This window comes from Arachis stenosperma, chromosome 10 (assembly GCF_014773155.1).
Source record: "Arachis stenosperma cultivar V10309 chromosome 10, arast.V10309.gnm1.PFL2, whole genome shotgun sequence".
NCBI lineage: Eukaryota > Viridiplantae > Streptophyta > Magnoliopsida > Fabales > Fabaceae > Arachis > Arachis stenosperma.
This window is the reverse complement of record NC_080386.1, coordinates 7,205,829-7,277,917: the sequence shown is the minus strand read 5'-3', so window position 1 is coordinate 7,277,917 and position 72,089 is coordinate 7,205,829. Positions and strand designations below refer to the sequence as shown.

The 72,089-nt window shown below is 33.8% G+C and overlaps 4 protein-coding genes across 5 annotated transcripts; 1 reads left to right on the top strand and 3 right to left on the bottom strand.

Moving 5' to 3' along the window:
- Positions 1–14,189: 14,189 nt before the first annotated feature.
- Positions 14,190–17,137, top strand: LOC130955217 (serine hydroxymethyltransferase 6-like). Its single transcript, XM_057882033.1, has 4 exons — positions 14,190–15,436; positions 15,593–15,998; positions 16,246–16,347; positions 16,445–17,137. The coding sequence occupies exons 1-4, from the start codon at positions 14,384–14,386 to the stop codon at positions 16,666–16,668; spliced, it is 1,785 nt and encodes a 594-aa protein (XP_057738016.1). The 5' UTR covers positions 14,190–14,383; the 3' UTR covers positions 16,669–17,137.
- Positions 17,138–41,081: 23,944 nt separating this feature from the next.
- Positions 41,082–42,106, bottom strand: LOC130956675 (uncharacterized). Its single transcript, XM_057883692.1, has 2 exons — positions 41,762–42,106; positions 41,082–41,690 (listed from the first exon to the last, which is right to left on the bottom strand). The coding sequence occupies exons 1-2, from the start codon at positions 42,104–42,106 to the stop codon at positions 41,133–41,135; spliced, it is 903 nt and encodes a 300-aa protein (XP_057739675.1). The 3' UTR covers positions 41,082–41,132.
- Positions 42,107–44,457: 2,351 nt separating this feature from the next.
- On the bottom strand, positions 44,458–50,558 carry LOC130954822 (potassium channel AKT2/3). Of its 2 annotated transcripts, XM_057881595.1 has the most exons (10): positions 49,998–50,558; positions 49,034–49,255; positions 47,332–47,490; positions 46,876–47,251; positions 46,554–46,793; positions 46,158–46,475; positions 45,874–46,059; positions 45,627–45,702; positions 44,923–45,492; positions 44,458–44,807 (listed from the first exon to the last, which is right to left on the bottom strand). In XM_057881595.1, exons 1-10 carry the CDS (start codon positions 50,222–50,224, stop codon positions 44,695–44,697), a joined length of 2,487 nt encoding a protein of 828 aa, XP_057737578.1. In that variant the 5' UTR covers positions 50,225–50,558; the 3' UTR covers positions 44,458–44,694. The 2 variants fall into 2 exon arrangements, with proteins under 2 accessions (XP_057737578.1, XP_057737579.1); XM_057881596.1 differs by lacking the exon at positions 49,998–50,558 and having other exon boundaries at positions 47,332–47,504; positions 49,034–49,253.
- Positions 50,559–55,521: 4,963 nt separating this feature from the next.
- LOC130954745 (UDP-glucose:glycoprotein glucosyltransferase) lies at positions 55,522–71,006 on the bottom strand. Its single transcript, XM_057881508.1, has 37 exons — positions 70,638–71,006; positions 70,134–70,559; positions 69,893–70,046; positions 69,348–69,519; positions 68,324–68,397; positions 67,953–68,049; positions 67,760–67,872; positions 67,117–67,232; positions 66,157–66,214; positions 65,700–65,852; positions 65,508–65,606; positions 65,269–65,412; positions 65,114–65,182; positions 64,707–64,795; positions 64,313–64,475; positions 63,315–63,449; positions 63,141–63,240; positions 62,960–63,054; positions 62,654–62,766; positions 62,321–62,531; positions 62,020–62,088; positions 61,727–61,872; positions 61,005–61,106; positions 60,719–60,866; positions 60,430–60,486; positions 60,222–60,352; positions 59,745–59,833; positions 58,769–59,112; positions 58,578–58,667; positions 58,146–58,210; positions 57,705–57,807; positions 57,438–57,596; positions 57,158–57,298; positions 56,990–57,033; positions 56,787–56,901; positions 56,307–56,459; positions 55,522–56,202 (listed from the first exon to the last, which is right to left on the bottom strand). Exons 1-37 carry the CDS (start codon positions 70,799–70,801, stop codon positions 56,032–56,034), a joined length of 4,872 nt encoding a protein of 1,623 aa, XP_057737491.1. The 5' UTR covers positions 70,802–71,006; the 3' UTR covers positions 55,522–56,031.
- Between the last annotated feature and the right edge of the window lie 1,083 nt (positions 71,007–72,089).

The following is a 72,089-nucleotide window of genomic DNA, read 5'->3' as shown; positions in this document are numbered from 1 at the left end:
GTTCTCTTGGGAATTGATTTGTTTGAACTAAGCATTTCCATTTGCTTAGATAATTGCATTTAGATAGGATTCATATAGTTTAGTTGCATTCAATAAATGTCATAACCCTTAGTTCCTTCTTATTTTAGCATGAGGACATGCTAAGGTTTAAGTGTGGGGAGGTTGATAAACCCCATTTTGAGGGTTTATCTTGTATTGAATTTAGAGTGTTTTGATAACCTTTTGTCACATTTAGCCTATGAATTAGCATGGTTTTGTAATCTCTCCCGTATTTGGAGTGTAAAAACATGCTTTTTAAGCCTTATTTTGATGAATTCTAATTCATCCTTGATTCCATAAGATGCCTTGATGTGTTTGCTAGTAATCTCAGGTTGAAATAGGCTAAGCATGGATCAAAGGAGCAAGGAAGGAAGCATGCAAGTGGAGAGAAGCACAAAAAGCCAAAGAATTGATCTAGGCCATGCACGCGCCCGCGCACAAGGCGCCCGCGCGCACATTGCGAAACAAGCCAGGGACGCGCACGCGTACCGTGCGCGCACGCGTCGATGACGGCACATGACCTCACTAATGCAACACGTGCCTGGCGATTTGAGAGGGTTTCTGAACCCATTTCTGGCGCCAATGGCTAAGGAAAAGGAATATAAGGATGAAGGATTAAGGGGAAGGCATACAATTAGGAATTAGTCAATGAATTAGAAAAGGAGAATAGACATAGGGATTAGTTTAGAGTTTTAGAGAGAGAAGCTCTCACTTCTCTCTAGGATTAGGATTAGGTTTAGTTCTTAGATCTAGGTTTTAATCTTTGCTTTCTTCTACTTCTATCCTCTTAATTCCTTGTTGTTACATTCATCTTCCTCTATTCTTTTGTTGTAATTTCCTTTATGTTGTTCTTATACTTTGTTGTAGATCCACTTTTGTTCCTTCCTTTCTCTTTCAATTCAATTCAAGGTAAATCATAATAATTGTGTTCCTTTTTATTTGTGTTGTTAATTCCTTTCACTAATTGTTGTTAGATTTTGTCCTTGTTGTTGATTTACTATGTTTTCCTTTTATGCCTTCCAAGTGTTTGATGAAATGCTTGGTTGGATTTTAGTGTAGGTTTTGTTCCTCTTGGCCTAGGTAGAGCAATTAGTGACTCTTGAGTTATCTAATTCCTTTGTTGATTGATAATTAGAAGTTGCTAATTAATTTGAATATCTCTAAAGCTAGTCATTCCTTTAGGAGATGATTAGGGCTTGAGGAATCAAATTGATTCATCCACTTGACTTCCCTCCATAGTTAGAGGTTAACTAAGTGGTAGCGATGAACAATTCTCATCACAATTGAGAAAGGTAACTAGGATAGGATTTCTAGTTCTCACATCTTGCCAAGAGCTTTGTTAGTTGTTAGTTTATTTCCATTACCATTTACTTTCATGCTTCTTACCCAAAACTCCAAAATAACTCATAACCAATAACAAGACACTTCATTACAATTCCTAGGGAGAACGACCCGAGGTTTGAATACTTCGGTTTATAAATTTTAGGGGTTTGTACTAGTGACAAACAACTTTTTGTATGAAAGGATTATTGTTTGGTTTAGAAACTATACTTTACAACGAGATTTCATTGGTGAAATTTTAAACCGTCAAAAATCCAATCATCAGTACCTGGCCGACTTCATCGCAGAGTACACCGACACCCCAGGAACCCCCATCGATTGGGACCTCTATGTCGATGGCTCATCAAACAAAGCCGGGAGTGGGACCGGCGTGATCCTAGAAAGTGATTAAGGGACCCAACTCGAACTCTCCTTAAGGTTCGAGTTCCCTGCCTCAAAAAATCAAGCCGAGTATGAACCCCTACTGGCTAGTTTGAAACTGGCTAGAGAAGTCGGAGCTCAAAAGCTTACCATCTTCAGCGATTCACAGGTAATCACCTCACAAATAGAAGAAAGCTTCCAAGCAAAGGATTCCACCATGAAAAAATACCTAGACAAAACCAAAGAACAGCTCGGGAAATTCATGGGATATGAGATCTGACATATATCTCGAGAACAAAATGCCCGAGCTGACGCACTTTTAAAACTAGCCAGCACCAAACTGGGGGGCAATAATAGAAGCATCATCCAAGAAACCCTACAAAACCCATCAACCTCGGAGGAAGAGAAGGTCCTGAGCATATCCGACCAGTATCAAGGGTGGATGACCCCCATAATCAGCTACCTCAAATCTGAAACGCTCCCCGCAGAAAAAAGGAAGCAAAAAGGCTCACAAAGGAAGCACAATATTACATCCTGGTAGACAACAGCCTATACAGAAGAGAGATTTCAACACCCCTCCTCAAGTGCGTCCCGACCTCTTCCACAAAGGAGGTCCTGGAGGAAGTTCATAGTGGCATGTGCGGAAACCACCTCGGGGCGCGGGCTCTATCCAAAAAGGTCCTCCGAGCCGGTTTCTACTGACCAATCTTACAAAAAAAAGTAACAGAGTTCATTAAAACGAGCCCGCCATGCCAGAAGCACACCAATTTCCATATCGCCCCTCCCAAAGAGCTCATCTGCGTTACTTCACCCTGGCCATTCGCAAAGTGGGGGCTCGACCTTCTCGGACCATTCCCCAATGGATCAGGGCAAGTCAAATTCCTCCTTGTAGGAATAGATTACTTTACAAAGTGGATTGAGACAGAGCCATCGGCCACCACCACTGTCCAAAGAAGTCAGAAGTTTCTATATAGAAATATTGTCACAAGGTTCAGGGTTCCCTACTCCATCACCATGGAGAATGGTACTCAGTTCACTGATATGGGCTTCAGGAATCTACTAGCTGATCTAAAAATCAAGCACCAGTTCACCTCTGTGGAACACCCACAGGCCAACGGACAGGCAGAAGCTGCCAACAAAGTCATATTGGCCGGGTTAAAACGTTGACTACAGGACGCAAAGGGAGACTGGGCTTAAGAGCTCCCACAAGTCCTATGGGCGTAACAGACAACGCCACACTCCACCACCGGGGAATCACCCTTCCGATTTGCTTACAGAATGGAAGCAATGATCCCCGTAGAAATAGAGGAAAGATCCCCTAGGGTGATCTCCTACAGTGAGCGTGCCAACTCCCAAGCACAAAAGGAAGAGCTTGACCTGCTTCCAGAAGTTCGAGAAAGAACTCGGATTAGAGAGAAAGCACTGAAGCGTCGAATGGCCTCAAGGTACAACCGAAAGATAATCCAACAAAGCTTCACGACCAACGACCTCATCCTAATTCGAAATAACATCGGGGCAGGTCGGTCAGGAGAAGGAAAGCTAGCGGCCAACTGGAGAGGACCATACCGAATTACAGAAGTACTAGGAAAGGGCTACTATAGGGTGGCCGACCTCTAAGGGCGGGAGCTCCCAAGGTCATGGCATGCCTGTAACCAAAGAAGGTACTACAGCTAGAAAAAGGTCTAAGGCCAAGGCGCACTCATTTTCCCCTAAAGGGTTTTTTAATGAGGCGTCATGCCAAGACCTAAAAGCCGCCCAACTAGCAGGGTAAGTCCTCACATGTACGTACTCTTATTTATATTTTGTCTTCACATATTACTACTTGAATAAAAATTTAAGATTCCATAAAAAGTTTCCTACCAAGACGCATTAATTTACGCTCAAAATAACGCAAAATTCATCGCCTGACCAGGAAGGGTTGACAAGGTAAAGCGACAAAGCCCCAGTTAGTGCGAGAAGTTATAAAAAGTAACCCATACAAGGCGGCCTGATGAGGTCAGACTAAAAATGGCTTACTAAAAATAACTTGAGAAGGCCCGACAGAGAAGTTGGACCAATAAAGGGATCACTAAAAAGGGAACAACACCATGCAAAGGCCAAAAAAGGGTTAAAAAACCTGGTGCCAAAAGTGCAAAGCTAGAAAGGTAAATGTCCAAAAAAGGACATTACTTAAAAAGTAAAGGCACTCTTAAGTCGTCCAAACAGGGCTAAAAAATCGTATAGATAAACTAAAAAGAAAAAGTTCTACACAAACAACACTGCCTAGAAAGTTATTGGAACTCGACTAAAAGCCCGGACAACAAGTCACAAGGATATTATCGCCAAAGCAGAAATTTGACAACACAACTAAAGAAAAGGCATGGTCCAAAAAGCGAAGGTAGAAGTTCACAAAACAAACACTACCTCAAAGGATGTCCGCCCAGGAAAGCTCCAAAACATCCAAATCCTAGGGCATAAAAACCCGGAAAGAGGTGTCGTCACCAAACCAAAGGCCGTACAAAGGTCAAGGAAACAACCCAAAGATGAAAGTACCTTGCCAAAATCGGATACTCGCCAAAGCCAAAAACATAAAAATTAAAACATTAAAGGCTCAAGAGTTGCCCAAACAGCAACCCAAAAGAAAAAGTGTTTTCATTAAAAACCTAAAGTTGCTGGGAAGCAACTAATAAAGTGTCTAGAGAACTACACAAGTAGTCACAAACAAAGAGTTCAAAAGGTCCATAAGTCGGACCATATCAATACATAATAAAGAGAGAAATAAAGGAAAAAATCACAAGGGGTCCAACTTTGCTCCAGTTGCTGCATCTTGAGAGCCAAGAGGGATGATAGAGATCGGAACGACACCAACCACACCATCAGGACGATTCAGGATCTCCAGATCAGAATCCCCCTTGGGCTGGGACGTCTCGGTAGGAGGGGCTGTAGAAGCCTTAGCCGTTGACACAGAAGGAGGAGCCTCATCATCATTATCAGGAGCAGGCACAATCCTACCATCCTCCACAATATTATCCATGCTAAACAAACTAAGGTTGGCATCAGAAGCAATAACCTGGACTTGGGCCTTCAAATTCTCATACAAAGCAGTCATACCATTCACCATGTGGCCCTGGAGCTTAGCATAGTCGTCATAAGCATACTGAAGCTTTTTCTTAGTCTCCAAAAGTTTGCCAGAAGTTCGAGTGTAGCTCTCCTTAGCCTTCTTGGCCATATCGTCAGCCAGATTAGCAGCCGCCTTCACAGCAGTGGCCCGAGCTTTCTCCCTCTCTGTAGCAAGCTCCAACCCAACATTCTTGGCCTCCAACTCAAGCTTCAAACTTTCCATCCTATCATAATTAGCCTTAGCCTCCTCAAGAAAAGCACTAGTAGCGCGGACAGGAGACTCCTTGATGACTCGAGATAAGGCAGCACTGAGATTAGCCATCCGAATACTATTGCTGGATATAAAGTCGAGATGGTGGAGGATCGACATATCATCGGTCGAAACCTTGCCATAAGGAGCAATAAGCTCTGTAGCAAAAGCCACACCGTCAAAATTCGCATCATTAAGATTATAAGTCCCAGCAGACCTTGGCCGTTTGGGAGGAGGACCAGCTGAAGTAGGAGAGGAGGCATCACCAGAAGTCGCCAAGGGAGGATCAGTAGAAGCCACCCAAACTTGAGGGGTCAGGATGACCTTCCTCGGACCGTGCGGATCGGACTTTGGCTTCTTCGGGCGAACCTGGCTAGGATCCTCTCCCGACATTTTGTTCTGAATGTTTTGAGCAACCACCGTTTTCTTAGTCTTCCTGAGGAACCTCATTGAATCTGAACTGGTAACCATCTCTGAAAAGGAAGAAATGGACCCCAGAAACAGTTAGGCAATGGACGAATAAGAAACAAAACAACAAAAAAGACAGCCTTATGAAGAAGTTGGGTGCTACCTAGTTCGGAACGAAGGAGAGCGGGATCTCCTAAAAACTTCTTTGTGTCCAAATGAGGAGGCTCTCCCCAGTGCTCCTCCAAGACACCCACAAAGGCCCTCTCTACCTTATCTAGACTCTTCCATGAATACATAAGGACTTCGGGATCTTTTTGCCACCAAAGAGGAAAGGTCGGTTCGTTATTCTCGTCTAGAAAGAAAGGATGAACACCCTCAACAGCCCAGATTTTGAAATAAAAATTCTTAAAGTCGTGGAAGGAGTCATCAAAAATAGCAAAAACTTTCTTTTCTTGAGTATCCCGAAAAGAGATCCAAGAAGCCTTCTTCTTGGCTACCCCTAGTTTGGTCATCACAAACAAATAGAGAAAAATAGAAATGGTAGGTCGAACACCCAACTCCCAACACAACAACTGAAAATTTTTCTTAAAAGTCTAAGAGTTTGGGTGAAGCTGAGAAAGGGCCACATTACAGTTCCAAAGGATGTCAGTCTCAAATATAGTAAAGGGAAGGGTAATACCTAATTTGGTAAAAAAGCAGTCGTAAGCATAAAAGAAGGGACGCTATGCCCGACCTAAAAGAGGGAAACTAACCTTCTCCTCGGGATCGGGCGACAACAGCTCGTAACTCTTCTCATCCTCCCTGTTCTCGCATATCCTATGGAACCTCCTAAACTTCTCACAATATTCTGGGTTTACTACAGTCACACATATTAACACTATGGAATCTAACCAGTCAGCCATACCGGGAGGGACCTTTGTAGACAACACAATAATATTCTTACGAGAAGACATAGGAAACTACACCGACAGTAATAAAATGAAAGAAGGGTCACTACCAAGTAACTCGAACAGAAGCAAAAAAGCAAGCAGTAAGTAAAAGGACGCCCCAAGGTTCACAAGAACATAGAAAAATCATCAAAACACAGGGGCACCCTTTGGAGGCAACAATACAGATACAGGAAGAAAAGAAAAGCCAAAAACCCTAGCCCTACTAACAAACAAGAAAGGCGTAAAGCTTCAACCTTTTTTAGGATTTTCAAACCAAAAAGCAAAGCAAAATCAAAACTTCGAAAGAAAAACAGAAGCATGTAGCAAAAAAATGAAGCACCCAAAAATAGAGAACTCGTAACCAGGAAAGGGACCGAGAAAATGTACAACCCAAAATACCAACCTGCAATAAAGAAAGGAGCGACAACGACGAATGCACAGGGAAGAAGCACCAATGATCCACGAGCACCTCAGAAGCTCCAGAAGCAAGCTTGAGGCAAAATCGAGGGAACAGGTTGAAGCAAAATCCAAGGAACCAGGTGAAAAAAGTTTTTTTGCAAAGAGGCGGAAAGCGAAAATGAAGCAAGAAGAAATAGAGGAAACTGAAGAGAATTCAAAACCCTTCTTTGATTTCAAACAAAATGCAAAGAGGGAAAAGAAACGGCAAAAAGAAATAAAATCCCAATCAATAAGCTTTAAAGATGCTCGCACTCTCCCAAGAAACTAAAGTCCTCGAAAGCAATGCTGCAATTAAGGAACAAAGGAAAAAACTCTTCGCATTAATCAAAATGACGTAAGACGTGAGACTCACATGAGAAGGAGCTAACCAAAGCACAACACCCAATTGATGCTCGAGCACGACATCCCGAAGAGGTTGAAGCTTGAAAGCACAACCTCAGAAAAGATCATAGCTCAAGCAGGGGCATTGTTCATACCCTGGACCGAGCTATAAGGTCCAGACCGCACAAAGACAAGGGACCGACCTCTTTAAAGGAAGGTCGCCACCGACCTCTTCATAAAGGAGCTCAGACAAATCACCACAAGGGCCCTCAAAGGCCCAAAGTAAAAGGACCACTGACTGCTCGAAGACGGTTGGCCCAAAAAAGATGATCTCACTCGCAAAAGATAAGATAAGATAAAAAACTTATCTCAAAAGAAGATCGCCAAACGCTACTATAAATACACTGGAGCACCTAGGTTTAAGATATACTCAAATTCTACAAAAAACCTGCCCAAAGCCCATACTGACTTAAGCATCGGAGTCTCTTGCAGGTACCACCCCCTCCGGTGAACGAGGATTAGCAACACCTCCTCCTCCAACAAGTCAAACACGGTGGCCTTGACCAGACTAAAAGATCTCATCTGCGATCGACCTCCCTATTTCAGGTAACCCACGGAACAGCCACCATCTGAACAATCACCTCCGATGAAAGAGAAATTCCCGCACCTTCCATCAAGAGACTATCCTTATAAGAAACTTCGCATATCCCGTTTTTGCCGTTTGACTTAAGCTTTGATGAGGTCATTCCTTTTTCAAATTTGGATGGTACCCTCATTTCCTTCTCCTGGCTATTATCAATACTTGGAGATCCGTTCATAGGTTGCATATCTACGTCCACCGATCTCCCATTCTCCTCTGCCTCTGCGTCTAGTAGCACTTCATCCCCATTAGGTTTGACTTTTTTAGTGCTGCGGTTCATCAAGTTAAGTTGTTTCATCTGGCACCGTCGCTCTCTCACTCGTAACCATTAGTTTTTTTCTCTAGTCCCTCTTTTTTTCTCTAGTCACCACTTCCCAATATGTAAGTTTTTAATATGATTTGATTTTGACTCAATGATAAAGATTTTTTGCACTAAGTGAGAGGCTATTAATTTAACACACACTATATATATATATATATATATATATATATATATATATATATATATATATATATATATATATATATATATATATATATAGTGCAGGTTAGTCGCACACCTGTATTTGACTGAATTAGATAGAATTAGGTATCCACAGATAAAGTGAATGTATAAGAATAAATATGTATAAATATATAAGAAATTTTTATTATTAATATAAATTTTTGCAAAACAATACATTAGCTGATGTATCAAGCTAAATAAAGGGTTAAGTACTTTTTTCGTCCCTAAGGTCTAGCGCGAAAATCAAATTCGTTCCCTACTTTTTTTGTAATTAAAATAATTCCGAACGCTCAGAAACGCTTTGAAATCATCTTCCCTTCCATAAAACAAAATTTTTGGACACCTTTGCCCTTGAAGCCTTTAACGCTTCATTTTCATTCCCGCGAAAGGGCTTTAGTGTCTGATTCACGTTACACACTTGGACACTGATCTTTTATCGTCAATGATGTGCCCTAATAGATGAGCGTCGTCACCTGAGGAGTAGTGTTACTGCATTTGGATTGCGTTGGCAAGAGTGTGGGAGGAGGTCATTCCGCTGTAGTCATCTCAAATCAGGTATGTATGCACCATTGGTTTCGGTTTTGTGGAGCATGAACTTAATAATGTGTCATGGATTTCGGTAGTTTCCAAAAACTGGTAAGGTTTGATTTATAGTTTTTTGTTTTTTCATTTTAGGGGATGGGAACCTTTAACCTAAATGTCTACCATGGGGTCGATTTGGATATGACAATGGAACATTACAGTATATATGGGGACAAAAGACATTGATCGAAGATGTTGAGAGCGATTGTTGGTTTGTATTTGAGGCATATGCTGAGGTGAGACAGTTTGGGTACACAAAGAAAAATATTTCAGCTTTGTGGTATAAGGATCCAAGTTATGAATGGTTAGAGAAGGATTTAAAGTTGTTTGTGGATGACAGAGATGCACTTGAGATGTGTATAATAGCGGAGCTGAGGAGTCATGTTGAGCTTTTTGTTGGTGCATAAGGTTGAAGATGCTGAAGGATTTTCTAAAGTAGGGTATATTAATGTTGGAGGACAGGGTGAACAGGGCCAAACAGAGGAAAATACTAGGAATCAGTTGGTGGTTTTTTAGGGTGAACAAGGTCAACAGGTGGAAAGGGACAATGCAGAGCAGGTTAATGAAGGGGATAAATTGTACCCGGATGTGGAGGCTGAAAATGCACGGGTTGAATCAAACAGTGACGATGATAGCGATGATGAGGAGTTTATTCCTTATGATCTTGAGGTTGACAGTGCAGATGATATTCAATTTACAGATAGTGAAGAGGAGTACGATGATGAGAGTGGGTTTGAGGAATTGAAAAGTGCGACAGATGGTGACCGGGTTGATAAAGGAAAAGGGGTTGTGAATGGTGATTTCAGTGATGAGGAAGGCTTCAATAGTGATAAAGTGGATTTGGATTATAAAGTTGGTGGTGGTTCAGATAATGAGGACAAACAGGATGATGATAACGATGAAGCTACTCGGTATCCGATTCATAAAGATGTTAAAGACAAGACGAGTTATAAATGGGAGGTTGGAACTGTATATGCTTCAAGAGAGGAATTCAAAGACACTATAACAGCGTATGCAGTGCAAACAAGAAGGGGGATCAGGCATGCCAAGCTTGACTTGGTTAAAGTGAGGGCTATTTGTCAGCAGAATTGTCTGTTTTGGTTATATGCAGCAAAAATGAGTGAGGAAGAGACTTGACATCTTAGGTCGATGAACCTTAAGCATACTTGTGGCCAGTCACATAGGGTTGGGATAATGCATACTGCTTGGCTAAGTAGGGCATTCAAGAAGAAAGTAGAACATAACCCAAAGATCAAGATAAAGGACCTGGTGAACAATGCACAAAGAAAGTGGAATCTGACTGTCACAACATCAATGGGAGCTAGGTCTAGACAAGTTACATTGGATGAGATACAAGGAACTTACCGGAAGTAGTATAAGAGGATCGTTGACTACTGCTCGGAGCTGCTACGGGCGAATCTTGGGTCCTCAGTGACGCTCAAGGTACAGAGGTCTCCTGATTTTGAGGTTGAGGAATAGCACGATGGGTTAAACAATTTCTACATATTTTAAAGGGTATATGTGTGTCTAGCTGCTTGCAAGAAGCACTTTCTACAGTGTAGGAGGTTTATTGGGTTGGATGGTTGTTTTATCAAGACACCTCAAGGAGGATAGCTGTTGACTGCGATAGGTTGGGATCCTAATGATCAAATGCTTCCAATCGCGTATGCCATTGTGGAGTCAGAGACTAAAGACACCTGGAAGTGGTTTCTCCAGTTACTAATTAACGATTTTGGTGCTGAGACAATTGGTAGATCAACCTTCATGTCTGCTCAAGAGAAGGTAAACGGTTATTCAATCATGTAACTTCTATTTATTGAATCATTTAACTTCTATTCAAACAATTATTGTTATAATGCAGAATGTTGCCTCCTTGTTAGGGTCTGCTGCCCGCTTTCGATGAAGTCATCCCAGGTGTAGACCACAGGTTCTGTGTCCGCCATCTGTACAGGAACTTCAGGTAGAAATTTCCTGGACTACACTTGAAGCAACTAATGTGGAGGTGTGTAAAGGCTACACACTAGAAGGAATGTGAGAAAGAGATGCAAGTGATCAGAAAAATCAATGTGGAGGCTCACAGGCATCTGAATGCTATTTCTCCTAGATTTTGGAGCAGGACCAGGTTTAATTTTCATTGTAAATGCGACACTCTTGTAAACAATATATGTGAGAGCTTTAATGGTGTAATAGTAGAGTATAGAAAAAAGCCTATAGTTACAATGTTGGAAGAAATTAGGGTTTACTTGATGAGCAGATGAGCTGTTAATAGAAAAAGAATTCAAAATTTTAATGGTACAGTTTTACCTCGCATTAGGAAGAAGATAGAGAGGAGGGGCAGGTCAGCTGGTGAATGGAGGCCTTATTGGTCTACTGCACAGACATATGAGGTTGTCAATGGATTGAACAAATTTGTTGTTGATTTGTCTGCTCATGAGTGTTCTTGTAGAAAGTGGCAGCTCAGTGGTATTCCTTGCACACATGCCATCAGCTGCATCAATTTTAAGGGTCTTGACATGGATGCATTTGTTGATGACTGCTACAAGAAGCATGCCTATGTCAAATGCTATGATTCGGTGATCAACCCTCTAAATGGCCCAAATTTATGGGAGAAGACGAACTTTGATGATGTGATGCTGCCTTCGTATCGAAGGCCTAGCCACAAACCAGTCAAAAAGAGGAAGAGAGGGCCTGATGAAACTGAGGATAGCAGCCTGTCCCACTTGTCTAGGAGGGGACAGATTCAGAGGCGCTCAAACTGTGGTGAATCAAGTCATAAGAGGGGAGGATGCAAGAAGCCACCCCTGTCTGTAAGTGTATTTACAATATATATATGTTAAGGTTTCAATTGAATGGTTCATTAACAGATTTTTTTAATGTGTTTCAGGCCCAACAACCTAAACAACCTGCTGTGAAGAGAACCAATGGAGGGAGGAAGACTTCATCTGCAATGCCCATAACCAGGTCTAAGGTATCATCACAGCCTGCTATGCAATTTGCAACTAGAGGTAGGAAGAGGTCAAAAAGGCAACATAAATCATCATCACAGCCCCAACCAGCCACCACCTCCCAGTCCAAGTCCAAGTCCAGACTACCATCACCTAGGCCCAACACACAACCTGCAGGTACTCTCTACCGAAGGCTCAAGATGCAGGCCATCAAAAGCTCCACACAACAACCATCTGCACCAAAGGAGAAGGATGCATCCAGCTTGAGCCAATCAGTCAGGACTGTCTCATTCAGTCATAGAATTCAACTTCATGTATCTCCAAAAAAGTTGAGGCTCATGGCAAAACTTCCACCAAGAGCTTGGAGAAAACTTTAGAGATTTATGAAAATTTCAGATGTGTGATGTTATTAATGTATTGCTGACTTGAGTACTTCCAATATTTGTGACACTTTTATTTTGTGTGAAACTTACCTAGTATGGTCTATGCTTCTTGTTTCTTAGATAGCAACAGAGTTGCTCTATGTTTCTTTTTGTGTGAAAGTTAACTAGACAATATTTTGCTCAGAGTCCATGTAATGGATTTAATGGTGACTGAGGTTTTCACATTTTGTTATTATTTTGCTATGCTTATTAATGAATTTGACATAATTGTGTTCTGTCAAATGTGCTTGTGGTTCTGTTTAATGTCAGTTCATATAGATAAAATTTGTTAACACAACTCTTTAATATTAATTCTAGGCAAACAGATACATTTTCCTTTCCAATTTCTTGTCAAATAACAATACAACAATTCACTTACATAATTAATCACCAACACCCTAAACCAAACTCATTAACACAGACTCTATCCACTCACCGCAGCAGATTCATAATTAACACAATACAACTCAATTTACAAAACTCAAATTCATTCAAACACATCCAAAAAGAGCCCTATATTCTCCCTTAATTTCATCAACCATATTTCAGTGGCATCACACAAGGTAACCCCTACTTCTGATTCAACCAAAACTGCGACAAAAAAAAAATAAACCAACCCATGCTACCGTGCCCAACACTGCAGCAGCCTTGAACTTCCACTCAATGTCCCTCACTTTTGCTTTCAGGACCGCAACTTTTCTCTTCATCCTTGTAACTTGCAGATCTTCACTCTCTACTTCTAGGTCTGTCCATCGGAAGAACTCACACTCTTCTTTAATCTACAGCATCCCACCAGAGTCAGTACCCACAAAAAAGAAAACATTGCCATCAATCACGAACAAAAATTTAAAAAACGAACCTCATAGTAGACACAACCCCAAAATCGTCGTCCAGGATTGTTGTTCGTTCCCGAAATTCTTAGCATGGGTCTCTCATTATATCCACAGAGAAACTCCCTCTTCTGCGCAGACGACCGACTACGAGACGACCGTAAGCTTTCGATAGTCATGGCTCCACCCAACTTCGTGAACCCTAGCAGCCGCTCAAGGACGTTGGTTGGGGATGAGATTTTGATTTAATCCCACCCTCTCCAACCAATTATAAAAAAATTCTTTTTTTATTAAAGGCTTCAACTACTAGTTGCAACCAAAAGGGCAAAAGCGTCCGAAAATTTTATTTTATGGAAGAGAGGATGATTTTAAAGCGTTTCTGATTGTTCGAAATGACTTTCATAACAAAAAAAAAAATCGGAAACGGATTTGATTTTCGCCCCCACCTTAAAAACGAAAAAAGTTGGGCGCTGCAGTTCAAAAACTGCTGCAGTGTTGGACACGGTAGCATGGGTTGGTTTATTATATTTTTATAATAAAAGTAGTTAGTTAATAAATTTTGAATATAATAATCTAATTATTTATCAAATAATATAAAATAAAATTTTAATGATTTTATATTTTTATGTTATAATTTAAAATATTATTTTAATATAATTTTTTAATATTATAAAAAAATTTTACATAATAATTAATTTTATTAAATAAAAAATACTCAAATATTTTATATTTATATATTTTATATTTAATTATTTAAAAATAAAAAATTTTGTTGTTGTTTAAAGTATTATGTATTAAAGTATTGCTATTTAAAGTATTTATTTATGTACTAAAATATTCTATATTTATTAGAGTCCATCAATGCTCTTCTTTTATATTAGCCTTTAATTTTCATCTAATAAAATTTAATAGCCTATATAAATGTGGCTCATTCAATAAACACATAATTATTGAGTTCGTTTTAAACATACCTAACTATCATTTTTAACTAAAAAAAAAAAATCTAAAATAGACGGCAGAAGCAGCAGCGTCCAGGTACATTCCCCGAAGGGCGGACAGTCATCGACCATCCTTCTCTGTCAAATCCACCCCCTCTCCCTCTATTCATCCGTTTTGTTCCCTTCCCCTCTCAATAGGGTTAGGGTTTGGGTTTTCAATTTCAATCTCCATCTTCCCCCAAACACTTCAATCAATGACCCTAGCCTCTCACTCCTAGTTTATACTTCATATCAATCTCAATTTTACTTTCATCCATGGACTTGTCTCATCCCCACTCCAATTTGTCGCTCGGCTTCTCATCCTCTCACGCGTCGCCGCCACGCCGCCCTCCAATCCCCGACGAATCTATCACCCTCCAGCTCGAATCCAGCCTCCGTGACCCTTCCCACCCTCTCCCTCCGGTTCCCCTCCAGCTCCTCGAGCCCCAAACAGCCACCGATAACGGCAACCACGATTCCGAGTTCAACGACGCCGCAGACGATGAAGACGACAGGGATGTCGAGGAATTTCGCATCCTAGGCCACTCAATGTGCCTCAAGAGGCGAAGAGATTGCGATTCCTCATCCTCTTCCTCAATCTCTTCCTCCAAGAGGGTTTCTGTTTCCCACGAATCTGATCTCGAGGCACGGAGAGCTTTGGTTCGCTCATGGGGGAACCAATCCTTGCAGCTTGCGGACCCCGACGTCTTCGACATAATGGAGAAGGAGAAGAGAAGGCAGTACAGAGGGATTGAATTGATCGCCTCCGAAAATTTCGTATGCAAAGCCGTTATGGAAGCTCTTGGGAGCCATTTGACTAACAAGTACTCCGAGGGAATGCCCGGTGCACGTTACTATGGAGGTAACCAATATATCGATGAGATTGAAACCTTGTGTTGTGAGCGTGCTTTGCTTGCGTTTAATCTTGACCCCAAGTGTTGGGGTGTCAATGTTCAGCCATATTCGTGTACATCTGCGAATTTCGCAGTTTACACCGGGTTGCTATTGCCCGGTGATCGTATCATGGGGTTGGATACACCCTCTGGAGGGAACACTAGCCATGGTTACTATACTCCCAATGGGAAGAAAGTTTCCGGTGCCTCGATTTTCTTTGAGAGCTTGCCTTATAAGGTAAACCCACAAACTGGGTATGTTGATTATGAGAAGCTTGAGGAGAGGGCGCTTGATTTTCGTCCCAAGATACTTATTTGCGGTGGGAGTTCGTACCCTCGAGAATGGGATTACGCAAGGTTTAGGCACATTGCGGATAAATGTGGAGCTGTTTTGATGTGTGATATGGCACAAATAAGTGGGCTAATTGCAGCCAAGGTGTGAAAAAATCATCCTTCTGTTGCTTTTAAGTAGTTGTTTTACTTAATGCATTATTTGTGGCAGCTTAGCTTGCATTTATGGCCCCTATCTGTTGTTTTGAAGAAATACTTATCTTTGGCTTGCTTTATTTTTATGGTTTTGTTATCTCCACAGGAATGTTCAAACCCTTTTGACTATTGTGATATTGTTACTTCAACAACTCACAAGAGTCTACGCGGTCCAAGGGGAGGCATAATTTTTTATCGGAAGGGTGCAAAACCAAGGAAGAGAGGGATTCTGCTAAGTCAGGGAAATGAAAGTGATCAGTATGACTTTGAGGAAAAGATAAATTTTGCTGTTTTTCCATCGTTGCAAGGGGGCCCACACAATAACCATATTGCTGCTCTGGCTATAGCTTTAAAACAAGTGGCTACTCCTGAGTATAAGGCATACATGCATCAAGTGAAGAAAAATGCTCAGGCCTTAGCATCTGCTTTATTGAGAAGGAAATGCCGCCTAGTAACTGGGGGTACAGACAACCACTTAGTGCTGTGGGATTTAAGGCCTCTTGGATTGACAGGTATTGTATGACTGTCTCATATTATGATCTAATGTTGGTTGCTTCTTTGTTTGATAATGCTTACATTACATCTCAACTAGACTCAATTAGCTAGTTTGCATTGTTGAACTTCTACTTTATGACAGTTTTTTCTTTCTTGGTGACTTTCTTAAGCACTTTACAATCTCAAAGTTTTGCTTGTAGAGTTTGTAAATTTCAGGTTAATTTTTATTTATTTATTTATTTTTCTTTTCTCTTTGGTTTGCAGGTAAATTTTATGAGAAGGTCTGTGAGGCATGTCTTATTACTTTGAATAAGATTGCTATTTTTGGTGACAATGGAGTTATTATTCCCGGAGGTGTAAGAATAGGTAAGTGATGGTTCATTACACCTCAATCTTGAATGTTTTGTTTGCTTGGCATACTTGATCTGATATACTTGATCTAATTTTATTTTCTATTACTCAGGTACCCCTGCCATGACTTCAAGAGGATGTTTAGAAGCTGATTTTGAGACAATGGCTGAATTTCTGTTTAGAGCCGCGCAACTTGCAAACGTATTGCAGAGGGAGCATGGGAAAATGCAGAAGACAGTTTTGAAGGGGCTTGATAGCAGTAGGGAGGTTGTTGATCTCCGGGCTCGGGTTGAAGCTTTTGCAACTCAATTTGCAATGCCTGGTTTTGACATTTGAAGATGATATGGCTGGTGGTTTGCCATTATTAATTGTTCATAATATATGCTATAGGAGTCGGTCGCCCTGCCTGATTGCTGCAAAAGCGACTCATCTTGGACTGCAATATATTTTGTTGTCGAAGTCATGTCCTCGTTGCCTTATACAGTGTCTTCATGTTTTCACATGTTGCAGTGAGCTGCAATGTGGTACAGTACAGCACAGTACACAAGAGTGTACTGCTTTTGAGGTTTCTTTTGGTAATCAAGCATCCCATTCCCGCCTCAATGAACGGTGCACCATCACTGCTGATTGCAGCAAGTTGGCCATTAGAGGCTGGAACTGGGATCCTTGATCAAACGTCCTGCGTACAGAATTCTTGCCTGGTGAATCTGCAGAAAATAATTTATTTGATAAAGGTTAGATGCCTTGAATTCTTTTGCCTGCTTTTTGATGCTGAAAGCTATATTTTACGTTCGTTCTTGCAGAATTTACCCTTCTGTGGGATAATTTTTGTACCGATGTCAATCAGAATACCATGCCGTGTTAATTGTTAAATATATAGGTTATTGTGGTAAATATGTGATTGCTTTGTACCCCCGTCATAATTATTCTTTTATAAGTAAATTATTTTCACACAAAAAAGAAATAGCTTGATGATTCTTTACAAGTAATGAAACATGTTTCAGAAGCGATTGAGTTCACGCAAGTATTAGCAGTTCTTGCTTGTTTGACTTGACCCATGGATGAGTTGAGTGTGGACATTGCGAGGTCCTTTTATATTGAATGTTTTGCCAATTGCCACCCCCCTGGAAGCCAGAACCGACGTTTTTTTTAAAATCAGTTTAACATATTTAGGGATGTGAGATTCAGATGGGTATTTCATACTTGCATGTTTGGCAGAATTGAAGGGTAACTCTGTACCATGAAAAAAAAATAAAAAGAACAAGAAAAAGGTTATTGATGGGAAATGGTGTTTGTAAAAGATCATGAGTGTGTCTGGTTTCAACCCAAGATTTTATGACATTGGGAATTTCATCAAGTGTTAATCATAGAGTAAATCCCTATAATAGTCCATGAGATTCGCGCGAATACTCAATGTAGTCCTCAAGATCCCAATTTTTCCATAGTAGTCTTTTAGATAGAGTTCTAAGCACTTATAGTGGTCTCTGGGATATATTTCTGGTGTTGAGTCATTACCGGAGCACTTACGTGGTGTCGTTTTGCCACGCGGGATGGTTCCAATGGCTAGCTTACCTATATTGGTCCCTCCCTCTATATTTAACCCTAAATTTCAAATCCAATTTTCTAATCTTCTTCTCCGACAGCTTCCCAATGCAGCAAACAGAGACGAGATACTTTCCTTATTCTGTTCACCAAAAATACACAATGCAATAATTCCAAAGTACAGATTCCAAGAAAAAAAGGGTCCATACTTCATATAGATGCTTCCAATCGTGGACTGCATTAGGCAATATCACTGGCACAACGGCATAGGAAAGCAATTGCAGTGTGAACTGAAATCACATGAATTGCCAAAATGTAACTCAGTCACTTATATTTTACAAATGCAAAGAAAGACAGATCAAATTCAAAGTTCACACATCACAGCAAATGCAAACATTCCATATTTCTATTTTTCTAAGCTTCTTCAGCAACCAAACATTGATCACCAAACGCGAATGAAAAATTCAAAACTAGAAGAGAGGAGATTGGTGAAGAGATCTAACCGGCGGCGAAAGAGAGTACAAAGGAAGTGACCGAGACTGAGAGTACCATGCAATTGGACTGGTGTGCAATGCACCCATTTATTATTGGCAACTTCTGTTAAACTCTACCACCTTAATCTATATGGCATTTTATCTCCTAGAATCTGTGACCTTCCAAGGCTAATTGAGTTGAATCTCTCAAAGAATTTCCTTTCTGGTCCAATTTCGGATGGTTTTGCTAATTGCCATAGTTTGGAGATTCTAGATCTTTGTACAAACAGGCTCCATGGAGAAATTCTAACCCCAATTTGGAATATAACAAAATTTAGAAAGCTTTACCTTTGTGAAAATTATATGCATGGTGAGGTAGGGAACTTAGCTTTACTTTAGGAGTTAGTTATATATAGCAACAACTTAACAGGGAGAATTCCTAAATCAATTAGCAAGTTGAAGAAGCTTAGAGTTATTCGGGCGGGATTGAATGCTCTCTCGGGACCAATACCAGCCGAGATTAGTAAGTGTGACAGCTTGGAGACATTGGATTTGGCGCAGAATCAGCTAAAAGTTTCTATTCCAAGGGAGCTTCAAAAGCTTTAGAACCTTACCAACTTGATTCTATGGCAAAACTCACTGTCCGGGAAATTCCTCCTGAGATTGGGAATATTAGTAACTTGCAATTGCTTGCTTTGCATATGAATTCGTTTGTCAGTGATGTCCCAAAGGAGCTTGGAAGAAAGAAGTGAACTGCCGTTCGGTGTTTGACAGGGTTAGAGACTAGAAGTTGTCGGAGAAAAATGTTAGAAATTTGGATTTTGGAATTTAGGGTCTATTCTTAATATATAAAAGTAGATACATAAGCATGCACCACATTACTTCTAAGTTATTCCTCTTATTCTACTAACGCCATGTCAGCAATGTTGCTTACATGGCAAAATTTTAGAAACAACCAATCAAATCTTGCCAAATTTCAACCACTCAAATCTTGACAAATCAACTTCTATTTTCAAATTAAAAAAAAAAAACTAAAAAACAGAATAAAAAACAACAAAAACACAAATTAACATTTACCCCAAAAAAACCTCTGAAACCCAAAGAGTTCATTACTTTTCTCATGCTTCTCGCCTGAAAACTCCTTACTCTTCTCATGCTTCTCGAAACCCTCTTCTTCTTGGCACCTCTCCGTACCAAGATCCTATTTCCTCCATGCTCTTCTGGTATGAGCCATTGTGTTTTCCTCGAATCAAATTTTACTCTTCTCATGCTTCTCGAAACCCTCTTCTTCTTGGCACATCTCCGCATTGCATCAATTGCAGAAACCAGACCAACTAAGAAAATTCGTCCAACGAAGAAAATTCGTGCCAAGTATTTTCCTAAGGATTACAACATTGAGGTAATTTTATATAAGAAATTAAAAGTAGATATACTTAACCTATCTTTTATCTTTTTAATTCATAAACTTATTCTTTACCAGTCGTTTATGCTTGCAGTACTTGATTCCATATCAATGGCATTTTAACAAACTCATGAGAATATATCTTCTATAAAGTAAGTCATCTCTTACACATTGTGAGTCGATGAGTAATTTCATACCAAACTCCTTTGAAAAAACTTGCGATAATATATTTCTTCATAAGTAATCAATTTCTTACGTCTAGAGTAATGTTTATATTTCTTTCTTCTAAAATTTCTCATACATATTTTTTGTGAAAATGGTTGTATCTACCGGTATAACACGCTTCGAAATAAGGTCGACCTCTACAATGCTCTAACTGGTTCGAAAATTAAATTTCAATACTTCTTTTTAGACATTGCACATATAACCATGGGTTGAATTTAAGGATATTTTTTCCTCTTAGTTTTGTATACTTCTAAATTTATTTATATATTATGCTACAGTTTTTTATTTTTTTTTTCTTTTACAAAATTTTTAATCATATCATTTATAAATCATAATTTAAACCACTTAAAATTGGTCTATGAAATTTATGTAATATTCTTAATCACATATAACAATTTAAATAGGTTAAAGTTACATTTTAAAGCTTATAATAATTTATTAGTTAGTAAATAAATTTATATCATTATTATTGCATATTACTTCACTAAAAAATATATATTTAAATGTGACAATATCATATTAGGTGGAATGCTGGGTCATCTTTAGCATTAAGACATCGGCATTCAATTTGATCCACCAAGGACCGATCACATTTAATAATATGATATTATCTAATTCAACTTGCTAATTTATGTATTTTATTAGGAATAATTGGTATTATTCATGATTATAGATAAAAATACTATTATTAATTAATAAATTGCTTTAAAAGTGGGATAAGAAAAAATGGACAGAAAGAAGATGTACTGGCTTCTATTCTAACTGCAAAGTTTTATGAAGTCATTTAATTAAGTAATTAGAATATTAATTTTGAATTACTGCTAATAAACTTTTTGCCATTTTCGGTACATTAGTATATACTAATTGTTCAAAGAGAAACGTTAAGGACTAATATTTTTTATTAATATTAGTCTAAAAATTTTTAATTAAGTCCATATAATATACAAATATTTTTTAATCAAGTCTTTTTAAATTAAAATTTTTGAAATTAAATTTGTAACATATAAAGACATTGAAATCATATTCCTATATTTATTATATCTTACCGTTATAAATAATACAATAAATTTATTATACTAATAATTAATTTATTATTGCATATTACTTCACTACTGCCATTATTTCGACGAACATAGGTCTTAACTTTGGATCTCTACAATACAAAAAGAGTATCATATAGTCACACCAAGCATCGGGTGTATTTCATTCATGTAGGTGAAGTATTCTAAAACTTCCTAAAACTTAAACATTTGCAAATAGCCTAAAAGTTTTCTATTAAGTCCATATAAATCTAGAAGTTTTTTATTAAATTCATATAATATACAAATATTCTTCAACCAAGTCTTTTTAAATTATAAATTTTGAAATTAAGTTTGTAACCTATAAAGATATTAAATCTATATTCTTATATTTATTATATCTTACCGTTATAAATAATATAATAACTTTATAACACCAATAATTAATTTATTAATTTCTATAAACTCAATTATTAAATGTAATAAATATCCATATAATAAATGTCATAATAATATTATTAATCATAATAAATTTTACGTTACAAATATTTAAATTATATACTATTTGAACTACTTATATAAGTTTCTAATCACTATTTTTTAAAATAACATCAAATTTACCATAAGAAATTTCTTTCCAAATTATACAACATCTCAAACTTACTCAATGGAGCATCATTCATTGGACAATATAACTAAATATACGGACAATTGGTTTATCAAAGTTCGCGTGGTTCGTCTAAGAAAAACATTAACACCAAAAAATAAAGAGGAGCCTCTTTTCTTAGAAATGATTATATTAGATGAAAAGGTACAAAATAAACAAATTTATTCTGTTTTTAAATTGAATTTAAAAAAATGCTTTAATTATTTTTGTTTTTTATACTTTTAATATTATTTTATAATACTTTATATATAATTGTATTTTAATATCGTTAAAGTTAAACTTCTCTCAATTTGATAATCATTGTTCCTTTTCTAATAATTTTAAAAAATAAACGCAATCATTTTTTTAACTAATTGTTAACAATGATTTACTAACACTGGAGGGAACACCTTTTCATGTAATTGTGAAGAAAAATATGATAAACAATTCAAAAATTTGTTAGAAGAAGAAAAAGTCTATACTATAAAAAATTTGAAAATAAAATATGCAAATGATTTGTATAGAGCAATTAAAGGTATTATGAAAACAAATTTTTTAATAACAACTATTGTGAAAGAAATCAAAGATCCAGTTTTGAACATTCTCCAACACTATTTTAAATTTGCATCACTTGAAACATTATCTGACAGAGTGGGTCAAAGACAAATTTTAACAGGTAATTTTATTTTATATTATTTCAATTATTCTTATTAAAAATAATTTATTAAAAAAAATCAACACATTTTTGTTCTTTTTATTGTAGATGTCATTGAAAAACTGCATGCAATAGGAGAAGAAGAACAAGTAGATGTTAAAGAAAAACCCACAAAAATACGAAGAATGGAATTGATACTCAAAGAGTAAAAAAATATACAACCAATTCATTTTTCATTTAGATATATAGTTATTAACAAAATACTATTAATTTTAGGAACATCGTGTTGAAAGTCACGTTGTGAAGAAATCTCTCAAATCAGATAAATAAAGAAATTACAACACAAATTAAGGGCCAAAAAATTGTTGCACTCACATCAACATTGGTTAGTGAATATAAAGGTATGATCTTTTTCAAAAAAATTTAATTTATTGTTTTTTTTAGTTCAAAGAATTATATTTTATATAATACATTAATTGACACAATACAACACAATCTTATTTTATATAACCTATTATATTATAATATTAGGTGATTATTAGGTTAGCACAATTTCAAGTACAAAAATCTATATCAATCCAGAAATTGAAGAATTCACACAGCTGACTTATGGGTATTTCATAACTAATAAGTCTCTCAAAAATTAATTCATTTATTTAATTATTCAATTTAATAAATATAAAAAAATTCCTAAACAGGACTGATCAACATGAAGAAGTAATGGAGATACCAAGCCAAGACAATGCCAACACAAATCTTCAGAGTAGAATGATTAGAAATCGAATAACTATTCAAAATCTAATGGCTATGCAATGGGAATCTGATTATCAGGTATGACAAAAAAATCTTACAACATGCATCATACATTCATTCTTACTCAAATACAATATACCTAATATACCTAATGATAACATAAATAGAATATTGGAATAGGAAAAGATCTTTACAATTTTAGCAACTATAAACGGAATTGATGACAAATTTGGATGGAACTATGTTGAATGTGAAAAGTATCATAAGAAAGCATATAAAAAAGGAGACAACTACATCTGTGGCACATGTAATCAAACACCACAATATCCAACCATAAGGTAACTTTATATACTTTTCATAATCTCATTTAACAAATTATTAGTTATTAACCCAATACTTATTTTAGGTTCAGGATTCAATTAAAGGTTTCAGATCAAAGTGCTACAACAACTTTTGTATTATTTGATGGCGAAGCAAAAAAATTGTTGGACACAACTGCTTCAAATCTAATCACACTCCAGAAAAGTAATGATCTTGAAGCACCACCCCAATTGAAAAACTTGTGCAACCTCACACTTATTTTTGAAGTCAAACTAAATGAGTTTAATCTCAAAAAAGGTTCTCAACAATACACCGTTATCGAGACATTTGTTCCAACTAAAAACACTGAACAGCAACACCCATTACAATAAATAGAACAAGTAATACTAAAAAAATCACTTATTTAAAACATCATTTTTATTTCTAATTTATATTATTCATTAATTATAGGAACCAACTTCGCCAACACTAATATTATCAGATGAAGATCACATACCTATCAAGAGGTTGAGGAGAAAAAAAAGGATACAAATTTAAGACACATTTTCGGAAGAAGACCATACATGCAAAGAGAGAGCAAACAACACAAAAGAAAGTGCACACAACTCACCAATTCATAAGGAACATGCCTTCACAACAACCTATGACAGAAAGAAGAAAGCAACAATTCTAACAACAACCAATAAAAAAAGAAAGACGAGTGTCACATAAGAAGACCAATTCCATCAATTAAACCAAATACAAAAATCAATTCCAACATCCAAATATTTTGTACTACTATTTCTTTTAAATAAAATACCATTTAAATTTATTTTTAGTTTATACATATTTCATTTAATTCTACAAAACATAATAATTTTTAATATTTATTATATACTATTATTAATTTACCGTCCCGCGCACCGCGCGGGTCACATTCTAGTTAAATATAAAGGGAGAATAAATTGGAAACGTGTCAGCTAAGTTAGCCGTTGGAGCCATCCAACGTGGCGAAACGACGCCACGTAAGCATTCCGATGATGACTCATCACCAGAAATATGTCCAGGGACCACTATGAATGCTCGGAGCGAATCTCAGATACTATTATAGAAATTTTTTCATTAAACATAATCCCTTAACTATTTGTTCATCGTAAACTTAACACTACCCTCGCAATTAGATCTTGCCTTAAACCCGAAATAGTAGATTCGACGAGCAAATTTATCAAGTGTATTCATCATTCTTCATCGTGGAAGGAAAACCTTAGATTCAGATCAAATGAGATATGTTTTGAGTGAATGTTATTCTTATGTGTAATCAATAATCAATTGGAATGGGTGTCGTGTGTGGATACGAGGTCTTCAAACTCTAACAACTAGATTTAAACCTATATATATATTTCGTAAAAGAATAGCTAAATAAAATTAAAATCCTTTTTGGTTTCTTGATCGCTAATGAAAAATAACAAAAGAATATAGCTCTGTGAATAAAGACTCACTATATTGAATTAATTCTAAAATCACTCTCAAGTCTCATACCCTACAATAAATGACTGGACAGTTTCTTTCTATTTTTTCCTACTTAGAGAAACATAATATGTCATGGAACTTGTGTAAATATATGAAAATTAAACTATATATATAAAATGTCTGATTTTTAATATAAAAGATACAAACACTTAAGAACAGCCAAAACTAACTGATACTAGACACAAAAGTAAAGTTTCTGAAGCTTATAACCGGAAATCTTCAATAAACGTACAGGGGAATAGCATGGTGGAAGTGGTTCTTAGTGAAGGAAGATTATTTTGTTGGACATGGGTTTGGCTTGGTTTTTACTTTACAACCTTGGTGGGGTATCTGCAGTATGCTCTTGTACTTCATGGCGTTGGTTGTTGTAGTTATTTGCTGAGGGAGAGCAGCTAGTGTTTGTTGTATCTTCAACTTTTAACTCAAACTTTTTCTACAAACCTAATGGATTGGCTACACAATCTTCAATATATTTGGACCCAAATATCATATCATTTCTCATGGGTAAATTACTATGCTATATTATACAAATAACCTAATTTGGATTTTATTGTTGGTATAGGCCGATTTTAGGGTAACGGATCAATTGTGAAATGCAGTTTTCTTATGCACTATATATATATATATATATATATATATATATATATATATATATATATATATATATATATTATATGAGATTAGTAAATTTGACATATAACTTAAACAAAAATGTTAGGTACACACTAAAAATTAATTATTAATTTATGTATTTTTTGTATATATTGATTCGTATATTTTTTTAACTAAATGATTAATCGTCAAACTAATCAAATCTACTATATCATCATAGAATAATCAAATTTGTTATAATAGAATAATTAAATGTAACAGAATGTTAGAATGTCCGTAAAATTTATTGTTTTTGCCTAGTAACTAACTATCAATGTTTAAAAATATAAACTAAAAGTATGTTATTGAATTACTATTTTAAATAAATTAGATTAATAGTTAAAAATAATTACCAAAAATAATAAATTTTAATAATTTTTAGTATTTTTCTTAAATTTATCTATAATAAAAAATAAATTGAGATGTTAGATCCATATATTTGTACGTAATGTGACTATTTTTTATACAGATAACATGAGAATTTTTTGTTTTTGATATTGGAGTGGTAACGGTGTTTTTTTGAAATGTGAAATATTTGGATGTTATTCTCAAATGTAAAACCGTTTAATTAGAGAAGTATAAATTAAACCGTTCGATTTGTTAGAGGTACAGAAATGTTGGTGGGTCTCTAACTAAGTGGGACCCACAAGTTTTAAAAATAAAAAAAATAAAGAAAATAAAAGAAGTGGCTAAGAGCCACGAAGAGATTCATTTTTTAATGAAAAGAAAAGAAACATCAAGGGTTTCAGCGTTAGAGAAGGAAAAATTTGGGAAAAAAGAGTATGACTATCTTGATTACATTGACTTGGTAAATTTGCTCCATTTCTTATGAAATTTTAATATGTTGTTCCTGGTGTAGAGATGAACATTAGGATATAACTTATTTGTTGTATTGCCTTCTCTTTTGCCTGATTTGAGATACCCACTTTTGTGGAGGGTTTATGTTGATTCCATCAGTTTTGATGATGTATTTGTTGATTGTTGAGATGCCCTAGTGTCACTAGGAAGACTGTTTGTGTACCTATTATTCTGATAGTGGAAGTTTTTCTGGACTAAGTCCCGTGGGTTTTTTTTTTTTTCCTCTTTTGGGGGTTTTTCCACGTTAAAATTCTAGTGTCTGATTATTTAATTTCTGCCATTATATTTGTTGCTTGGAGTATCTTTGGTATTGCCCATTTAATTGCACAGGTTGTGAAAAAATTATTTTTGGTGCTTCCGCTGTTAGACAGGTTCTTGTTTGAACCTTTTGTTGAGTTTTTCCCAATAAAGTGGTATCTAGAGCTTTGGTTGTTTATTTCTGTGCTGATTAAATGGAGGAAAATACTCAAAGACCGAATATGATCAAATTAAATTCCCAAAATTATTCAATTTGGAAGACCCTCATGGAAGATATGCTGTATAGCAAAGACTTGTATGATCCTGTGGAAGGGGATAAATCCAAAGGTACCAAATCTGATGCTGAATGGAAAAAGCTGAATCGGAAGACAGTTGCTTTGATTAGGCAATGGCTTGATCTTAGCGTGTATCCACATGTTGACACTGAAACGAATGCCGAGAAGATGTGGAAGAAATTGAAAGAGTTATATCAGAGGAAGAACGTGCAAAACAAAGCATTCTTGATTAGGAAGCTTGTTAATATGAAATATGTTGAAGGTAAATCAATGCCGGAGCACTTGAGCATTTTTCAGGAGACGGTGAACCAACGGACAAATAATGAAATTACTCTGAATGATGAGTTGCAAGCCTTGTTGTTGTTGAGCTCTTTGCCTGATAGTTGGGAAGTTCTGGTTGTGACACTGACTAACTCAGCTCCAAATGGGAAGCTGACATTAGCAATGGTTAAAGAGAGCATGTTGAATGAAGAAGTTAGAAGAAGAGAGCGAGGTTTGACTAATGCCTCCTCCCAGTCAGAAGCACTTGTTTCAGAGTCACAAGGGAGAAGTCAAAATAGAAAACCTCACAGTTCTGACAGGTTAGAAAGTCGAAGCAAGTCAAGAGGAAAATACAAGCCAAGAAAGGAGTTTATTTGTCACTATTGTGGCAAGTCGGGGCATATCAAGAGATATTGTAGGTTCTTGAAAAGAGAACAATCAAGAGGAGGAAACGAAGACAAAGGTAAAAATAGTGATAAAGAAACTGATGCTATTGTTTATGAAGATGTTCTTATCACATATGATGAAAATTATGTGAATCTTGTCTGTGATGATTCCACTTGGATTATGGACTCTGGTGCCTCATGTCATGTCACTTCGAGGCGTGAATTTTTCACTTCCTATACTGCTGGAAATTTTGGCAAGATCAAATTGGGAGATAAAGGAGTGTGTGATATCATTGGTATGTGTGATATGTGGCTTGAAACCAACATGGGATGCAAGTTGCAGTTGAAGAATGTTAGGCATGCACCAAATATGCGGTTCAATCTTATTTCAGTGAAGGCATTGGATCAAGAGGGGTATTGCACTTCCTTTGGTAGTAGAAAATGCAAGATTACCAAAGGGACTCTCATTGTTGCTAGAGAAGACAATAGTCTCACTACTCTCTATCGGTTGCAAGCAAAGTTGTGCAAAGAAGATGTGAATGTAGCTGATGATTCCTCTTCTGATTTGTGGCATATACGTCTTGATCACTTGAGCGAGAAAGGACTAAGCGTCTTGGCCAAGAAGCACTCACTTCCAGTGAAAGGTACAATTTTAAATACTTGCACTCATTGTTTTGTTGGAAAGCATGCTAGAGTATCTTTTCATAATTCTGGACCTCATAGGGGATCACATGTTCTAGATTTAGTTCACACTGATGTTTGCACTATGGATGCTAAGACACTAGGTGGTGCATCATATTTTGTTACTTTTATTGATGATTATTCTCGAAAAGTGTGGGCTTTTGTTTTGAAATCTAAAGACTAGGTACTCGGTATCTTCAAACACTTTCATGCAAGTGTTGAAAGAGAAACAGGAAGGAAATTGAAAAGTGTTCGAGCAGATAATGGTGGTGAATACAGGGGTCCGTTTGAAGAGTATTGTAAAGGACATGGGATCAAGTTTGAGAAGACGGTTCCTAAGACTCCTCAACATAATGGAGTTGCAAAGAGAATGAATCGCACTATCATTGATAGAGTCAGGTATATGCTCTCTCATGCAAAGTTGCCTAAATCCTTTTGGGGTAAAGCGATGATGACTGCAGTAGATTTGATTAACCTTTCTCCTTTAGTTCCACTGAATGGTGATGTTCCAGAGAAAGTTTGGAGAGGAAAAGATGTCTCCTATAGTCACTTGAGAGTGTTTGGCTGCAGGGCTTTTGTTCACATTCCAAGAGATGAAAGGTCTAAACTTGATGGAAAGTCAAAGCAGTGTATCTTCATGGGTTATGGTCACGAAGACTTTGGTTATAGATTATGGGATCCAGTGAGCAAGAAGATAATTAGAAGCCGAGATGTGATTTTTCTTGAAGACCAAACTATTGAAGATCTTGAGAAGACAGATAAGCCAACAGTAATTGTTAGACGTTCTGTTGATGATGAACCTGGTCCTTCTACTAGACCTTCTGTTGATGGGGGAGATGTACAAGTTGATAATGTTGGTGATAATTTGCATGATGAACCTACACCTCAACCTGAGGTGCCAGATGCAAAAGTTCCACCAGATGTTGAAGTTCCACCTGAACCACCAGTTGAGCCTGAATTGAGAAGATCTACTAGAGAGCGTCATCCTTCTCAAAAATACTCCCCTCATGAGTATGTGATTAACACTGAGACTGGGGAGCTAGAGAGCTACCAGGAAGCTATGTCTGATGAGCATAAGGAAGATTCGTTGAAGGCCATGCAAGAAGAAATGAAATCCTTGCATGAGAATCATACTTTTGAATTGGTAAAGTTACCACAGGATAAGAGAGCATTCAAGAATAAATGGGTGTTCAAATTGAAAGCGGATGAAAATATCTCACGGCCAAGGTATAAAGCTCGATTGGTTGTGAAAGGTTTTGAGCAAAAGAAAGGTATTGATTTTGAGGAGATTTTCTCTCCAGTTATGAAGATGTCCTCTATTTGAGTTGTGCTTGGATTGGCGGCTAGCTTGAATTTAGAGGTTGAGCAACTTGATGTGAAGACTGCATTCCTTCATGGTGACATAGATAAAGAAATTTATATGGAGCAACCAGAGGGTTTCGAGGTTAAAGGAAAGGAGAACCTTGTATGCAAGTTGAAGAAGAGCTTATATGGGTTAAAGCAAGCGCCAAGGCAGTGGTACACAAAGTTTGATTTCTTCATGGAAGGTCATGGGTATAGTAAGACTTCTTCTGATCATTGTGTGTATGTTAAGAAATTCTCTGATGGTGATTTTATAATTCTATTGCTTTATGTTGATGACATGTTGATTGTTGGTCATGACACTAAGAAGATTGAAAGTCTTAAGAATGACTTGAACAGATCCTTTGCTATGAAGGATTTGGGTCCTGCAAAGAAAATCATTGGCATGAGTATCACTCGTGACAGGAAGAATGAAAAATTGTGGTTGTCACAGCAGAAGTATATTGAGAAGGTTTTAGAGAGGTTTAGCATGAGTAATTCCAAACCTGTTAGTACTCCACTTGCTAGTCATTTCAAGCTAAGTTCGCAGCAATGTCCTACAAGTGAGAAAGAGAAAGTGGAAATGAAGAAGATTCCATATGTATCTGCAGTTGGCAGTTTGATGTATGCTATGGTTTGCACCAAGCTGGATATTGCTCATGCTGTTGGAGTTGTTAGTCGTTTTCTCTCTAATCCTGGCAAGCAGTGAAGTGGATTCTCAGATACCTTAATGGTACTTCCAGAGTTTGTTTATACTTTGGGAGTGGCCAACCTGTGTTGGATGGTTACACAGATGCAGATATGACTGGGGATCTTGATTCAAGAAAGTCTACTTCTGGATATATGATGACTTTTGCAGGGGGAGCTGTGTCGTGGCAATCTCGACTTCAGAAATGTGTTGCTTTGTCTACTACAAAGGTAGAATACATTGTTGTTGTTGAAACTTCTAAGGAACTCTTGTGGATGAAGAAATTCCTACAAGAGTTAGGCATCAATCAAGAAAAGTTTGTGTTATTTTGTGACAGTCAGAGTGCTATCCATCTCAGCAAGAATTCGAAGTTTCATTCCAGATCGAAGCACATAGAGATGAGATATCATTGGATACGTCAAGCGCTTGAGATGAAGTCATATGCACTAGAAAAGATCTATACTGATGATAATGGTTTAGCTATGATGACTAAGAGTTTACCTGCAGTGAAGTTTGATTCCTGCAAAGAGAAGGCGGGCTTAGTAGAGCAGCCTATCTCCACTTGAGTTGGTGAGGGGGAGATTTGTTGGTGGGTCCCCAACCAAGTGGGCCCACAAGTTTTAAAAAGAAAAAAAAAGAAAGAAAATAAAAGAAGTGGCTAAGAGCCACGGAGAGTGTGAGAGAGAAAAGGCTTCATTCATTTTTGAATGAAAAGAAAAGAAACATCAAGGCTATGTTTGGTTGGAAGGAAAGAAATATAGAGGAAAGAAATAGAAAGGAAAGAAAGGAAAGGAAAGAAATTAAGTGGATTTTTATTTTTCTTAGATGTGTTTGGATGAAAGGAAAATAAGAAGGAAAAAAATGTTATAAAAAGACAATTTTATCCTTATATTATAAAATATATTAAAAAAAGTAAAAGGGTAATATTGGAAGTAGAGAGGGATTTAGTTTTTCTCTCCATTTTCTCTCCACTGTTGGAGAGAAAAAAAATTGGTGGATCCCACCAATATTTTTCCACCTATTTTCCTTCCTCTCCTATTTTCCTTCTCAGTCAAACAAGAGAAAATATCTATTTTCCTTCCAATTTCTTTCCCTCTCTTTTCTTTCCTCCCATTTTCACCTCAAACAAACACAGTGCAAGGGTTTCGGCGTTGGAGAAGGAAAAATTTGGGGAAAAAGAGCATGGCTATCTTGATCACATTGACTTGGTAAATTTGCTCCATTTCTTATGAAATTTTAGTATATTGTTCGTGGTGTAGAGATGAATATTAAGATATAACTTATTTGTTGTATTGCCTTTTCTTTTGCCTGATTTGAGATACCCACTTTTGTAGAGGGTTTATGTTGATTTCATCAATTTTGATGATGTATTTGTTGATTGTTGAGATGCCCTAGTGTCACTAGAAAGACTGTTTGTGTACCCATTATTCTGAAAGTGGAAGTTTTTATAGATTAGATCCCGAAGATTTTTTGTCTCTCTTTTGGGGTTTTTTCATGTTAAAATTCTGGTGTTTGATTATTTAATTTCTGCCACTATATTTGTTGTTTGGAGTATCTTTAGTATTGCCCATTTAATTGCACAGGTTATGAAAAAATTATTTTTGATACTTTCACTGTTAGACAGGTTCTTATTTGAACCTTTTGTTAAGTTTTTTCCAACAAAAAATCAAACCGTTTGATTTGTGTTAAAAAAATTAAAAAAATTTGAGGTACAAAAATCAAACCCTTCAATTTATTACCATTTTAAAAAATACAAAAAATTACAATATTAAAGTACGTCTGCTTCCATACTTAAAAAAAAAAAACCGTAACATGAGTGTGATTTAAAAATTAAAATGATATAGTTAGGTGAAGTTATGATTGAAAGTGTGGCAAGAAATAAAATGTGTATTTTAAAATGAAGGGTAAGGGTACTAAATATTAATGATAGAAGTTGGTAGTAATAATGTTTGGAGCGACTTGTTAGGAGGATTGAATTATGAGGATGAAGATCTTGGCTTGACTACTACTAAGAATATGGTAAAGTGAGATGAATGATTGTTGTGTCAGATATATAGTAATTGATTTTTGATTCTCTTCTCTTCTCTTCTATCTAACGGCTTCGTTCTGTGCTAAGCGTGCTTTTATTTCTGGCTGCTCGAAAAAAGGGGAGGCTAAGAGAGAATGGAACCTCATCATAACTGCTACCTGTTGAGACCATAAAAACACACATTCTATCATTTCACTGAAATCATCTCTCTATTCTATTCTATCATTCTATCTATCTCCATCATTCTTTTAACAGCTGGGATCTATGTCCAGTCATTTCACATCGCTACCTGCTCCCAAACGAATCTTCCCATAAACAAAAATCTTAAAATTAATTAGTATTTATATATAACTATATATAATTTAATTTATTTTTAATATATATTTTATACTAATAACTAATTTTAGTGTATATTTAATATAATTTATCTTATTATTATGTCATCTTTTACACAATATTCTCAACTACACTTACCCAGCGATCCTAATTATTTTTCATATGATAAATAATATTGTGTTGTGTGATACATTAATATTAATATAAGAGAGCTACTTAGATAAAGATATTAAAAATATTTTTTTTTAAGATATTTTTTAAAAATTAAAATTTAACACATATAATCAATTAAACTGTGTTATTTTTATTAAAATTAGTCTAGACAAATCAATTTAGTTAAAAAATTAATAATTTAAATTTTGAATAGGTATAAATTAATATTTTTTTATAAAAAATGACTATAATATTTCTATTATAAAAAATAACTAAAATATTTCAATTTTATATATTAACTTAGACCGATTCAAAATTTAATTCACTATTTTTCGGTCAAATTAATTTGTCTGGTCTAATTTTAATAAAAATAATACAATTTAATCGATTATATCTATTAAATTTTAAATATTAAAAAATATCTTTAAAAAAAGACGTTTTAAACGTCTCTATCAGAGTAGCTCGCTTAATATAAATTTAAACATGTATATTCTATAAATATGATGAGTAATGACAATAAATTAGATAATACAAATTGTAGGTATTACCGACTTGTATAGAAAAAAAATCATGATTCACGATTTTATAAATTATAAATTTTTTAAATTAAAAAATTGAAATAACTTACGATTTTTCTTTTTTTTTTTAATTGTCTTATTTAAAATTGTGATCCATAATTTTCGATTTTTTTTATTTTATTTAAAATCATTACTCACCATTTTTTTTCATTCTTAATATCTCTCATATCAAGGTGTTATACTAAAACATTGTAATATTAACGAAAATGACTAATAATACCAGTCCAATATAAAGAAATTAGTCCCCTATTTGATGCTACAATTATGTAGAAGCTAGGCATATATAAATAGCTAAGCATATGCTACAATTAGCTCTTGGATTTCTAACTTCTTTCCCTTTCTCTCAATTCATCATCTCTTTTTCTTGGCTTTCTTTTTGTCAACTCTGCTAAAGCTAAATACTAAAATCAACGCTGTAACTTCATGCTCATTATGCTACTCATGCATAACTTGCATTCTTCACCAATAGTTTTTTTCTTAAAGGAATTTTATTTAAAAAAGTTTGATTGTTTTCTTTATTATTATAGTTTTATCAAATTTTTTACTACTTTTTATAGTTTATAAATTTATAATGAAGTCTTATCTAATTTTTATAATTAGATTATTATTTGTAATTATATTTCAAAAATAAAGTGTATAATACTATATAATATTCGCTTCTAAAATATTTCACAATTTATTTTACATCAAATAATAAACGTAGAAACAATAAATATTTAGTATATTTTTAACAAAATTCGGTTAGTGAAAACAGTTAAATTTTTTTTTTATCTAATATAAGAACTCATTTACAAGATTTTTAATTTTATGGATTTAATCGACAAAATATTTAAAATGAATAAGAGGATTAAATCCAAAAACTTTTTTTTAGTTAACATGATTTCTTACCAAAGTTACGTATTTGTTGAATATTAATTATAAAAGGTTAAAATTTGATATCTTCTTGACAATAGAGGTATCAATAACGTGAATAATGTGCTGCACTTTTGGGTTTAAATGTTTAATAACTATAGAAAAGGCATCCTAATTTAATTCCTATCTCTATTTTGTATTTTCACTTTTACGTTCTATCTCCACTAAATTTTAATTTCATCATTTTCAGTTAGGGGTGAAAAAAGGACAAGTAATTTGTCAGAGCCTGTAGTTTAACTTGTGTTTGGTCTAGTCTGTCCGATTATAAAATAAACACAGATTCACGCTCAAGTTCTTATAAAAGTTTTATTATGTTAATAGGTTAGGCCCAAATTTACTAATTAGTTTTATTGGCTTGTCAAATCTGTCTGGATCTGTTAATACATAATTACATATATAAATAATTTTTTATTATTAACAGAATTATGAGATATTTTAAATTTATTATATTTAATTATAAATAGTTTTGTATATTTTAAATACTTTAAAATTTAAAATTTTTTATAAATATTAAATATGACATATTACATATAAATATGTTTATTAAAAAATAATTTTTTAAATAATATTTTTATTTTTGTAAAAAAAAATTATCATGCATTTTAACAGGCTTCAAGTTAGGCCAGGTTGAATATACTTTAAAAAAAATTTATAACAGACTGCAGGTGAGACTCAGACCAATTGACTACATGACAAGGCAGGCTTATTAAGAGTAAAGTCTAGCTTGGCCTACTCTTTTTCCACCCCTATTCTCAGCACCGTCTCTTCTTGCACCGCCGCCCACCTTCACCGGTCACAGAGCTTCTCTGCACCGCCGCCAATATACCTTTATAGTGCACCGCCGCTTCACTTACATGATTTGTTATTGCTGCCCAACGCCACATTGCTGCCTCTCCCTCCACGCCGCGCCATCGGTCTCTTCCTCTTCCCTCGCACGTCGCTGCTCATCTGCTTTTGAAACCCGCAAAGTGTGCACTTCTTCTTCTACTTCATCGCGTCGGAATCTTCGTTTTGCCACTTTCTCGACGTCGCATCTCTGGCCAAGTCTCCACGCCGTGCCGTCGAGTCTTTCCTATCTTTCACATTGCATCGTTGGTCTTTGTTCACTCCATTGGTATACAGTAAATTAGTATATAGTTAGGATTTTATGTTATAAAAGATGTTTCTTTTCTCGTTAAACTGAATGCTTCTTTTTATATATGATGAATGTTTCTTTCCATGCATATAAGATATTGGATGTTTCTTTTTAGATATATCAAATGTTTCTTTTCTTTCCATATCGAACTGTAAAGATAGAGACAGGACGCGGTATGACGGTACGATGAGAGAGAACACAAAGTAGTGTGAAAGTGTGTTTAGGAGAGGTTAAATTACCTAATCCTAATTATTTAAATTCAAAAATTTGATTATTTTTAATTATTTAAAAATTTGATTTTTGAAATTAATTTAACATTTTTTTAGTTTGTTATTTACGTTGTTCACAGTAAGCAAGCGTTGTTTTTCTATACTTTCTCTTAAAGAAATATACAATTTTAACTCTAAAATTAACTTGACTGTGCTTTGTATCTATTTCTCTTCTTAAGGTAAATAATATTCAATTCAATTATATTGTATACTACATTTCACAAGAGTATGCAAAAATGTTGGTCACTACTTATAAAATTATACGTGTGTTTATGAGAAATGATCTACAATTAAATAAACTATCTAATTAAGTTTAATCAAATTGTTATAAGAGTTTTAAATTTACTTGCGCCTCTTCTTTGCATATGTTGCTACTGCATCCTCTTCTTCTTCTTCTTCTTCTTCTCCTATGTTGCTACTGCTTCTTTTTTTTCTCATTTTTTCTCATCTTTCTCTTTTAATTTGTTATCATCACCGTTGTCACCACCACTATCACATCCTCCTCCTTTTTTATTTAAATTTCTTCTTCTCTTTTCTTTTCCTTTTCTTTCTCCTTCATCTTCATTATCGTCGTCATTGTCATTATCATCATCGTTATTGTAGTTGTCATCATCGTCGTCTTCTCCTCCTCCTTTTCCTTCATCTTTCTCTTTCATTATCGTCGTCGTCACCACCACCATGCCACTACCTCCATCTCCTACTCCTCCTCTTTTTCTCATTTGAATTTTTTTTATCTCCTCATTACTTTTCCTCTTCCACCTCCTACTCCATCATCATTATTATCATCATCGTCGTCTTTATATATATATAACAGTTCAAATTTAGAATACACCGAAATTTCTTAATAATGACGACACACAAACAAACTCAATTCAAAATAAGTTCAGAATAAAAGTGTACCTTATTTAAATCGAGAATGCACTAAAATTACTGACGATATACGAATAAACTCAGTTCAAAATAAATACAGACCAAGTGCACATTATTTAAATCTAGAATACACTAAAATTACTTAATGATGACGTCACACAAACGAACTCAATTCAAAACAAGTATATACCAAAAATGCACCTTATTTTAGATCCAAAATGCACCAAAATTGCTTAATGATAACTCAAAATTTCTCATCCTTCTTTCTTCTCATGATTCTTCTTGTTTTACTTTCTTAACAAAAATAAAAACAAAAAAATCAAACAAAGAAGAAGAAAAAACATATAATGTTACAAAATTACTAGAAAGAGGAGGAACCTACATTCATTTAACTAAATAATATTTCAATACATTACAAACGTGTTTATTCAAGTCTAATATGAGAAGCAATGCTCCTAAAAAAAGAAATAAGAACAGAGAAAAAAGAAAGAAAGAAAGAAGAATTAGAAGAAAAATGTAGCATTAAAAAAGACATTTTTGTAACAAAATTTCGGTATAAAAATTAAGAAATTTATATGTTGTTATTAAGAAACTTTGGTGTTATTTATTCTGATAAATTCTGCATAATTTAAAATTCTTCTTTTTCCTCCTCTTTATCTTCTGCTATTTTTTTTATTTTCTTCTTGTTTTATTTTTTATAATTTTTTTGTTCCACTCTCTTAAGAGGAATAAAATAAAAAAAAGAAAAAAAATCAATGCTACAAATTTACTAAAAAGGAAAAGAGAAAAAGAAAAAAATGCAGCAATAATAAAAAAACTATAATGAGAAGAAAACACGCAAAGAAAAAGAAGGAATAATAAAACACTAATAAAAAGAAGAAGAAATATAAAAAAAAGAAGGATATGAATGTTTACATTCACATTCACATTAGTGATTAAGAGTTAGAGTTTATATTCATGCTCACATAAATAAAACTGATTTTTATTAGATTTAAACTAATTTAGTTGTATTTAGTCGTAAAAAATACTTGGATATATAATAAGGTTGTGTGTTTATTATGCCTGTTTAATATGTTCATAACTACTCTAGTTAACCTTTATTAACGTAATCTAATTATATATTTAATTTGCTGCTGTACCTTGAAGTCTTACTTCCTTTAATTCCAAGATTATTAAAGGCTACACTTAATTGAGTGATATTGTCTCATGATCACTAAAAGTGATATCTGTCGACTACAACAAATTAAAGTGAAAGTGGATTAATTAAAATCAAACAATGTTTTAATTTTTCAATTCCAAACCACGAGTGCGTCTCTCCTCTTTTAATTTAATTTATTGGTTAAACATGATTAAGAACGTGTGTTCAACCATACAAATGAATCCTAGAGTCGCTATTGAGGGGATTATGCTCAGATCGCCTAGTAAATTGTGATAAACAACAAAGTGTTTATTAATTTGTCGTATCTACTCCACTATTTAAGATTTGTTTGTCTTTAACCAAGCTTCTTTTTCGTCCTTTTATGTAATGTGTAATAATATTGTTCAATCATATATAACTCACTTTAAGTCTTTAACAAAAGCACTACTTTCTAATTTTAATTTCTTATTATAAAACTTCTTTTAACACTAATACTATTTTAATAATTCAAAATTATTGGACAAAATCACAAAATAAACTTTAATTTTTACTTTTTTACGCTATTTTTTAACTCAATAAATTAAGAACTAATTTGTTACGATACTGATCTCCTCAAAACAAAATTCTTCTTAATTATAGTAAACAAAAAGAAATAATATGACATCATGGTGTAATTACTGCAAAATTTTTGTTGTCCAGTTATTTAGTAGAATTTAATTTTCATATATATATATATATATATATATATATATATATATATATTGTTAGTATAAAAAAATAATCGTAACTAATTTTAAATTTATTATTTAAAATAATATTTAAGTACACAAAACTGATCATTTGTTGTGTAATATTTTTTATTATTACCAATTATTATTATTGTGAAACATCATTGTTGATTATTAATATATTCAAGTTACTTTACTTTTTACTTGGATCTTATCATAGTATAGAAAGTGAGTGAGCAAATAAAGCATTTAGCATGAAATCTACACTTGTCTTAACTTAAAAGAGGAAAGTGGGTAAATGATTCAGGGTAATTAGAGTAGTAGGCCATGCCTACTAATAATTATATAGTTAATTAAATTAAATTAGATTAGATAAGATGTGAAATAGACAATTAGACAGGGAAAAAAAAGGAGGTGAAAAGAGAAATTTGGTATTGTGATTAAAACATAATTTTGGTTCCTGGGTTTCTCAGTTTGTCTAGTGGGCAGGCAACACAATCCTGTTTTCAATGTTAGAATGATGATCAAATTTCTACTTTCTTATTTTCCCATGTGGAACCACTTTTGACTTTTTACAGAGGAAGGAAGGAAGAAGATCTTGCTCTTGTTGCTTGGTGAGATATCAACTACCCTTTAAATTATAATCCTAGGGACTAGAGAGCTTTAATTGAAAGGTTGCTTTCACTTACTAGTACTACTAGTTTACATCTTTTTCTTTAGCCTTTATGGGCTGTAATGTAATTCTTGGACAAAGTTTCACTTATTGTTACCCACCCTTTAAATATATACATCACATTCTTTACTATGCAATTTTTTAACTACTAATAACACTTGCTGTCTCCCTTTTTCTTTAACCATGAAAATGATCTTTAAAAGTTTACTTTCTAAGTTGATTTGGATTTTCTAACATTTAATATCTTCTTGAAAGATAGTGAATTAAATAAAGCTTGTCATTTTGTCACATAGGGGTGTGCATGGCCCGGCCCGATCCGAAGATCCGGCCCAATCTCGAACACTTTAGGGACTAATTTTGTGTGATTTCATCGGGTTTTGGGTCGGGTAAGGGTCTCAAAAATAGACCATGTCATTATTTCGGGTCGGGTCCGGGCTATGACTCGGGTCACCCGAAATCGGTCTGGTGGCCCGGTCATCATACATAATTAATATTTTATGTTATTAGTGATGGATGATGGCTATTCTTATGTGGAATTTAAGTATTGTAAATTTTAATATTTTGTATTATTAGTTATTATAGGACTATAAGTTAATATTTTATGTTTAAAATCCATAAGATTTTAGACTAATTAATGCATAATATTGTGTTATTTGTATTGATTTAAATATTTGGTGTTATTAGAAAATATTAGTATTGATTATGTTCATGCTTTAATTTTAGAGAAGAGTTGGTTCTTGTTATATTTTTTCAAGTAAATTTTACCATGTCAAATAATAGTTGGAGTATTGGAAATTTGGATATTTTCACATGCTAGCTTATAAGAAGGTATCAAGGTAATGTAATGTTAATGACCCGATTTTCACCCGGTATAATCGTGGCTCGAAAGTGTATAGATTTCATCGGGTCTAGGGTCGGGTTCGAGTCTAATAAATAGACCCGGTATGTATTTCGGATCGGGTTTGGGTCACATCAAACCCGGTTTCACTCGGCCCATGCACACTCCTATTATCACATCAGATGGACATGTTATTATTAAAGTGAAGATTCTGTGCAATTATTTTATGTAATGTCAATAGTTGAGAATGTTAGATAATTTGACAAATTTTATTAAATTGTCGTTTAACAATTTTTAACTATTAACTTCACATGAAAATACTTATATGATATATCCATAGAAAATTAACTACTAACTTGATTCATATTGATATAATGATATCTCTTAAAAAACAAATTGAAGTGATAAATCTTTTAAAGATCAAATTGATTTCTACATAATTTTTCAAAAATGATTTTTAATAATAAAAATATATGTTAACAAAGTCATATTTTGATACTTTTTGTTTCATGTCATGATTAGACTCATATTTATATTTATACTTTTGTTAAAAATAATATTTGAATTAAATAACAGTGACCATGCAGCATATACATATAGTATAGTTTCTTGGTTCTAAAATAGTAGTGTAATCATAACCATATTTAGGTACATGTAATATTATATTGTATTGTATTGCAGAATATGTTGTTCCTAGAATCATCATCATATTTTATAAGATCTGACAGTTTTATTCAAGATAACATGGCCACTTATTAGAATACAAAATTGTGAATTGTGATCTTCAAGCAGAAGAAATTCTCTCACTGAAACAGAACAGAATAGAAAGATTCTCATTGACTCCACACTACTAATAATATTTTAATAAACAATTCATCAGATATGAATGAATATACATGATATGATATATATACCCTTCTCTTTTCTTTTCTGATCTGATGATCTTCCATGACATAGAATTCAATCAAACATGTTTCTTTCTCTTTTAAGTCACCTGCTTCTTAATTAAAATTAAACAAGAGTAATGTTTGCTTCCCTTGAAAGCAAGAATCACATTCTTCTTTTCACTTTCAGCATAGAATTTTTAAGACAAAGTAATTAAGAAGAAGAAAACATAGTTTTTATTTCATGTTTAGCAATGGCTGCGCATATATTATATATAAATATATGAATAATAATAATGTATGAAACTAATAACTATCTTTGAGTGCAGATATCCAAAAGCTTCTTCCTGCATTCAACAATGTCATCAAAGAAATCATCAAGTTGTCCAGTAAGAGTCTCAACACCACATCTCAACAATCCAAAGCAACTCTTCATGTTTTCTACTTTCACTTGGATCTCACCACCTCTCTCCAACTCCATCTTCAATTCCTCCATTGCACCCTTAGCTTGCTGCAACTCAAACATGAGAATCCCAGGCTGGTCTATTTCCTCTGCTACTTTCTGCTTCAACATGGCCATGGAAACCATAAACCCTGAACCCAAAACCATGTTGTGGTCATGGTGGTGGAAGCAAGAGGAAGAGCAACAGTAAGCAAGGCCAGAGAGAAGGATCATGAGAAGCAATGAGCTTACACTCCTCATTGCATACAGAACTCCACGGAATCCACTGAATCCATTCAACTTTGATTCCATGCAGATGTTCTGGTTCACACATTGTGACAATGCTTGAATCCTTGTTTCTAATAGGCTCTTGTTTTCTTCTTCCAATCCCACTATCTCCCTCTGACAAACATTTATTGCTCTAATAACCTGAACAATAATAATAATATGTTATTTAGAAATTATTATGATATGATATTAAAGTTTCTATTAAGCTTCACCTGGCGTGAATGCTCGGGAGAGAGATAGTGATAACCATCCAAAGAAGAAGCAATGTTGGAAGCAGCAGAGTAATAGTTCTCCATTCCAGAAATGGCGGATTTAAGGACATGGCATGCATCCCAGAGCCTTGAGCTTTCATCCATGTATTCATCAAGCCATTTGCCACCCACCGGCAACCGGAGCTTGCGGACGAGGATGGTGAGGTGGGAATGGAAGGATTGGAGGGAAGAGATGACCTGTGAGAGGAACTGGATTGACATGAAGTTGTGTGAGAGGAAAGAGTGGTGAAGATCATTGAGTCCTTGGTTCAGAAAGTTGTAGAAACCATTCACAGAAGAACCCATCATAGAAAGGAGGGTTTTTTTTGAGGGAAAGGTTGATGGAGATTGATGGGTTTATATAATGGAAAAAAGGGTAGCTGAAAGAAGCAGCAAAAAGCAGTGAAATTAAAGAAAAGAAATGTTTTTGAAGCTCAGGTTTCTATGGTTTGGTGTTGGGTGCAATTATGTGTGTTTCCTATACACTCGGTGGAAGATATCATTGGGAATCTCTTGTTTTTATTGTGAAATGGGCACAAAAATATGCAAACATCAAAACAAAAACTCATACCTTTATTATTATTATTATTATTATAATGATAATAATGAAATGGATTATTATTATTATCACTCTCTGTTCTTGCTTAGTGCTTAACATGAAAACAACATAACATATGCAGTTTTTGTTTCCCTTTTGAATTTTTCTGACAAGGAAGGGTGTTTAAATATGATATATGTTAGATTGTGTTTGTTTGTTTGTTTGCCTTGGCTGGTGTTAAAGGAAAGGCTTTGTTTTGTTGCCTTTGATATATGACTACTTTATTTGACTAAGATTCTGGCTTCTCATTCTTCCCATTTTGATTTGGTTCCCTTTTGGATTAAGTGCTGCCACCTCTTTTTTATCCTTATTTTATTTTTTCTAACTTGTTTCTCATCACTGCACAACCCTTTTTGGTTTTGTATTCTTAAAGAGAGAGAGCTAAAGAGTTGTACGTAGTCCATTTTTGTTCTTTTGAAAAGATAGGTAGGGTTCTGTGTACTGAGAGAAAGAGGAAGAGAAAGAGAGTATTTTGCACATTACAATGCAGATTCTTCTTTTCTCCTTTTAGGACCCAACATTCTATTATGGGCATTAAATTAAGTCACTCCCTCTCATTTGCATGAACCATATTTATTTATATATATAAGGCCCAAAAATGTTCTCATCCTATTCTAGAATAATCAATGTTCATATATGATATGATATGATATGATATATGTGTCATGGGTCCTTTCTCTTGGACATGGACCATTCCTAAATAATCCTTCATTCACACAATTCATCTAAGTGCATAAATTTGCCAGCTGGAAGCTGATCATCTTCACTTTATTCACCAATCTCAACTTCAATTTACCACCTTTTTCTATTCAATAATAATCTTTGCTTAATTGAAAAATAAATTATTAGATTGTTTATCGAGTCACGTGTAATTTCGTTATTATTTAGCTAATTTTAAATTCAAATTTTGCGGACAAAAAGATCAAGGTTAATTTTTTTTTAATACGGAATGATCTTTTGGTGTAATACGTGATTATGATACATCTGTGTGTTTTACTGTGATATTGGAGGCTAGCAGAAATCGCTTTTCGCGATTTGTTGACAGCATCAAGAAAACAAAAAAAAAAAATAACAGAAAAGAAAAAAAATAGAGGGGACAACTAGAAATATGGTAAGGGTGATTTGATGTATGGTGAGGACGATTTGTAAAGGAAATAACAAAATTTAAGATTTATAGTCACTGAAGCTAATTTTTTTTTAACTCCCTCACAAATCGCTCCTACTATGCATCAAATCGCTCCTACCATATTTCTAGTCGCCCCGTTTATTTTTTTTTTTTCTGCTATTTTTTTGTCTTCTTGTTATTGCCTACAAATCGTGAGGAACGATTATTGTTAGCCTTCAATATCTCAGTAAAATACACAACTGCATTATAATCATGTATTACCCCAATTGGCAGCTAATATTTAAAAAAGAAAAAAGAAAATCAAAGATCAGTATTCAAAGATACGACTATAATTTTTTGAGTTAAATGTTAGAGTTGGATTATTTTTATTAATTTTTTGTGATTTACTTTTACCAACTCAATCTGTGAATAACTTGAAATTTTAGGAGAAAGTACAAAGCACCTAATCACAATCAAAATAAGCTTATCTACAAAGGAAAAACACTTAAATCTCTCTTTCCTTCTGTCTGCTGATTTTAAGGGTAGATGCAACCTTTAAAGGAAACCATATCAAATATTCCTTGATATTGGTCCTCTATTATAAAATATATTTCCCTTCTTTTTAATTATATATTCTATGTTAATGGTCACCAAATTAAATATATTACTCCAGAGATTAGCTCATATCATTATCCGAGGTATGGTTAGTTCTCTGTTATTAAGTGATTTGACATAAAAGACCATTTTCATTTTATTTAGGATATCTCATATCTCTAACAACATTCATCTATGAATTTATTAGTGTCTAATGGAATCAAAATCACAAAATGATTTTCCTATATCACAGTTAGAGATTGTTCCACAAGCAATAATCAAAGAGAGTAGTACTTCTAAAGAATAGTGGTCTAATTCAAGCAGTTATGGTTATTATTGTTAAAGAAATTGTGACCAGAAAATGATCTCTTTAATTGATGATGATGTTTCAGTTAGCAGAAGTCAAAGAACAAGAATTACAAAAGACAACAACAATTGAAAATCCAGAAGACTTTTGTTGTTCTTTCTTCTGATTCTTTATGTCTGTCTATAGGAATAAGGCAACAGAATGAAAATCACAGAAAAAGGAAATACATAACATAATAGATAATAATATTTACACTTGACATTTTGAATTTATATCTGATCATAATTTGGCTATAAAACAACAAAAATCTTATCATTATCTCTGATGACATCAATACAGTCTATCTCAGCTCCTTCTTCATCTGTTACCAATGCATCTTTTGCATCAAACCCAAATTTTTTACCTGTTATACACAATTGAAATCATTTTAAGTTACTAAGATCTTAAACTATACATTGAATTTAATAAATATTCCCATAGTGACTTATGGCAAATATATATGAGAACTGATATTTTACCTGCAATAGTTTTGAGATCCTCTAATGAATCAGGTAACCTTATTAACTTCCCAGGTTCCATGGAACCTTTACCTCTTCTCTGTATAGGGTGACCTCTATATATGCTTATTCTTGGGCAGTTGAATCCATTTGAACTTCCCTTATTGTTCTTTTGATCTTCTTGGTGTTTCCCTTCTGACACAAAATCACATGGTATGGCCTCATTCACATTGATTCGATGACCAACTTCGCGCTTTCGCAGCATTTCATTTAAGGCTAATGCAGAAAATCCATTAGTACATACACCATTGGCATCTGCTCCATTCATGACAAGCAATTCAACCATGTCCACATGGTTTTCTTGCATGGCAATTTGGATTGCTGACATTCCTTGGTGATCATTGGAGTTAATGTTCAATCCTAGCTTTAAGAGCTCCTTCATCACTACTAAATCATTTCTTTTTGCTGCTGTGCATAAGAGATCACCCGGCGTGTGTGGATCGGAGAGAGCAGCAAGCTGGTAGAGGATTCTGAATATGGAGTAATGCTTTGATGCTATAGCATCCCATAGTGCTGTGTTACCATTGATATCTACAACATAATGGGAACCAATATCACTAAAATGAATGTGAAATATTATAATCAATAAAAACTTATAAAGGAAGCTATATATGTGTTGATGTATATATACATTACATAATGGTATAGGTATAGGTTTATCATACCTCTCAAATGTAAGTTACATGCATGCTTAAGTAAAACTTTAACACAATCTTCATGCCCATTTGATGCTGCTATGTGCTGCATAACAAGAAATGTGTTTGGCAAATGAGACATCGACAGGAATATTGTGTCCAGAGACACTGAATTAGTGTATTTTAACACTGAATTACTATAAACATAATTAAGATCTATAGTTGAAATTCAAGATCAATTTTAGATAGTTATAAATATGAAAAGACATGGACTTACCAATGGTGTTTTCCCTTCTGAGTCTCCAATGTCAGGATCCAAACCTGCTCTTAGAAGCTCCTCAAGAAAAACAGCATTGCCTGTGGTGGCCACAGTCAACAAGTTCACAGCCATGTCAGGATCCTCTTCTTCCACACTCTCCACCATTAAATCTCTGATACTAAGATCCTTAAGCTGCTTGAAATGCTGCATTTGGGATCACAATGAACAATGTGTTTGAGAATCAAAAGTCAAAACCATAAGCATCATGATCACCAGTAACTCAAATTCCAAGCTTTCCCTACCTGAAGGAAATTCTTGAGTATTTGTATATTGTCTTCTTTCTTAACCTGCATTGTTTCAATCAGTGTACTAGTTTTCAGCCTTAGAAGCTGTGTGAGAGTCTTTGTTCTAAAGGTAAAGCTCTGAGGTCTGCAGCAAAGTGCACCAACTTCTCCAAACATGTCCCCTGTTTGTAGAGTCCCCAAGACTCTCTCTTTCTCCATTACACAATCAATGAACTCTACTTCCCCAGAAACTATGATGTAAACATCATCCGGCGCTTCGTTTTGCATAATAACATCCTCTCTAGGAGGTAGGTACTCTGCCTTCATTTTTGCAACCTACCAATTAACATTTAGTACAATCATCCATTAGAGCCGAGGTAATCATTCGAATCCAAGTTTAGTTTAGTTTCATACCAAGGACAAGAGAATTTCTTTTGAGACACCTTTGAAAAGATAAGCTTTTGCTGCAGTTTCATAGAACAAATGCTGGCAGATGCTCTGGCAAATTGATTTTGGTAGTTGCTCAATGAGATGATGCTGATTCAAACTCTCCGCTTTGAATCTCAAACACATGTAAGCCAGGATCTGCTCCTTTAACCTCGGAGGCAATCGATTTCGGGACACAAAGTTTGATGCTGATTCAATGCTATTTCTCTGCATCAATAATCATGCATCATAAGTAACTTGCAATACAAGAAACCTAAGAAAAGAACATATGACAGTCAATTTGACTTACAAATTCCATGGTACGGCGAGTTCCTTCGACAACAAGGTTAGTCATGTTACCAATCAAGTAAGCAGTTAGGCCGAGGTTGAAGAGCATGTAGAAAATGATGAAGATCATTTCGAGGGTGTTAACAGCATGGAGGTCGCCATAGCCAACGGTGGACATGGTGGTGATAGACCAATACATGGCAGAGATGTATCTGATCCAAAGGCTTGTCTGTCTGAAGTTTGGATTTGCAGCTCCAATCCATGTCTTCCCTTTATGAGGGTACCTATCAGCCAGCATGTAATACAAGCAGCCACCACAATGAACTGAAAATACTGTTACAGAGAGAAGTCTAGCACATCGGATCCAGAAATAGCTGAACCTTATGTCTTTCTCAAGCCTGCATGCATGCATGCATGAAATTACATAAACATATTAATAAGTTGAAAGAAATAAGAATTGTGTTATAAAGAAGAGAACCTTGTGAAGAATTGTTTGACACGGCGGAGACGCCAAAAGCGGAGGAGGCCAAGGAGGTAGTAAGGGAGGGAGACATAGTGTTTGCCGGTAAACAAGCAAGAGAGTGCCTCGTAAGGGATCGTTGATGCCACATCCATTACCAACCATGTTGACAAGTACCTACCACAATGTTACTAACACCTTCATCGTTAGCTTTATTACTAAGTAATCCAACTTAAACTCAAGTTCTTTCAACTTTATGTGGAGTTCACAACTGAGAAGATCGTAAAATAATTTAAATAATTTAACTAAATTTTTATTTAATTACTTTCAATTATCAATTTTATATAAAATTAACTGTTCTAAAGTTTTCACTATTTATAATTTCGAATTTATTGATATTAAATCCTAAACCATAATATTTACCGATAATATCACTAATTCAATCAAATTCAACCGGAGTTATATAAAAGACTAGGGTAGGGTTTTTCATAATGATATATTAAGTTTTTTTTTTAATTAAAAAGGTGTTATTTATTTTGCTAAAAATTAAGCACTTAATATATATATATATATATATATATATATACTGATAAACTCCACGTTAACCATTTTTTTCCCAAATCATATATCAAGAATAAATTCGATAATTTTGACATAATTTTAAAAGACATTAAAAAATTGGCCAATAAAAAAAATGAGAATTTAATTACTTTTAAGTTGTAGAAATCATAATACAAATTACAAATCTTTTTATTTTGGGATTATTTTCTTGTTTTGTTCTCGTTAAAAATGGGCCAAAAAGTTATTTGGGTATTAGACAAAAAGTGATATATAACGTAAATCATTGGGCTATTATTCAAATTGGGCTGACCCGTATTAAACTTTGTCATATAACTACCCTTTTGATCTGGCCCATATTTGCCCATATTTCTGATGTGGTTAAAGTTAGACCAGACATCAAGTATAGTGGTAGATACAACTATAAATAAACACAACAAATAAAACAAGCATCATTAGTATCATTGAATTCGATTTTATTAAAAATTAATTGGAAACCGACATTTTTTTTTTACCAATGAAACAAAAGAGACTATATATTGGGTAGAAAATGAGAGGCCACATGCATGTTATCGCATAAATCAGGAAAAGAATTAGAATTTGGAAGGGTATTTTTATGCAGCAAAATAGAAAAGATAGAATCAATCCCTCGTGCCCAGCATGCTTCGAATAGAATAATCATTATATATATTTATACCAAAGTTAAATTAAATTCCTTTCACTAAGAATATATCAGATACAATATTTTATTCGTAAACAAACCTTTTGACCTTTTGACGCGTGAGCAAGTAGAGTTAGTAAATTAATAAATAAAAATTGTAGTAAAGTTCTTAAAATCATAATTCGATTGTAGTGAAGTTAATAAATAAAAATTATTAAATAAATTGACAAATTTTAACTAAATTATCAACTTCACATGTAAAGTTAACTGTACTTAAATTTTTATCTTTTGATTATATATTATAACTTGATTATTAAGAATATATTTAATTAGTAATGAATAGTTTATACACAGTACATTAAATTAAACTCAAAATAACATCCTTGTAGAATAAATACGTAATAATAAGTTGTTATTAGTCTATGAGTATGGACAGTTTTATTGTATTATATACACATAACAATAATTATAATTAATTAATTAATTAATTGAGTTAATTACCTGAATGCAATCTTTCTGGAGTCCTGAACTAATAGATGAGTAGTTCGATCTATGTAAGCCAAGAAGAAGGTCAACACAATGTCAACGGCAAAGAAAAGGTCAACAACAGTGTCAACAATGTAGATTCTCCTGTATTCTGGAGATGAGTGCATGAATGCTACTTCAAATGGATACACCCATGCAGAGTATGCTACCAGAACAACCATAAAACTCTCCCAACACCTACATATATATCAAATAATAAATAAATTGACTAGTAAAATGGTTCATTTAACTCGACTGTTTTATATTTATAAGGGTTATTTCATATGTTAGAGATATAACTATTTGTATTGTCTTTTTCTATTCGTTTAAGTTTTTGGAATTAGTGGTTTCATAACATAATATCAGAATTTAGAGCTATATGTCTGAACTCCTAAAATTAAAAAAAAAAAGAGAAAAGAACAAATTGATACCTACATTTTAGTCGGTGAACATTTAAGTTTTTGAAGATTTGAAAATATATTTAAGTTCCTAACTTTTTTAAAATCTGGACATATCGATCTCTGGATTTAATTTGTCCCATTTTAAAAACTTTTTCACATGGATATTCGTATCGGCTAAGTCAGTAAGATGAGAGTCACATTTGGATTTTTCGTTGGGTATGACAATTTCAAATGAATAATAGAGATCAATGTGTCCAGATTTTGAGAATGTCAGAAACTTAAATATATTTTCAAATTCTTAAGTATTTAAATGTCTGTAAGTCAAAAAGTCAAAGACCTTTTTATCTTTTTCTCTAAAAAAAATAACAAACATAAATACGAGAAGAAAAAAAATATATATTTTAAAGCAGTAATATATGTAAGATTTCTAAGTAATAATGTTCTAAAAGTTTGCTTGGTGATGATACTATAAATCTATAATCAAAAGACTACTAATTATGGTTTTTAAATTAATTAATCAGAACTAATTAATGATGAACCTGTATCTTGAATCCATTGGTGATATGATCCAAGCTCTTGATTCAACATGGTTCTGATTGTTGGAAGAAACTCCAAGTGGTGGAAGAATGAGCTTTGAAACATTCCTCAGATTGAAAGACATGTTCCTTGATGAACCTCCCAAATGATCATGATCATTCTTCTTCTTCTCACACTCCTTCACTATGTGATGAGGATCATATGAACTACTCAAGTTGTTCCTCTCCATATTTAATTTCTAGCTAGCTAGTAGCTAACTAATTCTAAAATTAATAAAGGAACAAAAATAATAACTAGTTGTTCTTCACTTCTTTGTGAGATTTTGATGAGAAACAATTTGTAATACTAATATGTCTATGAGGGAGCTATATAGGGATAGAAGGTGAGGGAATTAGAGTGTTACTTTTAGAATCAATTCTCAGAAAAATTGATGCTGTTTAAATTAGAGGACAAAATTAAAACAAATTAATCAAGAACAAGGGTGGTAGTTGTGGAACTCTGTTTTTATTTATTTCTTTGATGGTGATGATATGATATAATTGTGGCTATATAGAAGAGTAGGGGGTCCTTATGTATAGCTATAGTTATAGTGACACAAATTAAATAAGGTGTCCTTGTTAGGATAATATATATAGTTATATACAATGGTAGCATGCACCAATGCACCATATCATGTGAGAGAAGATCAATTTTTATTTTGAATTTAATTAGAAAATAAAATGGTGGGTCATATATATTCAAGACTTGGTGGCTTCGTGGATGGATTTATGCTATGCTTTGGTCCATTTCTTCCCTTCTCTCTTTTTTTTCTTCTCTCTCTCTAATATAATTGTAACATCATTTTCAGATGTTACATTTGTGGACGGTTTATAGTTATCAATGAAAAACACGTACAAATTGTGTATGACCAACTATAAATTATTGTGGTCACACATGCACATGTATATATATATTGCAAGATTTCATCTTTGGCATGTTTTTACAGATTGTGATCTCAACGGGTCAAACTGGGTATTTGATTATTATTCATTCCTGTCTCAACACATATATATGTTTGGTCTACTTTCTGTTTTATTATTTATGGATATCTTATTAATTTCTCTTCCATACCTAAATCTATGGTATATACTTGCATTGTCTCATACATATCTTATTTTTACATTTTTTCCTCTTAAAAAAACTATAATATGGAATTAGGATTATTAAGTTAGGAGATTAGGATTTTAATTAGGTTCAAACGGAATAATTATTATCCATACCCACTCTATACCTAAACAAAAATACCTTTTTTTTAATTTATATTTAAATTAAAAATTTAATTTTGATACACTTTTAATATAAAATAGTTTTACCAGTAAAAATATTTACTTTTACATTAAGAGCACGAATGATCATAAAAAAACGAATATAATTGATGGTATAAAACGCTTTAGTACATCAAAATTAAACTCTTAAATTTATCCCAAAACTTTGTCAAATATAAAAAAACTGACCCAAATAAATCAGTACAGCAGTCAGTATTATATCCAAATTGACACCATATTCACTCAAAAAAAATACTTAAATTCTCTAAAAATATTTGCAAGTACCTATTTTCTAATTTTTATATAATTGTAAATATTGTGAATAAAACTAAGAAGCTGTGATATTTTTAGAGTACGAAAAAAAAATATATTTTAAAAATAAAAAAATTCCCTTCCAATAATAGGCGATTTCGTCTCTATTATTAGTCTATTTCCTACTATAGTATATAGTTTTTGGGGTTCAGCACAAAAAATGTGTAAGAAAGTTTTATTAAGAAAATATCTCAATATTTTCTATTTTGTATAATTTTTTTTATATTTTTTATGAATTTTTTATTTAATTTGTATAATGTCAACTAGTTATTATTACTAGTTCTTTATCATTTTTACACTGACTCGGTAGTAGTGTTGTTATGGTATCAACTTTTACTTGTCAATATGCAATTATGATTTCCCACATTTTTATTTGGGTAGCTAGAAAATTCGGAAGGTAGGTGACATGCATCATGTATGTTAACATTAGTGAATAATAATAATTTGATAAGATTTAAAGCACACGGTATTGACATAATAAGTATGGGTATGGACATGGTGTCACATTAACACTATTCCTTGCTTTAAATCACATCTAATAACATCGAGTCATACTACATAGTCAATAATTTTAGATTCATATATAGCTAATATAAGATTAAAAAAATCGATTTAACTATATTTGTTTTAATTTGTCAAAAAGAGTACAAATAAAATTATTTATTAAAAGGTACAGTATATTTTTTACCTTTAAAATTTAATAAAAATTTTTAAAATACCATAAATTTTTTTTTTGTTTTAATTTTGTTCTAAAAAATTTTAGTTTGCATTTTGCATCAAATTTATTCATAATGACTAATTTTTTAAAAAAATTATGACTAATTAAAGAATAATTTTATCAGAATAAATTTTAACATAAATAAATTAAATATATTTATTATATATTATTATTAAATTAGTCCTAATTTTTTTAAAAAATATACTTTACTCTTTTGTTAAAAGTTGATTTATTACCTAATCTTTCCCTTAAGAGAAGTGAGACTTAACTCATTATAGAACATAAAGTACATATAGGGAATTTTTTTTTGTAATCATGTAAATGAGCCTTTTCCTATGAATATTTCACTTTGTGTGACCTCTTGCCACTTATAAAACCCATTACCCTTCATCATTACCTTTTAATTCCTACATATCTGTACCTAATTTCATATTGATTCATAATTATGCAACTAAAAGGTTTGAATAATTGAATGTCTCCGATCAGAGATTTGAGAAAATGAGTTATAACCGGCCTCATGCAATAATAATATCTATGACTACAGAAATATATTGTTTTTCAACTGTTCAAGATATTATCTAATGTTGTCATTTTCTATTCTTTTAATACATTTTTTAACTCTAAGTGTTCAAATGCCTTTACTATTACTACTGTTGTTATGTTTATATTCAGGATTTGTTATAAAAATAACCACTTTTTACATTAATTACGTGAATAATAATTTAAAAGAATAAATATAATTATATAATTGTATAAAATATTTCATATTATTAGTATATTAAAATTAAACTTTTTTTTGTTATTACATTAAATAACTTTTGATAACTTTAGTTTATTTGCATTAACTTAATTATCTGATCAATTGTTTAATTTTTCAATTTAAATTTTATTTTTTTTTATTGTTTTTGTGCAAATTACTGAATTAGAATAAATGGATTGCATTGCATGAAGAAAAGTTAGTCACGTAAAGCATGGGCCATGTAATTATGATAAGATAAAGACCGAATCTAGCAGCAATGACAATATTCATATTTAAAATTAAAATTCTCCACTTTCTTTGGGACCTTAGTCTCTCCAACAACGAAAAGGCATGAAATAAAATTGCTCATACTGTCATACACCTCTCTAAGTAAATGGATATTCTCATTCACCAATATTAAACTACACACATGATCTTTACATCAAACTAAATTACTATTTCGACGCGTAACAAAATTAAGAGAAAACACTTCACTTTTTGATCAACAAACATTTAAGTTTTAGATGTTAAAAAATACATTTAACTTCTGACCTTTTCAGGATATATCAATACGGATGCATACGTGAAAAAGTTTTTTAAATAGGATAAATTAAACCTAAAAATCAATATGTCTAGATTTTAAAAAGGTCAGTGACTTAAATGTATTTTTAAGAGAAAAGTATATGTAGACATTGAAAATATTAAACAATATAAATAATAAATGTATTGGATGTTCAATTTAAATATTTAATAGATGTGCGAATGATTATTCTAATATTAAAATTTAGGTAAGTAATTTGGAGTGTAATGTATTTTACTTGAATTAGACCAATTTTAAGACCTGTTATTTATGTTGTTTAAAAAAATTATTAATTACCTAGTATAATCCTTTTTTAAATTTTCATAACTTAAATGTTTGCGAACCAAAAAGTCAGGATCTCCAAAATTAATTAACATTAGCAATTATTAATTATATAATTCAACATATAACTATAGTTGATAATATAATGACAGCGCATATAATAAGAGAAATAGCGTGGGTTTTACAATTGGTCCTACTCTCCCATAACAATAACTTGTGCCCAGGAAATGATTGAGACCGTTGCTTATTCTTGGTAAATGATAAATTACCAGCACAAACTTATATATGCCACAACCAAAGAGGGATTTAACTTCTTTCTTACCTCTCCGTTTTCTATAACTATGCTCCTTCTTGATGAATATTAGAGTCTTTTTTAAACTTACTCTCAAAAAATTGAGTTAAATGCACTCAATTCAAATTCTATTTTCACTAGTTGAGTTAGTTCTTTAAAGTTAAATTAAACCAATTTTTTAATCATTGATGTGACATTCAAGCTCAAATAAAATGAAACTAAAGTTGTTAATAAGTACAAAATGATCTTCAATAAACAATCCAAACTTTCAATTCAATAATGATTTTTTTAAAGAAATTTTTATCTTACAAAAACAATAAAAAAATTGACATGAAATTATTTTGATTTGTATATAGTGGCCATTTAGAGACATATTGCCGACAGCTATAATTAGAAGACATCTAGTGATGTTTAAGTTTCCAAGGAACAAACACAACAACATACGTTTTTTATTTATGATGATTTGTTGTGTTGGAGAAACTTGGATTGCATATTTGAAGCGGAAAACAATAGTGCTCTTCTCTTGGGTGCTGAATCACTATGGCTGTTTCAATCTCAAATTACAGAATCTACTTAGTATTTACACGTCAAAACCATAATAATTTATGCGTGCAATAGAATCTCTTCTAAAATGAAGGTAGTATACATCATAGTACCATTGTATCAAAATGAGCCAGCAAAAAGCCAGAAAATAAGGACCATTGGCATTTGATTCATCTTCCAAATTACACACTTGCTTATAAGGCTACTAAAGCCTACTTGTAGTTATTTGAAATTTACAGTTTTCACCACAAATGAGAAAAATATAAATGGCATTTATGCTTTCTGAGCAACCCACTTAGTATCTTTTTCACTAATCTTATCAAGAAGGCACAAAATATAGCGGTCCTATATTGATCAGGGTTTCCATTTCATTTCATAACGTCAAAAAGAATAATCATTATATAGAACCACGCTCTGCCACGTCCAGATATCAATTATTCACCACTTTTAGTGCTCTATTTCTTGCACTGCAAGATTTGTAGTTTTGCTCAGTAAGAACTATAGCAACCAATATGCTAAGGCCAAAAACTAGTTGCACTTGTTGATGTTGAACGTTCTGTTCATGGAATTCAAACTACTCAGTACTCACATCATAATAAGGCAGAGGAATGCTTGAACCTCATTTTAAAATGCCAATTTTAAAATAATTTCACGAATTGTTCTTAATATTTGATCTCAATTATCTGGGGTTCAAAATATGCTTAAAGGCAACATGTTTATATATATAATTGGATGAAAAAAAGATGGGGAAAGGGGAAAAAAATCAATCCAAAGATCTCTCTTAATTATGTGAATATAAGTGCGGTAGCATGCATCCACTGCAAAATCAGGTAACAATAATTAGCAATAATGATAAATAAAGCTAGACTAGACTACCGTTGCCATACAAAGGACAATGAAAATTTCCAACAGTCGGGTGCATACCAAGTTAAAGGTTGGGGTAGTAGGGATTGGAGGGGTTGCTAATGGTTAATGGTATACATAATTAATGGTAGCTATGTCCAAAATGGTTACATTGAACACAAGATTTAAATTCACTATCATTTCTGTCTAATCAAAATCTCTTGTGAACCAGGAATTGGCAAACAGAGAAGGCAAAATCTTATTGCATTTCGCTGTTGTTATTGTGTTTGGAAAACTGGCTGCCAATTCATCTGCAGGCACACTTTGGTAAGAGAGATATCATGATGCTACGCGGTGCCAAGCTGCAGCAAGGATCACTGACTGTTTTTAAATAACTTGCATAAAGCGTTTCAATTATCATTTTCACAACTCAGCCTTGGATTCCGCGTCTACTTGCAAAGAATCATCACTACTCATATCGTTTGATTGATTTGGCGATTGCACGGTTTCTTGATCTTCACCTAAGATTCGTGCAGTGAACTTTCTTGCCTCCAAATCAAGGTCTGGCCACTCGGACACTATTCGTCTAGCACCCTAAGATCAAAGTAGAGATATCTTAACAAGTATATATGGAAGAGGAGATGCTAAAACATCAGCAGTGATGTGCTGTGAGTTTCCAAGAACAGAACTTCAATTACCTGAAGTTTGGGTTCTTTTGTCATGGGATTGTTGCACAGATCAATGGTCTTTGCCTTGGATTTTGTAGCATTACCACACCATGATTCACACCATAGCCATTCTTGTGGCAAAGAGAAGATGGGCACATTATGCTGAGCATAATTAGGGAGATCCTGAACCAGAGGCAAATTTAAGAGGAAGAATTTTTTTTAAAAGTAAAAATAAGTGCACTAAGAACCTGAATTATGAAAGGTTCATCTAAATTATTCTCTCTCAATTTAACGGTCACAAGGGACTGATCCGCCTGAAGATTTTTCATGTAAAAATGAAGATTTAATGAAAATCTATAATAATAAGCCTACTTTCAAATTTCACTTCGTAAAAGGAAAGGGCCTGGTGAATAACACCTCCATCCAAATTGGCCTTCATGAAAATTTTAATATTGAGTGATACTCTCCTAACTAAAAATAAAGAGTGGAAATTATGACTAAGCCTCTTACCTGATCCAAGTTGGATAGACTATTTGGATCCTTGCTAAGGGTTTCATAGAAAACTCTAAGATGATCTCCAGCTGCAGTCTCTCGGAACTTCTTCAGATCAACAACATATAAAGCACTGCCAAAAGGAATAAAATTGACACATAAATGGTCTATCATAGAATCACAGTTATTTTAGGCAAGGCAATCAAGAAACTAGTAATAACCTAATATGATATGGTTTTCCCCGCAAATGATCCCTCCAGAAACCCTGTGGCAAAAAGAATAGTGAACAAATTTAGCATTCAATGCTGCATCTATGTATTATTGCATGGGTATTATGATAAAAACTGAAAACCAAGATAAATATATTGAAGTATGACAATTGCATTTACTTGTCTCCAAAATCGATATCCATCCATTTCCTTATTATTATCACAAAACGGAGTATATGCCAGAGGTTTTCCTTTTAAATTCATGTCATAGAGTTCTCCCATGTCAGCCCTTACAACTTGATCAGCATCCACAAAAATGACCTGAGAAGAGTGGCACAGTTTAAAAACGTTATTTATTAAGTACTATCCTTGTGAATGTTGTGTGTGGTAATCAATACAAAACTGAGAGTGCAGAGAATAATGGAAAAGTGTGTTTGATAGAGGAAGAAAATCATGATACCTTCTCCAAGGAAAGGGGAAAGATGACATCAAGGAATAAGATTTTATATGCCCAAATTATTCGCTGCTTTTCCTTTTGCTTATGCAACCATGTAGGCCATTTGTACGTGATTAGCTCATATTCAAAACCATACTCTTTGGCCATGTGGGGAATCAGATCCTGTGTCAAGACAACCATCAATACAGTTTGAGGATGTCAAACTAACTCATTATGTTTTATTTTAAACTTACAATGTAGAAACGAACAAATGTTGCGAGGATATATTACCTTAAAGGGAGGAGAGAGGTAGTTCTTTATGAACCAGAATTTAACCGGACGATTGGTATTCTTTAGTACACTTAGAATCATAATCTTTGTGAAGCGTTCATATCTAGCAAAAACAAGATATGAACCAAAATAAAGTAAGCAATGCATTAACAATTATAGGAATTAAATAACTAACATGTAGTGATCATATCCTTTTTCCCTGCAGGGCAATTTTTTGCAGTGCCATGACCATGAACATCTGAGGATGCATCTAATTTTGGATCAAGATTTTCTTTTTTCAAATTTGAAAGGGAAAAAAAATTAAAACCTTTGAAGTTCAAAAAGGATGTAAATTATTAAAAAGTCAAATGTGAACAGTTAGGCAGACAGAAACAGAGCAGGATTTTTTGCCGTTATAGAAAGCAAATCACACAACCAAGATAAAACAAGAGAAACACTTACAAGTGTCCAGATGCAATTGAAAATATATTAATAGTTTTTCCATGCCGTCCACTGCTTCCTTTATCCTATCATGAAAAGATTGATCCGTCACAATATGGGAAATGATGAAGTAGGTAGATAAGATGAAAGGGAGAAAGTGAGGCAGAGCATAGCCATAATAAGGTCTAAATTTGGCTCATATTTTGATAACACACAATTGGTTGGATGCATCATAAGGCAATTTAACAATGGCCTTTCCATTCAACATGCAACTCGACACTAGATGCCAGGCATTACATTCTTTAAAGAAATTGATGCATAAATACCAATAAGATGAAACCTTTTTATAAAACCATATGAAGCTTGATTATTATATTATTATCATTATTGGTCCCCTAAGGAGGACATTTTTTCATGGGAGACATGAAGAAACAAAGAAAAAAAAAAACTCACTGATGAACTGCTTTCAGCTTTTTTGGATAGTTCATTGCTACTAATGAAGCCAGAAGCCCACTTTAGAAAGTTGGAATTCCAGCTACCTCCCTATGAAAATATGAAAGAAATATGAGGCTTTGCACTTGTGTTAATAAAAGAAATGTAAGTATACATATATATAAAGAAGCAATTTTCAGGTAAACACTCACTTCGTTCTTATCTTGTTCACCCTCATCAGGTATCAGCAATTTTTCACTCTCCTTGCCCTTTCTTTTAACTACTTCCATGTGAACAACTTTACCCCGTAAATCATTAATAGTAATGAGTTTTGATGATTGTTTGTCCAGATTTCCATCACCACCATCCTTTAAAATATAAAGCTCAGAGCTTCTGCCAGGAGCAAGCTGCAAGTACCAAACCCCAGGAGAGACTTTCATTTGCCAATAGCCAAGATTGGCCATCACAAGGGTATCAACTAAATGGGGTGTGCTTTTGGTTCCAAGAATTAGCTGAAGACCTCGAGGAGGATCATGATCTTTCTCAGAGCAATGACCTGATTAGTTGTACAATCAATAAGAAATGGTATGGATTCATGGAAAATATTAATTAACTCTATTTATTGGCAATATCACAAACAATAATCAGACTCTATTTATAATAAAGAGAAAATATATTTTTTAGTCCAAACATTTAAAGTTGACATCAATTTTATTCTCGAGTCTAATCATTAGTAACTTATACTATTCATCCTAGTTGCCGCATAGTTTCGAGCTATATTGTTTATTTGCCTTCCTTAACTCAAGAAAGAAGGAATTTCCATACTATCAACTTGGAAGGTCAGTTCAAATGTCTGGTCACTCTTGCTACACTTACTGCATATGATTTAGTTAGCCATTCAATTTTTCATTTCTTTTAAATCAAGCTTAAGAGATGGAAATTTTCTCTTCCCCTGGTAAAGTAAAACAAATAAGAAACATAACTTAGAACTAATATGCCAACTAGAAAAAAAATAGTAGTGGAAGTTGCTTATAATTTGAGGAAATAATGAAATTGATGTCAACATTCAAAGTGTAAGGAGGGCTGAATTGATGTGATTTTTTTTTACGACCGCACTGATGCCAACTTCAAAATGTTAGGAATAAAGGGCTTTTATTCTAATGTGAAATAAATAAAATGCAATTTTACCTGTGAGGACAAGAGCTTCAAGTTCAAAAACTGCTTGCAATGTTCTTGTATCACCAAGGTTCTCAAGCAGAATGTTATCCAAGTCATGACTGCAACATGAAAAGAGATACAAGACTATTAAAAATGAAAAACTTACAGAAAAAAGCGATTACACTTGTACACCAGAAAAAAGCAATTACACTTGTTAAAGCATGGTTTAACAAGAATAACAGTGACTCAATCAAGCGGCTATAGTAATGCTAAAATTTTTAAAAGAGGACAGGGGTGGTCCATGTGATTAATTCTGCATATCTAGATCTGGCCTTAAGCCTTTCTCTACTCTCTTGCAATTAGACAGTTAATAAAGGTGAATCAAGGAACAAGTAAATTTGTTAAATAAAAAGCCATTCATGAGTTTTCAACTAACAAACTAAGCATTCTTAGTACTACGTCATGCACCATCTTAAAATCTTAAGAAATGCTTAGGATAAGACTTACACTGCAATGACAGGTTCAACAAGCCAGGGTTCAGGAACATCAAGATTCATGGTCAGGGTCTTAGACAATGGCATGTTGGCAAAAAAAGCTTTTGGGCCATTTACTGAAGAGTCAGTGTTACTAAAATCATCCTGCAAAAGCAATGAAAACTTAAGAAATCAAACATGAAATATCATGGCATTTTAATATCTAAAAGTTAAAGATATACCATAGTGGGTACTACATATCTGTAGTAATTCTTCAGAGGAAGATCAGCAAGGGAACTCTGGCATGGGAAAAAATGGTATTTAATATTTAAATATTGATCCTATCCAGGGAAAGAAAAAAATAAAAAGATTCTGCACTTGCATTGTTTGCCATAAGAAAGACATCTGTCTTTTGCCATCTCAAGTTTGAGGATAAAGAGATAAAATTCTATATTCATATTTATTATTTTGATCTAAAACGGATAAGGGTTATATAATATATACACTAGTAGAATTATGGTATTAACCAACCACTGGATTTAGTACAATCCTCATGCTTGGCTGAATATATTTCCATAGTACTCGAAGAATTCCAGATAATCTCTGGCTGGTTGGACTTAAAGGATCAAGAACGGCATCAATATGAATGCTAGAATTTTCATTATTCAAAATAATGGCACTGCACAACAAATGGAAGATGAAATATTAATACAATTTAATTGTGGGTCAGCAACCTGAATACGAAAAATCTCAGAAAAAAAAAAACGTGAAGTTAATCACAATTGACGAAGATTGAGTACACCGTAAACAAAATTACCTATGTTGATCACTCAAAACCTCAAAACGCGCACTTTCAGAACTCCTTTCCCGTGTAGCCATTGAAGAGGATAGGCCCATGACGATATCACTGATGAATTTGCTGTGAACAACATAAGGAAGAATTAAAGGATAGACAAACATTAATATAAATATTGGGAAAATACAAATAACTTCTACAAATATTATCTGTCATTTACTTTAGCAAAAGATTAAAGAAATAATAACCGATACACAATTTATGAGGATTTTTCAAAACCAATCAACCAAACTCTCAGCATAGACAAGCTTTAACTTCAAATATAAAATCTATCCAGGGCCTGCAGAAAACACAAATTGGCTACAACAACTGCCCATCAAAGTGTTCTTAAACATGTGCTCCTCCTAAACTCTTGTTTCCCTCTTAATGATAGAAGCATGTTGGTTTTGCAATTAATTCATCATGTAATATATTATAGTGTACAGAAGACCAAATAACTTGTGTGGCCTCTAGAATGCTGGTCTTGATAACCTTCAAGTGATATCAAGCTGGTTGTCTCATCATTTGAATAGACAATAACTGGTGCCACCTATGTTAGACTTGAATGGTTCACATTCTTTCATTTTCATAGTTCCAACCTTAGCAACGTGCTTAATGGGAAGATAATAATGATCAAGGCATCAAGCAGGGGCTGAAATTGCTAAAGCTGAAAGTCAAAACCAAAAGAGTAAAGATCACAAAACCTTGTCAGCATGTCAGGGTCAACATCCTGCCATTTCACTTCTTCAATAATTTCCACAATATGCTTTGTCCTTTGCTTAAACTCAATTGATTCAAGAAGATGCATATCAGCACTCAAAAATGTTCCTTCGGCAATAGGATAAGTCACCTATAAAACATAAATGTTAAGGGTAAGACAGGAAGAGCATAGAGATTTATCATTGAGCTAAAATTCATGAGTCCCAGCAGGGCCAGGGGGAGGGTACATAAATAAAATCCAAGAGGGGGAATATAATATAAAATAGCCAAACCTTACCCTTCCATTAGTAAAGACAGCATTGACACCAGATTCAGACCCAAGTGCTCTGTACAAAAAATTTTCCACCTGATGACAAAAAGCCTCATTAAAATAAATTTAATGACAAAGAAAATGTCAGTGAAGGCAAAACTTGAGTCTGAAACTTCACAAACCTCCACCAAATAAATGAAGTAAGGGAGAACCACAGAATTATTTTGAGGTTATCAAATAGGAAAAAGTAAACAGAAGCAGAGATGCTTTCACAGATTTCACATGCACAAAACAGAGGTTGTCTAAATAGCAAAGCAACCAAAACTACCTTACTCAAATGCCTTCTCACTTCATCGGCAGAAAATTCTAAAAGGGATGATTCATAGACCTTAGATGGTAACCCATTGGCTTCAGCAAGCTCAGAGACCTTAATAATAAATGCTTGAGTACTATCAACTTCAACAGCTGATGTATGGAAGTACTTCTGCTGATAGATTGAGCATAGCTGATCCAAGAAATCCAATACATTCTTCTTATGGCTGCATAAAACCATGCATTTATACAGCCGGTATAAAAACCATAATTCAGATTTAAAAGGAATTTAGGAAAGTACAGAATCAACTACTTATCAATCAACCACTTTCACAATTAAAAAACAGACCTATATGAGGATGTAGTTATTCCAAAAACCTTCGTAAACAGGAGGCTTAATGAAGTTGTGCTCTGATTGGCATTAAACAGAATTCCTACACGAGCACCTTTAGATCCTTCTATCTGCAACATAACATTTGTTTTTTTTTTTGGGGGGGGGGGGGGGGGGGGGGAGATCAAATTTGTTTAGCTAACTGAATTAATAGGTCCAACTCATCACAAGGTAATATGATGAAACTTGGAAAGGGTGGGGTTAAAGAAAAAGGGAAAGCTTCAAAAGTACAATAATTTTCAACCGAAACAAAACAATACTAACCAGGTAATTTAAGGCATGCCGAAGTAATTTTATCCCACTACTTGAAGTGATATCAACAGCAACAAGATGTGTTACGGGTTTCAGATCATCCATTGCTGCATTCGACAAAAAGGACTCCACATGTAAAGACAAAAAACAACTACAGAAATAGTTAACATATTGATTCATTCCAACAACTTACTTCCAGGAGAATGCAAGTAGTCAATGTCATTCAGTATAGATCCCTCTCCAAAAATAAACGTAGACAAAGATATGAGCCTTGGTTTGTTATCAGAAATAATCTACACCAATAAGAAATTGGTTAGCCACACATCACATGTTTGCAGAACTAACAAACTGTTAAAAAATGATATACCTGAGGATTATATCGTTGAATACCAGCTTCTGATAGGAACTTATCTAATACATCAGTGTGAGAATTTATTTGTCCAAAATACACGCCTTCCTGTATTCTCTGAGTTTCTTCGTTCAAGGCATTAAATAAAGCCTCCTGATACAATTCATTGAAAAAAAAAAGGAGAGATGACAGAACAGCTTAGGTTGAATGGCAGTTACGCACTGTCATGAAAACGCAGTGACCATAACTATAGTTAAATAGTAGCAATTTGGCCAGACACAACTGGAACTAAGTGTACCATGCCAAATCCAATGTGCACTCTCAAATAAAATGGTAGTGGTTAACCCTAGGTGATTAAATAAGAGAATAATGTTCAAACATAAATAATTTATAATGAAACTAACAATATATATTGATGTTTTATGTTTATAAGAAACAAAAAGGATAAACAACCAAAATGGTATCCAAAAGTTCACAAGGTTGACAAAAATAACCACAAAAGACACAAACGACAAATAAACTCTCAAAGGATTTAAAAATATGATAAAAAGAACTAGATATTAAATATATATTCTAAAAATAGACTTTAGAAATCAAATTTTAATGTGATTTTTACACAAACATAATTAGAAAAATAAAATATTTTCATTCTTAAAATTTGGTAATTTTATGCCATTTGAATTTTTAATTTTTTTTTTAATTGTGAATGACCAATTTTTTTTTTGAAAAAAAAAATTCTAGAGATCAAATTTTGTTCCAATTTTTTGTGTACACCTTCTAAATAGTTATTCAAATGTCACCACAAAAATTCAGATCAAATGCACAAGTTGTTTGCAAAATACAGAAAAAAAAATTGGCAATTATAAAAAATATAATATTTATTGGTTATTTTTATCACGTTTTCAAATCATTCAAGGGGTATTTGTCGTTTGTATATTTAAGGATTAAATGCAAAAATCATTAAGACAAATATATAATTTTGGAACTATGATGATGACGTCTCAAAAGATCATTACCTCATTGGGATCAATAACAAGCCCATTCATCAACAAAGAACATTCAAGCTTAGACAAGCCAAGCTTAAATACATGCATGGAGCTTTCATGTGACAATTCCTTCAACTTTTGCTCCTTCTCCAGCTTTAGTAACATCTCTTGAGGTGGGGATTTTACTTTGGGTCTACAGAAAATTATGAGAACACTTAATTAAGCCTTATAAACAAAAGATCACTTGAGGTAAGGACTTTGTTTTGGGTCAACAGAGAAATGGTGAGAACATACATCAATATCTATAAACAAGAAATAAATAAAAACATAGGATATTGTAGAAAAAGAATAGAACCATAGAAGTGATATATTAGAGAAATATCAGCATCACACCGGACAATAAAAAATTCTTGCAAAATCTTACAATATTGTTTCCACAAATGCCCCTTCAACATGGTGAAGTTCAAGAGCATCATCTGCATGACCATCTGATTCCGTATGTAATTTGTTAACCTACAAAACATGTAAACAAAGTTCTTTCAATTGATTGCAAACTCAGAACATTTTTAGCATCTGTCCACAACCATCTGAAGGTTAGTTATTTCCTAGAAAATTTGTGTGGCTACAGGTGGAATTAATGTACCTTTCAGTCAATCAGGCAACTTGATAGATTAAAATTCTGAACTAGTTGCCACAAATTCTCAAGAAAGACTTAACTGGATTTCAGTCATGTCATACTTGTATATAAATCTTTTGAATCTAAATAAAAGCAGTAATTCACCAAGGTGACACAGAAATAGAAGATGACTAACACTGAAGAGAAATTCTTACATTACTCAAAAACTGGAAAGCCAATGGAGTTCCATAGTTCTCCTTGATATAGCTGAAGAGACGTATGATCTGAAAATTAAAAGACAAAAAAGTATACATCATAAACTCACTGTTGGATCCCAAGTGTGTGTGCATATAAAAAAGGTAAAAATTACCATATCTGATATATCCTCCTCAAATTTATCACCATCTTTGGTAGAATGGTTCTCTAACTGCATGATGTACTTTGAAGAATACAGGATGATCCCAAATCTCATAGGAACATTATTCTCATACAAGGAAATTATCAGATCAATTGACTGCAGGGTTCCAAGCAATAAGACATGTAATGAGGATTCCCAATACATACAGAGAACAATGTGAAAATATCAGAAATTTGAGAAAACAAACATGCCTTAAGACCACAACTGGTTGCTGGATCAAGAACAAAAACAGCATGGAAAAGATTTTTACGGATGTAACGTAGCTGCCCAGGGAAGACTGGCATCAAGATCTAAAAAAACAAAGATATTCGGGTGAAAACAAAAATTTGTAATGCATACTTTTAGAATAATAATATTGCCCAAGATTAAAATCAAAGATTAACCTCATTTAGATTGCTCCTCCATCGTTTGTACATAGCATCTTCTTCCAAGTTGTTAAGATAATAAACATGAGTAGAACGAAAATCAACACGAAATGTACTAGATTCCGAAGGAGGTGAAGTTGACAGCAGTTTCCGTACAGTACTATGAGGAATCTGTAATTACTGGGAACATCAATATTACAGCCAAGATATACAGCAAAACATAACTCAACTGCAAGTCTTTGACAAGCTTTATTTTCATTGGATATGCACAAGTGCATCTTTAAAGATATATCAAAAGATACCAATAACCTAGGGTAAATATTTTTACATTAGTTTTATGGATAATTAGGTTTATTCTATTGAAATGCATCAGGAGATTATTTTCACCTGAAACTAATTAGGTCAGTCAGCAAATAGACTAGAAATTAGTCCTACTAAGACTATACCAAAATGGCGCTTCTTAGATGCTATTTACCTTCAATTTTGAGAACTGATCAGCTAACAACAAATCTTGATGAACCAAGTCAATCAACCTTATTAAGACAATAAAATAATATTAGTAGCCTGAAATTTGCATTCCACTTCAAGTTTAAGACATTCATGTCACTTTTAAACCAACTACAAAAAGGCGTAACTATACAATCAGCATTTACATCAAGCTTCACACGATTAACAATGAACTTCATGTGCTACTATTACATCAAGCTTCACATGATTAACGATGAACTTCATGTGCTACTAAGGTATTTTATGAGTTGGAATGTCTTAATTTTTTCAACAGTCACTGTTCTTGCCAGGCATAACTATCACGATAATTCCAGGGAAAGACAAACAAAAAACAAAGTAGAATATTGGATACCAACATAACCAACCACCACGAAGATTGGTTTGATCAATAATGCTCATGTGGAGAGGCTTAGTCCACATGACTAGAATAGCTAAATTATTCAAGCTATACATGCTACAAGAACTAAGAATCTATGGTGATATACAATCATTCATAGAACATATTCAAATGCTCATTTGATTGTTAATTGTGTAACTAAAGTTCAAAGATTATTAATTCCATAACCATAGCTTCCTCCACAGGTTTTGAAAATCAGTGTCTACAAAACGATAGCAGTCATAAAACCATAATCAAATGCCTGCCAGAGGTTTATATTTCTTAGAACCAGAAACTAAGTCCTTCAGTTGATAATATTGTTAGCTGATAAAAGCACATATTAGCAATTAGCATAGACAAGAAATACTTTCGACCAAACATAATAATCAATTAAAGGCAGATCGAAGTATATAAATTGGACTGATCTAAAACCTTCAAGAGATTGGTATGCAACAAAAGAACCACTAAGAGTAAAGGAGCAAAAACAAACAAAAGAAAAACATTTCAGCATCATAATGTAAAACAATGTCAGCAGGAGGAAAAAAACATTACAGATAAAGGTCAACATCTTCGATATTGACTAAAGCACCATTGAGGGCCATTAAAGACTTGCCAGGTGGAACCATACGCTGGTTTGCTACTATTTCATCTTGAACGGCTTCATCAAGCTGTCATACAACAAAGTCCTGTAAGAATAATAGACAATAATCATGTAGAAAAATGTCTTAGAGATATTCTATGTTGCATGAATATGGGTACCGTATCTGGTATGAAAATTTAATGGAAAATAAAAAGTACGGGTACATCAGTATATATGCATAAAAATATATGTAAATTTCACAAACTTTTAAAAGTAAGTAGTAAGTTTCAACTAATAAAGTATGTTTTATGTCATTTAACATCAATATAATCTAAATTATTTATATTAAATTAAAAATAAACATTTATATAGTCTAACTAAATAGTCAACTTGATATTTAAAATACACATCTAAATAGTTTTGGAATAAAAAATTTAAATAAAATTTACCCAAAACGACGTTATTTTGAGCTAATTAGAACAAAAAAAAGTATTCAGCAGTACCCAAAACGCATTTTTACATAAAACAATATTATCTTTTGTTAGGTGCGTATCCAAGCGTACCAGTGCAACAAAGGATATATTTTTGGATCCTTAATGCATTGATTTTAATTACCTTCATGCGAGATAAAGAAGAAACTATGCTAGGAAAATTTTGATTGATTTCTTGCATTGACTGCAGAGGATCAGAGGCACGGACTATTCTCTGTACAGTCTGATGCCCCAGATCTGTCATCAATGAGAATATATTAGAGAAAAGTTTGTTAAACCCAACGAAATGGAAACAAATTATCAGTTAATTCCAATACCCTTCAGTTCCCAAACATCAAGTGTATCTGATACAGTTGATGACAAGAGATAATCCCTGAAAGCCATGACCTCAGATGTTAACTCAGGTTTACGCTCCTGCAAGTAAACACAAAATGTAAACTCATCTGCACCTTAAAATTTCCAAATATCTAAGGCAAGCAACAGACTGTTAATCACAAAGAAAAGAGGCGGGATTTTTTTTTTTGGGAGAAAAAGGGGGGGGGGGGGGGTTATCATCCAATAAAGATACAAAACCAAGTTAACATCAGGCACACATAGTAGCAAAATGTATATAATAAAACGTAGAACATTGAGTTCTATTTTTTCATGTATATGATGGAAAACAAATATAGCGTTAACTTGCACAAACCAGAATTTTTGAGAATATGAATCCTCTGACTTCTTGGCTAAGATCTTCTGTTCGGGGATCCTCCAAAGTCACACCTGCAACCAACAAACTGTATCAATAACAGAAATATTCACAAGTACGGATAACTATCAATAAACTACTTATCCATAAAGTTTAAGATGATAGATATAGATGGTTATATTTCTAGTACACCCCCTCAAGCAAAAGCCTTAGCTTTTGGGTTTGCGTGAATTTCGCATAGGCCATTTTTCTTTTCTTTTGGGGAAACAAGAATTGAACTCCAACTTTTTGGTCATAGAAGCTCTAACAATATCTCATGAAACTACTTATCCCAAAAACCTAGGCTTATAGATAAAGGTAAATGAATGGCTATAAATCTAACACACCATCTTACACAAGAGCTCTCTTTTAGGTTTGCGTAAACATCGCATAGATCTTTCTTTCTCTTTTTTTGTTTTGCCCTATGCTGAAATTCTTTCTTTGTTTCAAAGTAAATTCTTTGACCATTTCATTCGATTGAGGTATGTTTGATCCAAGTCATAGAGATTCAACAAAGTTGAACAATGGCAAGTCAACATCATGACACAACACTCCTATTTTATCTAGGTTTAAGATTGGTTATACTAAGCTCGCAATAAATCCTAACATATGAAGAAGGCCTTCAGGGCCTTCATAAGATCAGATGGAGAGAGAGTTCTAGGTAATCTGTAAGTAAAGCATAGCTTTCTAATCTCTCAACATGTTTGAGAAGAAAAGTCTCCTATAAAGATCACGAGCCTTAACACCAAATAGATGCTAGGCATCTAATCCTATCCCATGCAAACATTTTAATAATATACACAGAAAAAAAAAGAAGAAGAATGCTGTGTATTTTCCGTAATAAAACAAAATGCTTCAAAACCAAGCCTGAAAGTTAAACCAGAGAACAAAGAACTTCTAATTCATTAGTGCACCAGTTCTACAGTAAAAAATTGCTTCTACATTCATTCAAAACGTAAATCCATATGAAGCCAATAACGCCAACCTTTTTTAATTGTGCTGTCATCCATTGCTTTATATTCCATATTCTTCAAAGCAAGCTCCACACCATAACCACCCAAGTTTACCGATTCGCTTGCACCAAGAGACCCACAGTGGCCGATACCTGCTTCGCATCCAGCTGGCAACACAGGTCTTAATATGTACTTAACTTTTCCCTAAAAATATTTAAACAACATATCAATTGTCGTTCAAAGGGAGAAAATATCATTTTTTGGGAGAATTAATGAAGGATCATAGCCACTAAGTTATTTATTGAAGCCAATCTAACATAATATGATCTGCATTATTTTTCATCTGTTTTTCCACCATTGCTTCACTCGCTGCATTCTCCTTGATTTTATCAAATAAATCACCATGTTAATATGGTCTGATCCTAAGCAATAGCCAGGTGAATGCAAATACATTTCCTAGATTAGGACAGTAAGATGTTTAACAAACCGTCATCATAATTTTCTTAAGGTGCGCGATTTACAGCATATGATATTCTCTTAAACATAGAAACAGAAAACAAGAAGTCAATGAATGAACCTCTTTGGCAGCTCCCACCAGAGCACCATGAAATTCCTTAAAGCAACTAGTCCCAAGAGCACCATAGAGGATAGCAACTGGACTTCCGAAGCCCGAATCAAAATGAACATGATCAAAATCAAAGACTTCAGGCCTCTGAAACGAATCACCCACCCTGATGACAAATTTCAATACATGTAAGGAACTTTTCCAGCTCATTGAGAATATGACAAGGACATCAATGGTAAACAGAAGCACTCACGGTTCAGCAAGGCTTTGAAGCCAAGGCCGCAGCTCGGAACCATCGAAAAACAACTGGTCACCATTATCCACCCAACAGCATTTGCCTTGAGGGCTCCTGAGGTCCACACCATCATGAAGGGGATTGAACTTGTTCTCTCCAATCTTGTCATTTTCCGAGAAACTATCATCATCACTAAGAGGAAACGAAGAGAGAGACTCCTGCGCTAACTGGCGGTAAAGGACCAATCTAGGGGATGCTGATCTCAGCATAAGAGAGAACTCAAACAATGAAGCCAAAGGTTCCCTCAAAAGAGGGCGCCCATGTTCTAGAATCTTCTTAAGGCAATCTTTCGCCGAATGAGAACCACCTGCATCCTCATCAGCATTAAGCCAAACCTCAATAAAGTCCCAGAAAAGCCGTTGGTCTTCTTTCGATAACAATTCACTGTTCACAAGGCACACAAAAAAAAATGAGAAAAGGAGCAATGAAATCATTTATTTCTGCAACGAAAGGAGAACGTACCCAGCTTCTAGAAGCAAAGGAGTGCCGGACCACTTAGCGCGAAGGGAAGCTTGAACGTTCTTAGGGCGAGGAGTTTGGGAAAGAGCTGGTTGGGGAATCAGCAATAGTGGCAAGCATGCTGCAACAATTAGAAGCCAAGTGCGATGTATAGATCTAGAAGCCATTGTTGATCGCTAGGGTAGGGTATGCGCGATGCGCACGCACTTAGATAGTTGGAAATCAAGAGTGATCCACGACTGCAACCACGGTAAATAGTAGCGATACCATTAGAGGAGGTAGAACTTGAAGAGTGAGTGCAGACAGTGGACGACGACGAAGAGTCGAAGACGAAGACGAAGACTCCGTTGCGGTGTTTCGAAGCACCCCGCTCTAATGTTATTCAATATATCAATATTAAATTAAATTAAATAATATAAAACCATGCTTTTCAAAATTAGCGAAAACATGCACGTAAATTATATAAATTTATAAATTTTAAAGATAAATTTGTAAATTTTTAAAGAACAAAATTTTTGACAAAAAAAAATTACATTGGGCTATTATTACGATTTTTTAAAGATTTATATATCTAAAAAAAATTAATTTTCTTAATATTTTGTTCTTGAAAAGTTACACGTGAAATAATTAGGAATTTACTTCTCTTGTTATTCCAAGTTAAGTTTTTCCCGTATGTAGTACGATCTGTATATAAGTCTGTAATGCTTGAAAAAGCTACTTGATGACGATGATTTGCAATTTAAAAGAAATAAAATAGCAATTTTTTTTTTTGATAAAATGAAAAGTAAGTTGCCACGTCCCGATGCGCCCTGATTGGTTTGGTCATTGTGAAGTGGGACCCACATAAAACAATGGTCTTTTTTTTTTTGGTAAATTAGAACAATGGTCTCTACTCCTTTTTTTTTCTAACCCAACTGGTCTACAGTAACTCAAAACCAAAACACTTGTTGGCCCAACTCAAAATATTTACTCGAAATTTTTAAACTATACCTTCATTCAGCTCAAGGAGTAAATATGAAGCCCATGGAGCCGCGCAAACCTAGAGAACGAGAGACCTAAAAAAAATACTTCCAGTCCAAAAAGAAAATAAATAAATAGATGTACAAATTGCCTAACAAGAAAGAGTGTAGAATTAGAAAAAGGTTTTACTTTTATATTCTCGGAAAAACCTCCCCCAGAATTAGTGCGATTGTTGTTGTGATAAGAATCATCACCTAGATGTCCATTCAAGAGAGAATGAATTTAATAAAAATTGAAAAGAGATAATTATTTATATGTATAAATAAAGGAAACATCAATTAGAAACAAACACACAATTAATAAAATTCTCTATCTCTCTTTTATAGTAAAACACAAACACTCTTCTCTTTTCCTTTTGCATATGCTACTATATATACTAGTAATATATATAAATAATTTCTATTATATTGAGATATTAATTGTGATAAATATTAA

Excerpts from the sequence above, each read along its gene's own strand:
- LOC130956675 (XM_057883692.1), bottom strand. The coding sequence starts at position 42,106 with ATGGGTTCTTCTGTGAATGGTTTCTACAACTTTCTGAACCAAGGACTC. Across the intron at positions 41,691-41,761 it reads CTCCCGAGCATTCACGCCAG|GTTATTAGAGCAATAAATGT; the intron begins GTGAAGCTTAAT and ends ATTATTGTTCAG.
- LOC130954745 (XM_057881508.1), bottom strand. The coding sequence starts at position 70,801 with ATGGCTTCTAGATCTATACATCGCACTTGGCTTCTAATTGTTGCAGCA. Across the intron at positions 57,597-57,704 it reads ACCTCTCTCCTCCCTTTAAG|GATCTGATTCCCCACATGGC; the intron begins GTAATATATCCT and ends GTCTTGACACAG. Across the intron at positions 56,460-56,786 it reads GTCTATCCAACTTGGATCAG|GATCTCCCTAATTATGCTCA; the intron begins GTAAGAGGCTTA and ends CCTCTGGTTCAG.
- LOC130954822 (XM_057881595.1), bottom strand. The coding sequence starts at position 50,224 with ATGGAGAGGAACAACTTGAGTAGTTCATATGATCCTCATCACATAGTG. Across the intron at positions 49,256-49,997 it reads CCAATGGATTCAAGATACAG|GTGTTGGGAGAGTTTTATGG; the intron begins GTTCATCATTAA and ends ATATATATGTAG. Across the intron at positions 46,476-46,553 it reads AAGAAATTCTCTTGTCCTTG|GTTGCAAAAATGAAGGCAGA; the intron begins GTATGAAACTAA and ends GTTAATTGGTAG.
- LOC130955217 (XM_057882033.1), top strand. The coding sequence starts at position 14,384 with ATGGACTTGTCTCATCCCCACTCCAATTTGTCGCTCGGCTTCTCATCC. Across the intron at positions 15,437-15,592 it reads GTGGGCTAATTGCAGCCAAG|GAATGTTCAAACCCTTTTGA; the intron begins GTGTGAAAAAAT and ends TTATCTCCACAG. Across the intron at positions 16,348-16,444 it reads TCCCGGAGGTGTAAGAATAG|GTACCCCTGCCATGACTTCA; the intron begins GTAAGTGATGGT and ends TCTATTACTCAG.